At 33.7% G+C, this 72089-nt stretch overlaps 1 protein-coding gene, 1 non-coding gene and 1 pseudogene across 2 annotated transcripts; 1 reads left to right on the top strand and 2 right to left on the bottom strand.

Moving 5' to 3' along the window:
• Positions 1-28951: 28951 nt before the first annotated feature.
• Positions 28952-30889, bottom strand: LOC139849200 (protein AE7-like). Its single transcript, XM_071838861.1, has 5 exons — positions 30757-30889; positions 30505-30610; positions 30307-30406; positions 29948-29993; positions 28952-29052 (listed from the first exon to the last, which is right to left on the bottom strand). Exons 1-5 carry the CDS (start codon positions 30887-30889, stop codon positions 28952-28954), a joined length of 486 nt encoding a protein of 161 aa, XP_071694962.1.
• A 4531-nt stretch (positions 30890-35420) lies between these two features.
• LOC139849877 (protein AE7-like) lies at positions 35421-37222 on the bottom strand (annotated as a pseudogene).
• A 28786-nt stretch (positions 37223-66008) lies between these two features.
• LOC139850829 (small nucleolar RNA R71) lies at positions 66009-66115 on the top strand. Its single transcript, XR_011760207.1, has one exon. It is a non-coding gene; the product is annotated as a small nucleolar RNA R71 (small nucleolar RNA).
• Positions 66116-72089: the final 5974 nt, after the last annotated feature.

The following is a 72089-nucleotide window of genomic DNA, read 5'->3' as shown; positions in this document are numbered from 1 at the left end:
AAAAACAACCGCGCCTAATTCCAAATCATGCGTCGTATAATTTTGTTCGTGAATCTTCAATTGTCTAGACGCATAAGCAATCACCTTCGTTTGTTGCATTAATACACAACCGAGACCTTGCTTTGATGCATCACAATAAATCACAAAATCATCATTCCCTTCAGGCAATGACAATATAGGTGCCGTAGTTAGCTTTTTCTTCAATAACTGAAACGCTTTCTCTTGTTCATCATTCCATTCAAATTTCTTCCCTTTATGCGTTAATGCAGTCAAGGGTTTTTCTATTCTGGAAAAGTCTTGGATGAACCTTCTGTAGTAACCAGCTAGTCCTAAAAACTGGCGTATGTGTTTCGGAGTTTTTGGGGTTTCCCACTTTTTAACAGTTTCTATCTTTGCCGGATCCACCTTAATACCTTCTTTGTTCACTATGTGACCGAGGAATTGAACTTCTTCCAACCAAAATGCACACTTTGAAAACTTAGCGTACAATTCTTCCTTCCTCAATACTTCTAACACCTTTCTCAAATGTTCACCGTGTTCTTGGTCATTCTTTGAGTAAATAAGTATGTCATCAATGAAAACAATGACAAACTTGTCAAGGTATGGTCCACAAACTCGGTTCATAAGGTCCATGAACACAGCTGGTGCATTAGTTAAACCAAACGGCATGACCATAAACTCGTAATGACCGTAACGTGTTCTGAAAGCAGTCTTTGGTATATCATCTTCTTTCACCCGCATTTGATGATACCCGGAACGTAAGTCAATCTTTGAATAAACAGACGAGCCTTGTAGTTGATCAAGTAAGTCGTCGATTCTCGGTAGTGGGTAGCGGTTCTTGATGGTAAGTTTGTTCAACTCTCGGTAGTCGATACCCAACCTGAATGTACCATCTTTATTCTTGACAAACAAAACAGGAGCTCCCCACGGTGATGTGCTTGGTTGAATGAAACCACGCTCTAAAAGTTCTTGTAATTGGCTTTGCAGTTCTTTCATCTCACTGGGTGCGAGTCTGTAAGGAGCACGAGCTATTGGTGCAGCTCTTGGTACAAGATCTATTTGAAATTCAAAGGATCGATGTGGGGGTAATCCCGGTAATTCTTTCGGAAATACATCGGGAAATTCTTTTGCAATGGGAACATCATTGATGCTCTTTTCTTCAGTTTGTACTTTCTCAACGTGTGCTAGAACAGCATAGCAACCTTTTCTTATTAGTTTTTGTGCCTTCAAATTACTAATAAGATGTAGCTTCGTGTTGCCCTTTTCTCCGTACACCATTAAGGGTTTTCCTTTTTCTCGTATAATGCGAATTGCATTTTTGTAACAAACGATCTCTGCTTTCACTTCTTTCAACCAGTCCATACCGATTATCACATCAAAACTCCCTAACTCTACTGGTATCAAATCAATCTTAAATGTTTCGCTAACCAGTTTAATTTCTCGATTCCGACATATATTATCTGCTGAAATTAATTTACCATTTGCTAATTCGAGTAAAAATTTACTATCCAAAGGCGTCAATGGACAACTTAATTTAGCACAAAAATCTCTACTCATATAGCTTCTATCCGCACCCGAATCAAATAAAACGTAAGCAGATTTATTGTCAATAAGAAACGTACCCGTAACAAGCTCCGGGTCTTCCTGTGCCTCTGCCGCATTAATATTGAAAACTCTTCCGCGGCCTTATCCATTCGTGTTCTCCTGGTTCGGGCAATTTCTAATAATGTGGCCCGGTTTTCCACATTTATAACAAACTACATTGGCATAACTTGCTCCGACACTACTTGCTCCGCCATTACTCATTCCGACACCATTTGTTCCTTTCGTTCTATTAACCCCTGGTCCGTAGACCTCACACTTCGCCGCGCTATGACCATTTCTTTTACACTTGTTGCAAAATTTGGTGCAGAACCCCGAGTTATACTTTTCACACCTTTGGCATAGCTGCTTCTGATTGTTGTTGTTGTTGCGGTTATTATTGTTGTTGGGATGATTGTTGTAGTTGCTGTTGTTGTTGTTGTTGTTGTTGGGCCGTTTGTTGTAGTTGCGATTGATGTTGCGATTGTTGGGATAATTGTTGCGATTATTGTTGTAATTGCTGTTGTTGTTGTATTGGTGATTCTTATCACCGTTTTCCTCCCACTTTCTTTTGACTTGCTTCACATTGGCCTCTTCAGCAGTCTGTTATTTAATTCTTTCTTCAATCTGATTCACTAGTTTGTGAGCCATTCTACATGCCTGTTGTATGGAGGCGGGCTCGTGTGAACTTATATCTTCTTGGATTCTTTCCGGTAATCCTTTCACAAACGCATCGATCTTCTCTTCCTCATCTTCGAACGCTCTCGGACACAATAGGCACAATTCTGTGAATCGTCTTTCGTACGTGGTAATATCAAATCCTTGGGTTCGTAACCCTCTAAGTTCTGTCTTGAGCTTATTGACCTCGGTTCTGGGACGGTACTTCTCATTCATCAAGTGCTTGAATGCTGACCACGGTAGTGCGTACGCATCGTCTTGTCCCACTTGCTCTATATAGGTATTCCACCATGTTAACGCAGAACCTGTGAAGGTATGCGTAGCGTACTTCACTTTGTCCTCTTCAGTACACTTACTTATGGCAAACACCGATTCGACCTTCTCGGTCCACCGTTTCAATCCGATCGGTCCTTCGGTTCCATCAAATTCCAAAGGTTTGCAGGCAGTGAATTCTTTGTAGGTGCATCCTACACGATTTCTTGTACTGCTAGATCCAAGGTTATTGTTGGTATGTAGCGCAGCCTGTACTGCAGCTATGTTTGAAGCTAGAAAAGTACGGAATTCCTCTTCATTCATATTCACGGTGTGTCAAGTAGTCGGTGCCATTTCCTTCAAAATAGTCAAATGGAACAAGTTAATCATACAGAATATTAAGAGTAGTTAATAGTATTTCGTAGCATAATATGAATTCATTTATAAAAGCTTTTTCTTCATATTAGCGTTTTATAAGTTTAAATTCGGGTAGTACCTACCCGTTAAGTTCATACTTAGTAGCTAATATACAATTCAACTACTACAATTCTATATGAAAAACTAATTATAATAATATTTCGCGTTCAAACTTTTATACAATATTTTACAAACTTACAATACCGCTTATTTTACATAAAGCATGAAATATAGCACACAATAACTTTGATACAAGATACTTGTGAAGATAATTCTAGCTAGTACACAAGTCGTTCAGCAAAGGCAATAAAGACACGTAATTCATACGTCCAGAAACAAGTCATGCATTCTGGTTTTACTAGGACTACTTCCCATCCTTGGTCTTGTGGAACATAACCGTTATGGCCGTTGATAAGATAGCGTGTTGTAACGTCGTCAAAGGGACGAGGGTTACGTAATGTCCAACAGTCCCGTAACAATCTAAAAACCTCATTTCTTACCCCAATTACCGACTCCGTCACTTGTGGGAACGTTTTGTTTAATAGCTGTAGCCCGATGTTCTTTTTCTCACTTTGGTGAGAAGTGAACATTACTAACCCGTAAGCATAGCATGCTTCTTTATGTTGCATGTTAGCCGCTTTTTCTAAATCATGAAGTCCTATATTCGGATACATTGAGTCAAAATAATTTCTTAACCCGTTGCGTAAAATAGCATTTGGGTTCCCCGCAATATATGCGTCAAAGTAAACACATCGTAACTTATGGGTTTCCCAATGTGATATCCCCCATCTTTCAAACGAAAGTCTCTTATAAACCAAGACATTCTTGGAACGTTCTTCGAATGTCTTACAAACTGATCTCGCCTTAAATAGTTGTGCCGAGGAATTCTGACCGACTCTAGACAAGATTTCATCAATCATGTCTCCGGGTAGGTCTCTTAAAATATTGGGTTGTCTATCCATTTTGTGTTTTTATACTGTAAAATAGACAAGAGTTAGATTCATAAAAAAAATACTTATTAATACAAGCAATTTTTACATATATCATAAAGCATAAGCACACTATAATACATATATTACACCACACGAATACAACTATCTTATTCCGACTCGCTTGTTTCTTCTTCTTCGGTTTTGGTTCGTTTTGCCAAGTTTCTAGGGATATATGATGTTCCCCTAATACGAGCTGTCGTTTTCCACATTGGTTTAGAAAAACCTGGTGGTTTAGAGGTTCCCGGGTCATTGTTACAACTTAAGGACTTCGGGGGTTGACGATACATATAAAGTTCATCGGGGTTGGAATTAGATTTCTCTATTTTTATGCCCTTTCCCTTATTATTTTCTTTTGCCTTTTTAAATTCAGTTGGGGTAATTTCTATAACATCATCGGAATTCTCGTCGGAATCCGATTCATCGGAGAATTGGTAATCCTCCCAATATTTTGCTTCCTTGGCGGAAACACCATTGACCATAATTAACCTTGGTCGGTTGGTTGAGGATTTTCTTTTACTTAACCGTTTTATTATTTCCCCCACCGGTTCTATTTCTTCATCCGGTTCCGATTCTTCTTCCGGTTCCGATTCTTCTTCCGGTTCCGACTCTTCTTCCGGTTCCTCTTCGGGAACTTGTGAATCAGTCCACGAATCATTCCAATTTACATTTGACTCTTCATTATTATTAGGTGAGTCAATGGGACTTGTTCTAGAGGTAGACATCTATCACATAATATCAAACGCATTAAGAGATTAATATATCACATAATATTCACATGTTAAAAATATATAGTTTCCAACAAAATTTGTTAAGCAATCATTTTTCAAGTAAACACGGTCGAAGTCCAGACTCACTAATGCATCCTAACAAACTCGATAAGACACACTAATGCAAAATTCTGGTTCTCTAAGACCAACGCTCGGATACCAACTGAAATGTCCCGTTCTTATTGATTAAAAACATTCCATATTAATTGATTTCGTTGCGAGGTTTTGACCTCTATATGAGACGTTTTTCAAAGACTGCATTCATTTTAAAACAAACCATAACCTTTATTTCATCAATAAAGGTTTAAAAAGCTTTACGTAGATTATCAAATAATGATAATCTAAAATATCCTGTTTACACACGACCATTACATAATGGTTTACAATACAAATATGTTACAACAAAATAAGTTTCTTGAATGCAGTTTTACACAATATCATACAAGCATGAACTCCAAATCTCGTCTTTATTTAAGTATGCGACAGCGGAAGCTCTTAATAATCACCTGAGAATAAACATGCTTAAAACGTCAACAAAAATGTTGGTGAGTTATAGGTTTAACCTATATATATCAAATCATAATAATAGACCACAAGATTTCATATTTCAATACACATCCCATACATAGAGATAAAAATCATTCATATGGTGAACACCTGGTAACCGACATTAACAAGATGCATATATAAGAATATCCCCATCATTCAGGGACACCCTTCGGATATGATATAAATTTCGAAGTACTAAAGCATCCGGTACTTTGGATGGGATTTGTTAGGCCCAATAGATCTATCTTTAGGATTCGCGTCAATTAGGGTGTCTGTTCCCTAATTCTTAGATTACCAGACTTAATAAAAAGGGGCATATTCGATTTCGATAATTCAACCATAGAATGTAGTTTCACGTACTTGTGTCTATTTTGTAAATCATTTATAAAACCTGCATGTATTCTCATCCCAAAAATATTAGATTTTAAAAGTGGGACTATAACTCACTTTCACAGATTTTTACTTCGTCGGGAAGTAAGACTTGGCCACTGGTTGATTCACGAACCTATAACAATATATACATATATATCAAAGTATGTTCAAAATATATTTACAACACTTTTAATATATTTTGATGTTTTAAGTTTATTAAGTCAGCTGTCCTCGTTAGTAACCTACAACTAGTTGTCCACAGTTAGATGTACAGAAATAAATCGATAAATATTATCTTGAATAAATCCACGACCCAGTGTATACATATCTCAGTATTGATCACAACTCAAACTATATATATTTTGGAATCAACCTCAACCCTGTATAGCTAACTCCAACATTCACATATAGAGTGTCTATGGTTGTTCCGAAATATATATAGATGTGTCGACATGATAGGTCGAAACATTGTATACGTGTCTATGGTATCTCAAGATTACATAACATACAATACAAGTTGATTAAGTTATGGTTGGAACAGATTTGTTACCAATTTTCACGTAGCAAAAATGAGAAAAATTATCCAATCTTGTTTTACCCATAACTTCTTCATTTTAAATCCGTTTTGAGTGAATCAAATTGCTATGGTTTCATATTTAACTCTATTTTATGAATCTAAATAGAAAAAGTATAGGTTTATAGTCGGAAAAATAAGTTACAAGTCGTTTTTGTAAAGGTAGTCATTTCAGTCGAAAGAACGACGTCTAGATGACCATTTTAGAAAACATACTTCCACTTTGAGTTTAACCATAATTTTTGGATATAGTTTCATGTTCATAATAAAAATCATTTTCTCAGAATAACAACTTTTAAATCAAAGTTTATCATAGTTTTTAATTAACTAACCCAAAACAGCCCGCGGTGTTACTACGACGGCGTAAATCCGGTTTTACGGTGTTTTTCGTGTTTCCAGATTTTAAATCATTAAGTTAGCATATCATATAGATATAGAACATGTGTTTAGTTGATTTTAGAAGTCAAGTTAGAAGGATTAACTTTTGTTTGCGAACAAGTTTAGAATTAACTAAACTATGTTCTAGTGATTACAAGTTTAAACCTTCAAATAAGATAGCTTTATATGTATGAATCGAATGATGTTATGAACATAATTACTTCCTTAAGTTCCTTGGATAAACCTACTGGAAAAGAGAAAAATGGATCTAGCTTCAATGGATCCTTGGATGGCTTGAAGTTCTTGAAGCAGAATCATGACACGAAAACAAGTTCAAGTAAGATCATCACTTGTAATAAGATTGTTATAGTTATAGAAATTGAACCAAAGTTTGAATATGATTATTACCTTGTATTAGAATGATAACCTACTGTAAGAAACAAAGATTTCTTGAGGTTGGATGATCACCTTACAAGATTGGAAGTGAGCTAGCAAACTTGAAAGTATTCTTGATTTTATGTAACTAGAACTTGTAGAATTTATGAAGAACACTTAGAACTTGAAGATAGAACTTGAGAGAGATCAATTAGATGAAGAAAATTGAAGAATGAAAGTGTTTGTAGGTGTTTTTGGTCGTTGGTGTATGGATTAGATATAAAGGATATGTAATTTTGTTTTCATGTAAATAAGTCATGAATGATTACTCATATTTTTGTAATTTTATGAGATATTTCATGCTAGTTGCCAAATAATGGTTCCCACATGTGTTAGGTGACTCACATGGGCTGCTAAGAGCTGATCATTGGAGTGTATATACCAATAGTACATACATCTAAAAGCTGTGTATTGTACGAGTACGAATACGGGTGCATACGAGTAGAATTGTTGATGAAACTGAACGAGGATGTAATTGTAAGCATTTTTGTTAAGTAGAAGTATTTTGATAAGTGTATTGAAGTCTTTCAAAAGTTTATAAATACATATTAAAACACTACATGTATATACATTTTAACTGAGTCGTTAAGTCATCGTTAGTCGTTACATGTAAGTGTTGTTTTGAAACCTTTAGGTTAACGATCTTGTTAAATGTTGTTAATTCAATGTTTATAATATCAAATGAGATTTTAAATTATTATATTATCATGATATTATCATGTATGAATATCTCTTAATATGATATATATACATTAAATGTCTTTACAACGATAATCGTTACATATATGTCTCGTTTAAAAATCATTAAGTTAGTAGTCTTGTTTTTACATATGTAGTTCATTGTTAATATACTTAATGATATGTTTACTTATCATAGTATCATGTTAACTATATATATATATCCATATATATGTTATCATATAGTTTTTACAAGTTTTAACGTTCGTGAATCACCGGTCAACTTGGGTGGTCAATTGTCTATATGAAACATATTTCAATTAATCAAGTCTTAACAAGTTTGATTGCTTAACATGTTGGAAACATTTAATCATGTAAATATCAATCTCAATTAATATATATAAACATGGAAAAGTTCGGGTCACTACAGCAGATGCGCTAAGTCGTAAAAAGTCAAGTGAAAATGTGAAATTCCTTCGTTTGAATATAACTTCAGATTTGATTAACAACTTAAGAACCGTTCAGGCCTGTGCTTTGGAGGACAAACATATTAAATCTGAACAAATGAGCAAACACAAATTGGATTTAATTGATGACTCCCGTGGACTAAAGACATTAAACAATCGTGTTTAGGTGCCTAAGCTTGGAGATTTGAGGGATTTAATCATGACGGAAGCTCATAAATCCAGATTGACAGTACATCCGGGTAGTAATAAGATGTATCATGATTTGAAAACAGTGTATTGGTGGCCAAAAATGAAATCGGATATCGCCCGTTATGTCGAAAAGTGTCATATATGTGCTCAAGTGAAGGCAGAACATCAGAAACCTTATGGTTCGTTACGTCAGTTATAGATTCCAGAGTGGAAATGGGAACATACAACGATGGATTTTGTGACCAAATTACCTCGAACTCAAAAAAGACATGATATGATTTGGGTAATAGTGGATCGTCTAACTAAAAGTGCTCATTTTCTTGCTACTCGTGAGACAGCTTCGTTAAGTGAGTTAGCCGAATTGTATGTGAAAGAAATAGTTAGTCGTCATGGTGTGCCGTTATCGATCATTTCAGACAGAGATTCCAGATTAATGTCAAATTTTTGGAATAGTCTTCAACAGAATCTGGGTACACATGTGAATTTAAGTACAGCTTATCATCCTCAGACAGACGGACATAGTGAAAGAACGATACAGACTTTAGAGGATATGTTAAGGGCTTGTGTGTCAGAATACGGTGGTTTGTGGGATACACATTTGCCGTTGGTCGAATTCGCGTATAATAATTCATATCATTCGAGTATAGGGATTCCGCCCTATGAAATGTTATACGGTCGTCGTTGCAGAACTCCGACTTGTTGGTTAGAAGCCGGGGAGAAACAGTTTGCAGGTCCCAAAATTGTTCAAATGACAGCCGAAAAAGTTGCAATTGAGAGAAAAGTTGAAAGCCGCTAGAGATAGGTAGAAAATGTACGCTGATCCACGTAGACGTCCGGTAACCTTTAATGTGGGTGAACGAGTGTATCTGAAAGTTTCGCCTTGGAAAGGGGTTATCAGATTCGATAAACGTGGTAAGTTAGCACCGAGATTTATTGGTTCGTTTTCGATCAGTGAAGTGTTGAATGATCAGACTGTGGTGTTAGATCTTCCGCCAGAGTTAGCTGGTATTCATAATACATTCAACGTGTGTTATCTTCGTAAGTGTAAAGTCGACGATGAAACACAACTTCTTCCTTTAGAAGATTTAAGGGTCAATTTGAATAAGAAATTGGTGGATGAGCCGACCCGTGTGGTTGACCAAAAGGTGACTAAGCTGAGAAAGAAAGAGATTCCGATGGTGTTGATTGAGTGGAAACATAGTTTGGGTTCTAATCTTACGTGGGAAATGGAAGAGTTGATGAGAAAACGCTACCCTCATTTGTTTGACCAAGACCAGATTCCGAGGACGGAATCTTCTTAAGGGGGTGGATTTGTAACAGGCTGAAACCCGGGCTAGTTGTAAGTTGCCTATTTTGCCCTTAGGGTTTGTGCTTAGTCTTAAGTGCTTTTATTTTAATTATTTTATTAGTGTTTTATTATAATTGTGTTGTGACCAGTTTGTGACAAGGGTCCCAGAACAGGTTGGTTTATTTAATTTGGACTCCGTTAGGACCGCCTAAGGAGATACGAAAGGTTATCAGATAAGATAACTGGTAAATACCCGTGTGTTATGGGGTATGGGTTTTAATACCCACTTAAGAGTGTAAACTGCTTCTATCTTCTCATTTCTAGACTTTTCTCAAACAAGTACGTACCAAACTTCATCTCATCTCAAACCCTAATTAATCCAAGCTAGAAATTGGATTGTAAGGCTTTAAGGATTGATTCTTATCATCTTTGTGATCATTAATCTAGGTTTGTTTGCTTAGATTCGTGGCTCAATTCCTAGATATTGGGTTTGAGGTGTAAAATGGGTTTTAGGCATTTTTGAGCTTGAATCTTCATGTTTTGTGTTTGTTATGCTTAATTGATGTTAGAAATAGGTTGTATATATGTTTAGTAACTTTCTTGTGCTTAAAATTTGGTCAAAAACACTTAGAAATCGAGTTTTTGGGAAAAAAATCGCAAAATCAGCGATCTTGTTCGAAACCAGTTGCTACAGTATTTTGCTACAGTATTTTGCTACAGTATACAGTGTCACTATTTGCTACAGTACCGAGTTGATACAGTGTCACTATTTGCTACAGTACCGAGTTGATACAGTGTCACTATTTGCTACAGTCCCGAGTTGCTACAGTGTCACTATTTGCTACAGTCCCCAAGTTGCTGCAGTGCCACTATTTGCTACAGTACCTTTTATGAAATTGAAACGGGCGTAACTTTCAAAACGTAACTCCGTTTTTGATGAATAAACTATCGTTAGAATTGTAATAAAGAATACTTTTCAATGGTGAACTTTTAAGAAACTAGATCAAACTGTTTTTGGGCCAGAAAGGGAGTTTTAGTGTGTATGTCGTGTTTTGCACGCACTTGTATGCCATTATTGAGTGGAGTCATGATGTAGACTCATAAAATTATGACTATATGGTGTTATGACCTAGTTAATCGTATGAAATGATTATATTATTTATTGGATATGTATATTAACTTTGTTTGTGTTGTTCTCAAGTTATAAGGACAAGGAGGAAGCTCAGAAATAATAACTGAGCAGTTGCTGGTAATTGGTGAGTGGGTCTATCTCCGGATAGAGTTTAAGTAGCATATCATGCTACTGTGGTTGACTCTTTTACCATGCATAGTATAGAAATTTCCATGTTAGAATAATATAGTATGCCTGATGTTGTATGTGAATTATGTGTACACTGTGTGAATGGCACCAATCGGGCCTAGGGAGACTGGGGACTCGAGACCGTGCCTAGGAGAGGTTAGAGTCCGTATGAGGTCAACCGTGCCTAGGTGAGGTTGGGTCCATAGGCTACTTATTGTAGAGTATAGTGTGAACGATGCATCCCCTGCATCTGGATAACTATACTGTGAATTGAGTAGCAGGGACTATCGGTAGACTCAAGTCCGATCAGCTAGGATTCGTGTGCTCGTACAAGCCGCCGATCCTCGTATTGTCTTATTGTATGCTAGTTGGTAGTTAGCATGTGTTGTTGTTAGTATATAGCTTGTGTGTGACTTAAGCTATATCTGTTAGATAGATTCCATTCACTTAGCGGTGCGCTAATCCCCCACATATTCTCCCCTTGCAGGTTTAGGTACTGCTAATCGGGATGGGTGCTGTTGCAGAAGACATGTTTGACAACCCTACTCTGATGTGGACTTTTGTTTAAATCATGTTTTGTAATAACGTAACACCGTTGTGTAAACTTAAACTTAATTACTCAGATTAATGTAATGACGCGACTTATAGTGTGTTTGTTAATAAAGTCTTCCGCTGTGTTTTTAAAAAAAAAAAAATTGCCGGTGTTACAACATAATTTCTTGATAGTCCTATCTTTTCCATTGAATTCTGGTAATTTGACAAATCAAGACCGTGCCATTATCATTTCCTTCCTAGAACATTAACAATGTTCATTCCGAAATTTATATATGCGAATTCTGGACCATTACGAGAGATGCCTAATCACAAGAAGAAGAAACGAAGGGACAAAGCTCCAAAATAGAGATTGGAGTATAAATCGCAGCAAATAGGAGGGAGTATTAACTGTGAATGACAATGAATATAGAAGACAGAAGTAGGGACATTGAAATATAAGGGGAGATATAAAACCCGATAACAACGCATAAATTACAAACCGTGAATATCAATGTTTATCGCAACATAAAGACACGGGAGAATTAAAAGCACTATAACCCCAAGAGCAAAGTAGAAGTAAGCTGATTCCTCTGGTGGAAGTTGGAAAAGGAGAATGATTGTTGCGATAGTAAGGATAAGGACAAGGATCAGAACTGGATTAAGCATTTTCACTATCTTTTGAATTTGAGAATTAAGTATAGGAATGGTAAAAGTGACAAACCGGAAGAAGTTAATTTATAGTGAAATAATTTGATAGAGAAATCAAGGCAGATCTCCACATTTAATTAAAGAGATCCTAATTTCCTTATTCGCCGAAGAATCAAATCTTTTAGATTTAGAAGATTTTCTTTAAATCCCGGAATTCAACCAAGACAACGTCAAAAGTTAAGACAAAACTTTAGTTCTCATTTCATTCCTTTTAGGATAGCTTCACTCGTACTCTTCAATTAATCGAATCGTTTTATCTATATTACTCAATAGTGATAAAACTCTATATACCAACTCATATTCGTCATAAAAATATTTTTATGATTAGCCATGACGACCACGATCAAATTTCGGGACGAAATTTCTTTAACGGGTAGGTACTGTGATGACCCGGAAATTTCCGAACAAATTTAAACTTTATCTTTAAATGATTTAATGTTTTCGACACGATAAGCAAAGTCTGTAATGTTGAGTCACGAAAGTTTTGGAACTATATTCATATAATCAATTATTCTTTGACTGTTCTCGACGATTCACGAACAATATATATATATAACTTAATGTGCATATATATATATATATATATATATATATATATATATATATATATATATATATATATATATATATATATATATATATATATATATATATATATATATATATATATATATATATATATATATATATATATATATATATATATATATATATATAGATATATATATGATTTCAAGTTATTTAGTAAACGATATTAACATTCGATTAATATTTAGATAAGTTAACTAAAACGTTTAAGATGAACCAGTAAAACACTAATTTGCTACAGTATTTTCGAATTGCTACAGTACCCGAAAAGCTACAGTGTTTTCGAAAATTACTATTTTGCTACAGCAAAAAACTTTGCTACAGTAACTTTGCTACAGTAAAACACTATTTCAAAATGAAAACGTATATATTATATATATATATATATATATATATATATATATATATATATATATATATATATATATATTAACAAATAGCGAGACGATGATTTATAAAAGTAAATGACCAAAACACTCGAAAGTTTAAGATATACTTTGAGTGGTATAGTTTATGGATAACATAAGGCTATATTTTGATAAAGGTACGTGACACAAAACGTAAAATGCAAGTTTTCTAAACGTACGAAAGAACGTTCGAAAAACTGGAACCGGGACATAAGTCGAGTGATGACGTACGACTTATCGGAACTAAAATTACAAATCAACTATGCACGTGAATTTAATATAATATATAATTAATTATTTAAATTATATATATTATATATTTATTTATTATGTCGACAAGCTAGATTACAAAAACAATTTGAGCTGGCAATTGATCTCATGCGATCGCATGAGTATTTCACTCCAGAGTCATGCGATCGCATGACCACAGGGATCAGCAAACATCTATAAATTCGAGCGAGTTCAGGCTTAATCACACACACATATATTCATTTTTACTCCGTATTTATTTATTTTATTTATATTATTATTATTATTATTATTATTATTATTATTATATTATTATTATTATTATTAAGATTAATATTATTATTAATCTTATTATTATTAGTAGTATTAATATTATACATAAAATACTACGACGAGGTCTTGAGCGTGTCACTTTCAAAATGGGTTTTCAAGCGGGATAGAGCTAAGGAAATTATGGGTAATGTTCGGTGGTATATTTATGAATCAAACCTAGTGTTTATCATCTCCGTTACATCTACGTACTTTCCTACAATATTGAATCTCAATATTGATACGTAAGCACTCATATTTTATCTTTTATATATTAATTATGTATCCATGTCTAGTGCTCGAGTATATATATTTATACATACGTGTCTGCTAAATTTCATCGTTAAATAGTTTATAATAGATCACGAATTAAATACATATATTACTGGTAAAAAGGTATATGATATACATGTTTTTGGAAAGCTGGCGAAAAATCAATAACTTTTCATTTAGATATCGAATAGTTTCGATGAACGGATTAAAAGATATGATCAACTGAATTATAATTGACGTTAATTGGAATTGCTTTTGAATCTGCAATTAATATTTAAACAACTTGTTTGTAAGATTGATAAATTGGATTTTTGAATATTACCAACCGAGTAAATGAATCCTTATATAAGGTACGTCTAGTTTTGTTGAACTATTGTCAAAATTGACTTTTTGAAACGACTTTGGATAACTTTTGTATGTCGATCTCGAGCATTAGGATTGTGATACACTATGACCTGACCTAGCTTGATAAACATTTATTGAACAACATATGTTCTCTAGGTTGAGATCTACGGTTATTTGGTAATCCGAGTTTCGGTCACATTTTGGTGAACGACTTTATATGCTGCTAAAGTGAGTTTCATTGCTCCCTTTTTAATTGCTTTTGCAATCTATATTTTTGGGCTGAGAATACATGCAATTTATTTTAAACTCAATGGATACAAGTACATACTAAATTCTACACTGAGTTTGAACCGAAAATCCCTTAGCTTTGATAACTAGTAGCTGCCAGTACATAGGATATGGACTGGTGGGCGCGAATAACAGTATCTGGATCCATAGGGCTTGATATCCCCGTCCGAGCTAGAGCGCTAGCCTTTTAACGGACGTATGCTATTTGAGAAGCGTGCACGTTGATTTGCGTGTACTATTAAGATGATTATACAAAGGGTACAAATTATATATACGTTAAGTTTAGTTACCAGGGTGCTCAATCTTGTAGAATATTTTGATAAACGTTTCTGGATAAAACAACTGAAATCTTGTGGTCCACCTTTATATACAGATTATGCGATACATTAAAACTATGAACTTACCAACCTTTGTGTTAACACTTGTTAGCATGTTTATTCTCAGGTTCCCTAGAAGTCTTCCGCTATTTGCTTATATGTTAGACAAGCTATGTGCATGGAGTCTTACATGGCATATTTTTCAAGGAAACGTTGCATTCACCAAATCATCACCATGTATCTTATTTTGACTGCATTGTCAACGGAAGTACTATTGTAAACTATTATATTACGGTGATTGTCTATATGTAGAAATCATCAGATGTCGAAAACCTTTGATTTAAATATTCATTTATGGTGTGCCTTTTCAAAAGAATGCAATGTTTACAAAATGTATCATATAGAGGTCAAATACCTCGCAATGAAATCAATGAATGACGTGTTCGTCCATATGGATTTGGAGCGATCGTCACAACTAGCATGAAATATCTCACAAAATTACAAAAAATATTATAAATCATTCATGAATTATTTACAAAAAACAAACATACACATCCTTTATATCTAATCCATATACCAACGACCAAAAACACCTACAAATACTTTTATTCTTCAATTTCTTCATCTAATTGATCTATCTCAAGTTCTGTCTTCAAGTTCTAAGTGTTCTTCATAAAGTCTATAAGTTCTAGTTTCATAAAATCAAGAATACTTTCAAGTTTGCAAGTCTACTTCCAAGCTTTCTAATCCATTCTAAGCAATCATTTAGGATCAATAAACCTTTATTATTTATAGTAGGTTATCTCTCTAATTCAAGGTAATACGCATATTCAAACTTTAGTTCAATTTCTATAACTATAACAATCTTATTTCGAGTGATAATCTTACTAGAACTTGTTTTCGTGTCATGATTCTACTTCAAGAACTTTCAAGCCATCCAAGAATCCTTTGAAGCTAGATCAATTTTTATCACTTCCAGTAGGTTTACCTACTAAACTTGAGGTAGTAATGATGTTCATAACATCATTCGATTCATATATATAAAACTATCTTATTTGAAGATTTGAACATGTAATCACTAGAACATAGTTTAGTTAATTCTAAACTTGTTCGCAAACAAAGTTAATCCATCTAACTATCTTAATCTTTGAATTAGAAGTTTGTTTTCTCGAAAAATGATATTTCATATGAACATGATACTATATCCAAAAATCATGGTTAAACACAAAGTGGAAGTATGTTTTTCAAAATGGTCATCAAGATGTCGTTCTTTCGACGAAAATGGCTACCTCTTTAAAAAATGACTTGTAACCTATATTTCCGACTATAAACTTATACTTTTTCTGTTTAATTTCATAAATTACAGTTCATTATAAAACCATAGCAACTTGAATCACTCAAAACGGATTTAAAACGAAGAAGTTATGGGTAAAATAAAATTTGATATTTTTACTAGTTTTAGCTACGTGAAAATTGTAACAAATCTATACTAATCATATCCTAGCTAACTTATATTATATTATACATGTATTCTAACATATATTATGTAATCTTGAGATATCATAAACACGTATACAATGTTTTGACATATCATATCGACCCATCTATATATATTATTTGGAACAACTATAGACACTCTATATGCTGTAATGCTCGAGTTCGCTATACAGGGTTGAGGTTGATTCCAAAAATATATATACTTTGAGTTGTGATCTAGCCTGAGGCTTGTATATGAAGGTATTTCGTATGCCCGAGAGACATATTAAATTAATGTGGCTAATGTGTTATGATCCAAGTCGGGTCATACCCAATAACAAACTTACCGACACCTTACGTATTTGATCTTAACGATTGGATCATTAAACAAATACGCAACACTTGAATTTTAGAAAATCAGGTTTCTAAAATATTATCACTTGAGATAAATTATTTGGATAATTTATATATATAATTATTTATGGGTTTAAATGATTATATTGTGTTATATTTTATAAAAGGTTTTATAAAATGTATAAGTAACAAAATAATACATAAGTTTATAAAAGGTTTATAAACTTTTAAAATAACCTACAAGTATTATTATAAAACATTATGTGGTGCAGAATTTGGGACTCCAAGGAAGGGCACACACATGCTTGTTTGTTACTTTTAATACTACACAACACCACATGAGCATGGCTAACACTTCTACCAAGTATTTGACTCATTCATTCAAGTGATACATGCAATAATACTCCAAAAAAAAAACTGCAAAAAACCCTCTAAAAGGGCTGTCCAGGCCGTGGCTGTTAAGGGAGAAAAAGAGGGTTCTAAATTTGGTTTTTGGAAGTTTGATTCAAGTGTTGATAAATCCTAACCAAAGTACAAGGTGTTGGTGCAAAGTTTGGGGTATAACTACTTGAGGTTTCATAGTTTTGGAGCTCCATTCATCATCATCTTCATCATCATCTATCAACAAGCTAGGAGAAGGTATAATCTCTTTACTTGCTTGTAGTTTGTAAGTATATATCACAACTTGATCCTAATTGGGATTTAACTTTAATTGGTTAAAGATTAACAAGTTTTAAATTGGTAATTAACATGCTTCCGCTTTCTTAATTCTTAAAATGGTTTAAGTATTTTATGAAATTGTTAAATCCCAACAATGGTATCTAGAGCCGAAGTTGTTGAAATATGCTTCGAGATGATTATTAAACCCACTATAATTTTGCATTCTATGAACATGCATGAAGTAGAATGTAAAATTTCGGTTTTGGGTGGTTGTCATTTTGGCCAAAATCACTTGTGATTCTGCATTCTGTACTGCCAATCACTTGTGATTCTGTACTGCAAATCACTTGTGATTCTGTACTGCCAATCACTTGTGATTCTGTGTTACCGATTACTTGTGATTCTGTATTGCAAATCACTTGTGTTTCTGTGTTGCAGATCACTTGTGATTCTGTGTTTCCAATCACTTGTGATTCAGTATAGCCTATCACTTATGTTGATGATGTTCACAATCTAAGCCTTGACCTTGTGTTTGGTTGCATGCATGGTTGATTGATATTTATTCAATTGGTTTGTAATAATATTTATTCATTTGGCATGTAATAATTCATTTGGTTATGTAATTTATTTTATATTTGGTATGTAAAATAGATTAGGTTGTAATTTCATTTTTTAGACAAAATGTATTAGGATATATTTTGTAAAATGATGAAGAATGATGAAGACTTGAAGAACACATGAAGAAGCATTTGGATGCAAGGTTAAGTGGGAGATTTGAAATCTCCTACTTTGTGTAATTACCCCTTATCCGGTGGCATTTGTTTTCGGCTAAACAAATGTCTACCAATATGGCTTGATTGTGAACATATGATTTTGCATGCGTGGTTGTTTTGTATGATTATGTGGATTGTATGGTTGTATGCTACAAGTTAATCACACAAATTAACAACAAGCAAAATGGCAATTTAATTGGTTAAATTATACATTTATTAACGACATGCAAAACGTCAAATTTAAATGGTTAAATTAAAAATGGCTAAAAGGACATTAATAAACGGTTATTAAGATCATGATTAGGATCATACATATAAAATGGTTTATAGACATGAAATTGGCTTTTCATAATGAACTATACACCAAATGCATGTTGGTGTATGGCAAATGTTTTCTTAAACTAGAATTTATGAAAACTTAAAATCCCTTAACTAAAACAAGGTAAACAAGTTGAACGCCATCCTTTTGTGGAAACACTTAGACATATTAGGAATCTCTTGATGGGATAAAGGTCACCTAACCGTCATGAGTGAACTAATATGAATAAGGTACACTTCGCATACATGTGGGATAAAGGTCACCTAACCACTTGTATGTTAAGTCTACATGTTTACACAAGTAGGACGACTTGATTTGGGAATCATGAACTTAGGGTCACCGAAGCATGATGAACAAATAGGCGTTGATGGGATAAATATGCCATGCAAAAGGATTGCATGATCCCATAACTTAGAAGTTGCAAAAGGATTGCAATTGTCATATAATGACTACCTAGCTAAATCAAATAACGGGATAAAGGTCACCTAACCGAAATTTGATTTACCGTTGGATTCTAATATTTAATAAGTCAATTAAAATTTAAAAGGGTATTGAATGTTAAATTAAAAATCGATACTTAAACGAACTTTGTTAATTTTGTAGATGGCCGCAAATAACAACAACATGCAAAATGCACCACTTAACCTAAACAACCTATCATTAAGGTCTCTCCTCGAGAAAGACAAACTCAATCATACGAACTTTATGGATTGGTTCCGTAATCTTAGGATTGTCCTCAAACTTGAGGACAAAGCGTATGTGTTGGAGGACCCTATTCCCGACCAACCGGATGAGGAAGATATAGAGGGCATGACTTATTATGACAAGTATTGCGCCGATTCGGTGCAAGTCGCTTGTCTAATGCTTGGGACTATGATACCCGAACTCCAAAAGGATTTCGAACATCATAGTGCATATGACATGATTACGCAATTGAAGGAGATGTTCCTTCAACAAGCACGTGTCGAGCGCTTCGAAACGGTTCGAGCGCTACATGCATGTCGTATGGATGACACCCAATCCGTCTCCTCTTATGTCCTCAAAATGAAGAGCCTTATTGATCGTGCTAACCGTCTTAACCTAAACATATCAAATGAGTTAGCCACTGATCTTATCCTTAATTCTCTATCAAAAAGGTTTGATCAATTTGTAATTAATTACAATATGAATGGGATGGATAAGAGCATAGGTGAGCTTCACGGTATGCTTAGAACGGCGGAAACTAGCATGGGTAAAAGGGCTTTACCCGTGTTAGCAATCGATCAAGGTGGGTCCAAAGGTAAGACCTCTAAGCCAAAGGTGGCTAAGAGAAAAGGACCCACCTATCAAGGCAAAGGGAAGGGGAAGATGGTTACCCCAACCATCAACAAGACCAAGAAGCAAAAGGTCACCGAGAAGGCAAACCCCAAGGAAGACCCATGTTTCGGTTGCGGTGAGATGGGTCATTGGAAACGAAACTGTCCGGTCTACCTTAAGGAGTTGAAGGACAAGAGGGATGCAGGGCAAACCTCAGGTAATATATATATGGTATATATAGAGCTAAGTATTACTTCTTCTAATACATGGGTATTAGACACTGGATGTGGAACTCATATTTGCAATTCTTTGCAGGGGTTCAAAAGAAGTGATCATAAGGCGGGAACATCAAGTCTCTATATGGGCAATGGTGCAAAGGTGCATGTTAAAGCTCAAGGAGATTTTATTTTGAAGCTTCCAAGTGGATTGGAACTTATTTTAGAAAATGTTTTGTATGCTCCGGATTTGTGTAGAAACATTATTTCTATTTCTCGCTTAAAACAATGTGGTTACGTTGTTAATTTTATTGATGATGATATTCATGTTTCTAAAGATAATGTATTCTATTTCAAGGCTTCGCCTTCAAATGGAATTTATGAATTGGTTCATGATGACGCATCATTGAGCTCTATATACCATACAAGCACCAAGAAACTCAAAAGGGATTTGAGTGATTCCTACTTATGGCATTGTCGCCTTGGTCACATAAACAAGAACCGAATGCATACACTTCAAAGGAATGGACTTTTGAAATCAAACGAAATGGATTCATTTGATGTATGCGAATCTTGTTTACAAGGCAAGATGACTAAAGCACCTTTCAAAGGGACCTATGAAAGGGCTAAAGATTTATTGGGATTAATACATTCGGATGTATGTGGACCCTTTAAACCCATGACTAGGAAAGGTGAAAGATACTTTGTTAATTTCATTGATGACTTTAGTCGTTTCGGATATGTCTACTTATTAAGACACAAGGACGAAACGTTTGAAGCATTCAAAGAATATCAAAACGAAGTACAAAATCAACTCAATAAGACAATTAAGGTACTACGTACCGATAGAGGAGGTGAATACCTAAGCGATGCCTTCCAAGATCATCTTAGGAGTTGTGGGATTATCTCACAACTTACTCCACCCGGAACACCCCAACTTAATGGAGTTTCCGAAAGGAGGAACCGAACCCTAATGGATATGGTTCGATCTATGATGGCAAGAAGCTCGTTGCCTCTATCATTTTGGGGTTATTGTCTAAGCTCCGCGGCTCGTATTTTAAATATGGCCCCAATCAAGAAAGTGGAACGAACTCCTCACGAGATGTGGTTTGGTAAACCTCCATCTCTATCATACTTAAAAGTATGGGGATGTGAAGCTTATCCTAAGCGTTACGTCCCTAATAAGTTGAATGCTCGATCCACGAAGTGTATCTTCATAGGATATCCCAAGGATGATATGGGATACTATTTCTATGATCCATCCGAGCAGAATGTATTTATTGCTCGGAAGGCGGAATTCCTTGAAACTAAGTTCCTAATGGAAGGAAATAGTGAAAGGAAGATAGATCTTGAAGAGGTTCAAGATCAAGTAGATGATACACAATTGGTTGACACTAGCACTCAACATGAAAATGTTGATAGTGATCAAATGGATGATCAAAATACACAAGACATTCGTAGATCTGGTAGGATTAGCAATCCTCCTGAGAGATATGGGTTTCTCATAGATGGTTGCTATACGGTTGATTTGGATGAACCAACAAACTACCAAGATGCTTTATCAAGGATTGATAAAGATAAATGGCAGGAAGCCATGAACGCCGAGATGCAATCCATGTATGAAAACCAAGTGTGGGAACTTGTTGAGCAACCTCCTAGCTCTAAGCTAGTTGATTGCAAATGGCTTTTCAAAATGAAAACCGACATACATGGAAACTTGGATACATATAAAGCTAGACTTGTTGCAAAAGGTTTCACTCAAACTCAAGGGGTTGATTATGATGAAACTTTCTCGCCTGTGGCAATGCTAAAGTCTATTAGGATATTATTTGCCATTGCTGCTCACTACGACTATGAAATATGGCAAATGGATGTCAAAACCGCTTTCCTAAATGGACATCTTATGGAAGATGTCTATATGGTCCAGCCTGAAGGTTTTGTTGATCCAAAATATCCTAAAAGTGTATGCAAGTTAAAGAAGTCAATCTACGGATTGAAACAAGCATCTAGAATGTGGAATCATCGTTTTAATGAGGAAGCCGAGAAATTTGGCTTCATTAAAAATGGTGATGAAGCTTGTGTATATAAGAAAGCTAGTGGGAGCTCTACAATGTTCCTTGTGCTATATGTGGATGATATATTATTATTTGGGAATGATATTACCACAATGCAAGGAGTCAAAACTTGGCTAAAGAGTTGCTTCTCCATTAAGGATCTTGGAGAAGCACAATACATTTTGGGGATAGGAATCTATAGGAATAGATCCAAGAAATTGATAGGTTTAAGTCAAAGTACATACATTGATAAAATCTTGAAAAGGTTCAAGATGGAAAACTCTAAGAAAGGTTTGGTACCTATTCAAAGAGGAACCATTCTCAGTTCATCTCAGTGTCCTACCACGAAAGATGAACAAGAGAGAATGAAGAAAGTCCCATATGCATCCGCTATTGGGTCTATCATGTATGCAATGATATGTACTAGACCGGATGTGTCATGCGCTCTAAGCTTGACAAGTAGATACCAGAACAACCCAGGAAACAGTCATTGGATTGCTGTTAAAAGTATATTGAAATACCTTAGGAGAACTAAGGATATGTTTCTAATATACGGGTCTGGTGAGGAGGAACTCGCCGTAAAGGGTTACGTGGACGCGAGTTTCCAAACTGATCGAGATGACTCTCGATCACAATCCGGTTATGTCTTCATGTTAAATGGTGGTGCGGTCTCTTGGAAGAGTTCGAAACAGGAGGTTGTTGCGTTATCCACTACAGAGTCGGAGTACATTGCCGCCTCACTGGCAGCTCAGGAAGCTGCATGGATGAAGAAATTCATCGACGACTTAGGAGTGGTCCCTTCCATTCAGGATCCTCTTGAGATCTTTTGTGACAACGAGGGTGCGATTGCTCAAATCAAGGAACCTCGTGCTCATCAAAAGACTCGTCACATTGAGCGGAGATTCAACTACATCAGGGATGAGGTTGAAAAGGGAAAGATATGTATTCACAAAGTTCACACAGATCATAATGTTGCGGATCCACTCACGAAGCTTTTACATGGGCCAAAACATGAGGGACATGTTTGTGCGTTAGGGCTTCGATATTCTAGTGATTGGAAATGATCTATTTTATGTATTGTACCAGAACGAAATTATTCAAACTCATTAATATAACTATGGTGTTAATTTATTTGAGTTATGTTCCTATTTTGCATATTTCATCCATGAATAAGCAATTATTCTAAATTTCCGTAGTCGATCACATTTGTGGGAACAAGTGTGAGGTTTAGACTATTATGAACTTGGATTGGTATACATTCATAGGTTGAATGTGGGGCAAGGTTGCAACCAAGGTTCATAGATATTTGTGGGAAACAAATATTGGAAGACCCGCTCTCAAGAATTACTGTATAGAGCCTTTGTGGTTGATCACATGTAATCTTGAGTAAAGGCGAATATCATTGTATCCTCTGACCTGAGATACATATTGGGTTCGGATATTCACCAAGTACTGTGCCTTGATTCTTTCCTTCGCTATTCTGAAACATGGTAGTACATAAGGAAGAACTCAGGTATATTACAAAGTGTATATCTAGGACGTATGTAGTCAAGATGGAATTTGTCCCTCTTATTCGTTGAGAGTCAGATGTCTAAGGCCTGAAAAGTTAAATCTATAAGAGAGTGATCACTCTGTATCTCTTGGATTTAACATGACATCTAGGACGAAAGGAAGTAATGAAAGATTCACCTAATCATGTTCGAGATGGGAACTCGAAAGGGATGATGTTATTGAATGGCACAAAGTCATAACATATTAGGGGTGATGGACGGTGTGTTAGGCTGTATCCATCACTTGCATTAATTTCTTATGTTTCTCGTGCAAGTGGGAGATTGAAGGTATTTCGTATGCCCGAGAGACATATTAAATTAATGTGGCTAATGTGTTATGATCCAAGTCGGGTCATACCCAATAACAAACTTACCGACACCTTACGTATTTGATCTTAACGATTGGATCATTAAACAAATACGCAACACTTGAATTTTAGAAAATCAGGTTTCTAAAATATTATCACTTGAGATAAATTATTTGGATAATTTATATATATAATTATTTATGGGTTTAAATGATTATATTGTGTTATATTTTATAAAAGGTTTTATAAAATGTATAAGTAACAAAATAATACATAAGTTTATAAAAGGTTTATAAACTTTTAAAATAACCTACAAGTATTATTATAAAACATTATGTGGTGCAGAATTTGGGACTCCAAGGAAGGGCACACACATGCTTGTTTGTTACTTTTAATACTACACAACACCACATGAGCATGGCTAACACTTCTACCAAGTATTTGACTCATTCATTCAAGTAATACATGCAATAATACTCCAAAAAAAAAACTGCAAAAAACCCTCTAAAAGGGCTGTCCAGGCCGTGGCTGTTAAGGGAGAAAAAGAGGGTTCTAAATTTGGTTTTTGGAAGTTTGATTCAAGTGTTGATAAATCCTAACCAAAGTACAAGGTGTTGGTGCAAAGTTTGGGGTATAACTACTTGAGGTTTCATAGTTTTGGAGCTCCATTCATCATCATCTTCATCATCATCTATCAACAAGCTAGGAGAAGGTATAATCTCTTTACTTGCTTGTAGTTTGTAAGTATATATCACAACTTGATCCTAATTGGGATTTAACTTTAATTGGTTAAAGATTAACAAGTTTTAAATTGGTAATTAACATGCTTCCGCTTTCTTAATTCTTAAAATGGTTTAAGTATTTTATGAAATTGTTAAATCCCAACAGTATACATTGGGTCGTGGATTGATCCAAGATAATTTATATTGATTTATTTCTGTACTGCTAACTGTGGACAATTAGTTGTAGGCTACTAACGTTGGACATCTAACTTAATAAACTTAAATCATTAAAATGTAATAAAAAATGTTGTGAATATATTTCGATCATACTTTGATATATATGTACATATTTGTTATAGGTTCGTGAATCGACCAGTGGCCAGTCCTATTTCCGACGAAGGAAAAATCTGTGAAAGTGAGTAAACTTGCCCATAATGGATCATAAACTTATTTGAGTAACTTAATAGCATGATTTGATGGTATGATATCGATTATTCGTTGAATGTTACTACTGTTCTTCATCACTCGCACGAGTGAGCATTCACTCGTACGGTTGAGGTAGTCAACCGAGTGGTGAACCGTGCGAGTGAGTGGTGATGAGCAACTTATGTTTTGATTGTGATGATACGTACGGATGATACGTGACTCGTACGAGTCACTAGTCACTCGTGTGATGAACCGTACGGATCATGTGATTCATTGTAGGATGTTTGGTCATAGACCAAACGTACGAGTGAGTGTTCTCAAATGTGCGTGTGATGGTGTTACTCGTACGGTTGACAGACCACTTGTAAAGTGATTAAGTGTTGATTTTGGTGTTGTTTTCTTATTGTCGGGTTATTATCAAGATATGATTACTGACTCGGACTGTATCATTCTCAGGTGATAAAGGAACAGAGAAGACTCAGTAACATTAGACCACTGAGTTCTTGCTGGTAATTGGTGAGTGGGACTATCCTTATTGATATTGGTATTTGGTAACAAGTGTAGTTACTACCCGCTGTTTTGCTTAATATAGATTATGATAATCTATGTATGTGTGTTAATTATTGTTGTAATGATAAGTAGTAGGTTATACTACTGTTATCAGGTTTTTGCTTAGATTGAAATAGTAGAATGCCTGATTAGATTGCCTTGTGATTATTAGTGATGTTACTTACGGTGAGATTGTAGGTGGGTTATGTGCACATTAGGGAACTGGCCGTGTATAGAAGGGTCAGTACCGTCCGTGTATAGAAGGGACGGAAGAGGTCAACCGTGTATAGAAGGGTTGGGCTCGGGGGTTATTGTACGGGCAGTATACTAAAATTGACGTATGTAAATGTCAGGAGAGGTATACTGTGGGACAATAACTAGAGCTATCGGTACGGCTCTAGCTTGATCAGCTAGTAGTTGTAGACTTGGCAGGGTCAACGACCCTCTTGGGGTTTATAGCCGTTTGTGCTATGTTTAGCCGTTAGTGCTATGAATGTGAATATCTGTATAGAGCTATTGATTTCATTAGTGAGTAGCTATGTATAGCTATGGATACCTTTATTGTATAGCTATGTAAGGCTATGTTAGTGTAGTGGCTTTGGAGCCTTTACTGAATAGCTTGTTATTGCTATTTCTACTGTGTTAATTGAATCACTGCCTAGCTCTGTATGATATAGTTGTGTAATGCTATATTATGTGATAGCTGTGTAATGCTATGTACTTATGCCCTTGACCAGATGCATGATACCTAAAAGCTAGGCTTGGTACTTTGTATTAGTATCTGTTGGGATATCTCATTCACTTAGCGTTGTGCTAATCCCTCACACTCTCTCCCCTGCAGGTTATATTGTTTGCATGCTAGAGACGGGAGAAGATAGTTGTACTTTGGTTATGTTTGACACACTGAAGAACTCTGATGTTTGAATTAACTCTGCTTCACTGTTTCAAAAAGTAACACCAGTTGAACTGTAATGAATAGTATCATATATGTTTAATATATGCTTATAACCATGATTTGATAAACTGATATTCCGCTGTGTATTTAAAAAAAATGGACGGTGTTACAAAATACACGATTTAAAAAAAAACAGTGACTAAATCGGAGATACGAATCAAAATATATGAACATTCAAAGTTTAGCACCGATCGCACCAAGCACCACTTCTTGGTGCATGGTGTGTTTAGCTGCATTGGTGATTATCTCGACAAACAGCATCACGCAGCACGCATCATGCGATGTACGTGATGGGCCAAAAATTGTGTTGTCTCGATGATTATCTCGGCAAACACGCATTACGCACGGACCTGCACGCATCATGTGTGGTGCGTGATACATGGTGCGTGGAGAGAGGGCATTTTTGCATTTACGATTTCTTCAGAGGATATTGTTATACACTTTTAGAAATGAGGTCCCTTATACCATAGTTATTGAAATAGCGATCAGAAACAATTTTATTAAGAAAGATGGCCAAGTTCACTTCGTTGGGCATGAGAAAAAAAAAAGGTAAGCTAGTTGAAAAGAAAGTCCAAAAAAATGCTCTTAATAACCAGTCCACTTAAATCATAGAAGCAAAATTTTACATTTTAGGAATATTAAACCTTTCATATACTAACGTCGTTGAAAACCACGTCGTCTGGCTCCCACCATACCTAAAGAATGCTTCAAAACGACATTGTCTCCAAAATCATTCCAAAAACTGCAAAGTACCCACTTCCACTATAACCAACTTACAAAAACTACCCTAAACTCTCGGGGGTAAAAGGTAAATTCACTGAATTAAAATAAAAACTCCACCTAAACACTTCGACAGCCCGTATCTTCCTCCTCGCTCTGAGTTAAATTTCACCGACCACACCGTTAAACTCGGAATATTTTTATGAACAAAACGAAACTAACTACATTTGAAACGGACACTTTTTAAAAAATGCTAAACACAAGGACTGCTCGTATCTTTCCGCTCGCCGCGAGTTAAATTTTTTCGACAGCATCGTCATACTCGAAATAATTTTATGAACATAACGAAAATAAGTACGTTCGAAACGGACACTTTTAAAAAGCGTTAAACACAACGACAGCCCGTATCTTCCTGCTCGTCGCGAGTTAAGTTTTTTCGACATCACTGTTAGACTCGAAATAATTTTATCAACAAAACGAACTAACTATGTTCGAACCGAACAATTTTTAGAAAAGACTAAAGACGACGACACCTACAACGGCGCTTAACACATGGTCTGTTTTCCCTCTTGTAAATACATAAAGGTACGTTAAATATGAATATGTTAAATATGAATATGCAGGCCGAAAGCCTCCGCCGCATCGCGCGGCTGGATCCGGACTAGTTTTGATTCATTTTAACAAAGTATTTTTATTATATAAGTATATAAGTCTTCATTGAGTATTAGCTACGGAGTATTATATATATTCACATTAGACAAATCTAGAAAATGGGTATGGAAGTTAACTTGGTGACTCTCCTCCAAAGCACAACTTTTTTGAATAAATACCACCTAAATGATAACAAGAGGAAAAAAAAAGCGTGAACAGTTCTCTGGCCAATAGGGATGCAACTTTTAGTCTTCTCCGTAGTATATATGGTATAAGACAAATCTAGAAAATGGGTATGGAAGTTAACTTTGTGATTTTTCTCCAAACGTGCACACACTGTGTGACTTTTTTGAAAAAAATACCACATAAATGATAAAAGAAGAGGAAAAAAAAGCGTGAATAGTTCTCTGGCAGGGATGCAACTTTTAGTCTTGTGCGTAGTATATATGATAATGGCGTAATACATAGGAAAGCCCAACAGCCCAATACACAAATTCTGTATGAAACCTTAACAAGTTAACAATACTACTGATAATACTATATAAAGACTTCCATTGGGCTGTTCATTATTGAATTTTCCTATGTATTGAGCCGTTCTCTATCATCCTGATCTAAAAAACTAGGACTGTTCTAAGATCCTTTTTGGGCACTAGCAAGGTTTTAATTAATTACAATGCCCGATTTATAGGCAATTTCATTCAGACGTTTGAAAGACAAACAATCTTGTGCAATATAGGAAAGAAAGTAGCACAGTAGTATTACGATGACGATTGAGCTGAAATCTTCGAATAAATAAGGTAAATAACTCTGTACATTCCTTCAAAATATAATCAACACTAAAACACAATCACAAAGATAAAGATACAGATCAAAGATAACAAACTGTTTCCTGACTACTAAAGGTGTATTAACTATTGTATTGCTGAAAAAGAGAGTCAATAAATTAATATTGGACTATTGGCATGTATCGGATGTGGCATTCATTAATTCATTCAAAAGAGGGTTGCAAACATTCATCAAGCATTTTAACAATAATAGGAGTTTCCAGAGCACCAGCAACCCGTTCCTTATCGTTCAATAGTTTGTTCACTGCCATATAAGGGGACACAAGAAAAAAGTAAACAGCAACACAAACAAATATTACAATTACAATTGCAATTACAATTAAATATTAAATACACATTATATAATACAAATCTACTAAAACCCATGACTGGTACTGTTCACCATTGCAATCATGTAAATAGCCCCAATTTCGGGGTATTTTAGTAATTCGTTTCATTTTTATTTTTCTTTTACTTTTTTTTCCCTTTTCTAATTTCTTTACGACCTTTTTTTCACTTTTTTATTAAATGTCCAATTAACCAACCGTTAACCATCTTTGGTGAGTGTTAGGGTTGTTCACTGACTCCAAGCCTTCTAGCGCTTTTGTCTCGTTTGTATCTTTTGTTAGTCTTTTTCATCTATTGATGAAAATGATTTGTCTTTATGTTATCGTTATTTTAGCAAAAAAAAAAAAAAACTTTTTTTCCCTTTTCTTTACAACCTTTTTTTCACTTCGTTTTTCATTCTTCTTTTAAAAGTCAAATTTTCTTTACAACATTTTTTTTCACTTTCTTTTTCATTCTTCTTTTAAAAGTCAAATTTACCGAATGCTAACAATCTTTTTCCCTTTTATTTACAACCGTTTTTTCACTTCATTTTTCATTCGTTTTGTAAAAATCCAGTTAACCGGCAGCTAACCATTATTTTTCCCTTTTGTTTATAATCTTTTTTTCACTTCCTTTTTCATTTCTTTTTTAAAGTTCCAATTAACTACAAGACACCCCGCAGTGAAGCGTTAGCTTGTTATCCTCGTTCACATACATTTAAGCATAGACATAACTTGTTAATTACCACGTGACAAGCTTCACTAGCAGTTTATTAAATTTATACCATCGGTATATGCATTTCAATAGAATAAGGAAGAGGGAATGAGAAATACCTGCATCTTCGGTTGCATGAGTTCCAGGAGCCACCTTTATCTCAACCTAAACAAAGCAACAATTTATTCATATCAAAGCATTAAACACAAATTCATAAGTATATAGCAAGGCTGAAAAGTTCAAAAAAATCATAACCAAATCTACATCTTAAGTAACTATATCACAAGATGAAACCGGATGCAAATTAGTTGCCTGACCAGGAAAAACATTTATCCGTTTACCCGTTTTAAGACGCAAATTAGGTTATTACAAGATGGATATTATTTTATCTACAAACAAAATTCCCAAATCATATTTATATTTCATGATCATACTAATTAAATATATACGGAGTATCATACGAAAGTGGAGCCAATACCTTGAAGCGCGAAGGAAGACTGCGCATAAGTTTAACCCGCAAACAAAGACCAATATTATCTGCCATACTACAATGCTTAACTGTTGGTGTAAACATGACACTGGACAAAAACAATACAATTTCCATCCATCTAATTAAGTCTGAAATCCGCATAAAACCCCATCAAAGATACCGAAGATAAAAATAAAACATACTTACCGAACATAACTAAGTTTATCATCTACCTCAATAGCATCTTCTGTAATCACATGTAACTCTTCTAATGAATACGGATATTCGGGATCTTTAATGTCTCTAATATGATGTACAACAAAATATTAAGGAGTACAACAAGTATTTTACTCCGTATATACTCCGTATATATTATGATTTCAATATAGACATTGAAATAACCAATTCATTCACTGATATTTTTATATTATAATGAATAAATAAACATAAAAAGGATATCAAATATTTCAAGTTTGTCAATGAGTTCAGATGCGTATTCATCGAATTCGCTATCACCGGGTCGAGTTGTTCGAGCTGGGTGTTCCTTCTTTTCATATACGACTGGGTTTGGATTGATTAATGCAGGTGCCATTTTTTAACTTTTTTTATTACTAATAATCCAGCAAGCTAATCAACTCCGTTTATAATAATCCGAAAGAATTACAATAAATTTTGAACGACGTATAAATATTTAATCGGATGATGATTTAGGGGTTCTAATTAATTTGGGATATAGTATTCAACATTCAAGAAATATATATTTAACTTTAGGGTTTGGACAGCGCATGTGCGAGTATGGGCAATTGCATACGGCCCAAACTTTGGAAAGGACCTAAAATTTTAGATAGCTCGTATATTATTTTCGAAACGCAAAATTACAAAGATCAACTCAAAAATTATGATGACACAAAAGATATGTTAAAATTTCGCTAACTGAGGATACATAAAGTGTTAACTCATGTACATGCGTGATCATTTTTATAATTTAATTAAAAGTTGTAACGTACTCGTGTCGATAACTATTGCTAATGATATATAAGAGTATCGATTAAAAAGAGTTTCAACAACCTTCTCTTAAAAAATGTCAGGATAGTATAAATGTTCAAACAATGTATATATGTTCAAATCCCACTTCGAATAGCGTGAATAGAGAAAACTTTATCAGTTTACTTACATAATCAGTTAAAATATTATATATGCTCAAACCTTACGCTTTCCGTCACCATAAATGTTAACTCGATCCTTTGGAGGCATTAGATTGCTTAGTTGAGAAAGGTTGCCAACAAAGTAATCCGCTATACAGTTTGCAGAAATGTAATTATATAATATTTTAGCGTCTTCAATCGCTTTTCGTATCACAATTTTGTCACTAAATGTCTCTTTACCACATTCGAATACGTGTTCCATTCGTGAGGGATCTATCTCAAACTCCGAAGGCAAAAATCATTGTTTGTAGAAATTTTCTATAAAACTTAACGTTTTAAATTTGCAAATGTAATTTGAGTAGTTATGTAGTATCAACCATTTAAATAAATTAAAAACTTTATAAGAGGTTTCATATTCAAACCTCATTAACAAACATATATTTTGGGTTACTGGAAAAAGAGTTAGTAAAGGTCTATATTTGGGTTACTTGAAAAAGAATTAGTAACGATAGCAGGATAATCATATATGGTCTTGATAAGGTGAAACTTTATGCGTTTATCTGTTTTGATGACCCACTTTTGATATAACTTATGGGACATAATCTTTATAATTGAAAGTTATCAATAATACATACATTGTACACGTACCTTAACATTTTCAGCTTCTTTGATGGCATCACCAAGCTTAAGTTGATGGAGAATATTATGCGATCAAAATTGCACCCTTGACATGGCACACATCACCACATCAACTTGTTTCACTGCATCCACAAGTCTCTGATGATCGGAAAACGAACCCTCAACCAAATGAACTCCTTTATTTTTTAAAAACAATGATAGCACCGAAATTATACATATTTTTATGCCCTTTTTACGGTGCTATATTACTCAATTTCACACATATATGGCGTATTCCTTTGCCTATTGGGGAAAAGTGCAAAGGCTACTAACCGTGTGAAAAAGTTGTTTGTGATCTTTACAGTTAAATTATAGAGGAAACAAGCCAATATTTAAGTAAAATCTGAGCCAGAGAGAAGACCTGAGAAAAAGCTCAGGCCGGCGGTAAAATATACCAGGTCGGCAGCCTCACTGAAGTAAAAAAACAATTCAAATTAAAGTCAATCTATTAAAGAAAAGTTCATGCACAAAACTCAATACGGCAGCCTAGATCTTTAGGCCGGCTACGTTGCTAAATAAGGAAATTATACTGCTTTAATGAAGAATGTTCCAAAGACAACTTAGTACGACAACCAAGAAGTCAACCCAAAATATAAAAGTAGTTCAAAAATTTTGAGATTCAAGCTTACAGACTTTGCTTATCGTGTCAGAAACATTAAATCATTTAAAGATTAAGTTTAAATTTGGTCGGAAATTTTTGGGTCGTCACATATACCATATTTATTGAAATAGCGATCCGAAACAATTTTATTAAGAAAGATGGCTAAGTTCACTTCGTTGGGCATGAGAAAAAAAAAGGTGAGCTAGTTGAAAAGAAAGTCCAAAAAAATGCTCTTAATAACCAATCCACTTAAATCATGGAAGCAAAATTTTACAGTTTAGGAATATTAAACCTTTCACATACTAAATGTCGTTGGAAACCACGTCGTTTGGCTCCCACCATAACTAAAGAATGCTTCAAAACGACATTGTCTCAAAAATCATTCCAATAACTGCAAAAAAACCCCTTCCACTATAACCAACTTACAAAAACTACCCTAAACTCTAGGGGGGTAAAACATAAATTCACTGAATTAAAATAAAAACTCCACCCAAATACTTCGACAGCCTTTCACATACTAAATGTCGTTGGAAACCACGTCGTTTGGCTCCCACCATAACTAAAGAATGCTTCAAAACGACATTGTCTCAAAAATCATTCCAATAACTGCAAAAAAACCCCTTCCACTATAACCAACTTACAAAAACTACCCTAAACTCTAGGGGGTAAAACATAAATTCACTGAATTAAAATAAAAACTCCATCCAAATACTTCGACAGCCCGTAGCTTCCTCCTCGCCCCGAGTTAAATTTCACCGACCACACCATTAAACTCGAAATATTTTTATGAACAAAACGACACTAACTACATTCGAAGCGGACACTTTTTAAAAAACGCTAAACACAAGAACTGCCCGTATCTTCCCGCTCGCCGCGAGTTAAATTTTTTCGACAGCATCGTCATACTCGAAATAATTTTATGAACATAACGAAAATAAGTACGTTCGAAACGGATACTTTTAAAAAACGTTAAACACAACGACAACCCGTATCTTTTAAACCTTTCACATACTAAATGTCGTTGGAAACCACGTCGTTTGGCTCCCACCATAACTAAAGAATGCTTCAAAACGACATTGTCTCAAAAATCATTCCAATAACTGCAAAAAAACCCCTTCCACTATAACCAACTTACAAAAACTACCCTAAACTCTAGGGGGGTAAAACATAAATTCACTGAATTAAAATAAAAACTCCACCCAAATACTTCGACAGCCCGTAGTTTCCTCCTCGCCCCGAGTTAAATTTCACCGACCACACCATTAAACTCGAAATATTTTTATGAACAAAACGACACTAACTACATTCGAAGCGGACACTTTTTAAAAAACGCTAAACACAAGAACTGCCCGTATCTTCCCGCTCGCCGCGAGTTAAATTTTTTCGACAGCATCGTCATACTCGAAATAATTTTATGAACATAACGAAAATAAGTACGTTCGAAACGGATACTTTTAAAAAACGTTAAACACAACGACAACCCGTATCTTCCTGCACGTCGCGAGTTAAGTTTTTTCGACATCACCGTTAGACTCGAAATAATTTTATTAACAAAACGAAACTAACTATGTTCAAACCGAACAATTTTTAGAAAAGACTAAAGACGACGACACCTACAACGGCGCTTAACACATGGGCTGTTTTCCCTCCTGTAAATACATAAAGCTACGTTAAATATGAATATGTTAAATATGAATATGCAGGCCGAAAGCCTCCGCCGCATCGCGCGGCTGGATCCGGACTAGTTTTGATTCATTTTAACAAAGTATTTTTATTATATAAGTCTTCATTAAGTATTAGCTACGGAGTATTATATATATTCACATTAGACAAATCTAGAAAATGGGTATGGAAGTTAACTTGGTGACTCTCCTCCAAAGCACAACTTTTTTGAATAAATACCACCTAAATGATAAGAAGAGGAAGAAAAAAAAAAAGCGTGAACAGTTCTCTGGCCAATAGGGATGCAACTTTTAGTCTTCTCCGTAGTATATATGGTATAAGACAAATCTAGAAAATGGGTATGGAAGTTAACTTTGTGATTTTTCTCCAAACGTGCACACACTGTTTGACTTTTTTGAAAAAAATACCACATAAATGATAAAAGAAGAGGAAAAAAAAAGCGTGAATAGTTCTCTGGCAGGGATGCAACTTTTAGTCTTGTGCGTAGTATATATGATAATGGCGTAATACATAGGAAAGCCCAACAGCCCAATACACAAATTCTGTATGAAACCTTAACAAGTTAACAATACTACTGATAATACTATATAAAGACTTCCATTGGGCTGTTCATTATTGAATATTCCTATGTATTGAGCCGTTCTCTATCATCCTGATCTAAAAAACTAGGACTGTTCTAAGATCCTTTTTGGGCACTAGCAAGGTTTTAATTAATTACAATGCCCGATTTATAGGCAATTTCATTCAGACGTTTCAAAGACAAACAATCTTGTGCAATATAGGAAAGAAAGTAGCACAGTAGTATTACGATGACGATTGAGCTGAAATCTTCGAATAAATAAGGTAAATAACTCTGTACATTGCTTCAAATAATCAACACTAAAACACAATCATAAAGATAACATACTGTTTCCAGACTACTAAAGGTGTATTAACTATTGTATTGCTGAAAAAGAGAGTCAACAAATTAATATTGGGTTATTGGCGTGTACGTATTGGATGTGGCATACATTCATTCATTCAAAAGAGGGTTGCAAACATTCATCAAGCATTTTAACGATAATAGGAGTTTCCAGAGCAACAGCAACCCGTTCCTTATCGTTCAATAGTTTGTTCACTGCCATATAAATACCATTAACTGGCACTATTGCAATCAAGAAAAAAGTAAACACCAATCCAAACAAATATATTGCAATTACATTACAGTACAATACACATACACATACACATGTAAATACCATTAACTGGCACTATTCACCATCGCGATCATGTAAATACCCCTAAATCCCATCAGCATGCACTATATTCACCATTGCAATCATGTAAATACCCCAACTTTAGGGGTATTTTGGTAATTCGTTTTTTTTAAAAATATTTTTTTCATTTCTCTCTACAACCTTTTATTCACTTCCTTTTTCATTCTTTTTTTGAACGACCAATTAACCGACTGCTAACCCTTTTTTTTTTTTTCCTTTTTCTTTACAACCTTTTATACCAAATATACTAAATCCCATCCAGGTGGCACTGTTAACCATCGCAATCATGTAAATACCCCCAACTTTAGAGGTATTTTGGTAATTCGTTTTTAAAAGTTTTATTCTATTTTCTTTACAACCTTTTATTCATTTTCCTTTTCATTCTTTTTTTTAAATGACCAATTAACCGACTTTCAAAAAAATCCGATCGCTAACCGAACAAAATCATCGACTGTTAATCGACCGAAACCATCCCGCAGCAAAATGCAGGTTTGTTTTCCTCGTTCACATACATTTAAGCATAGATATAACTTGTTTACCACGTGACAGGTTTCATAGCAGTTAATTATACTTATCCCTTCGGTATATGCATTTCAAAAGAATAAGGAAGGGGAGAATGAGTAATACCTGCATCTTCGGTTGCATGAGTTCCAGGAGCCACCTTTATCTCAACCTAAACAAACCACAACAATTTTTTCATATTAAAACATTAAACACAAATTCATAAGTACACAGCAAGGCCGAAAAGTTCAAAAAGATCATAACCAAATCTGCATCTTAAGTAACTATATCACAATATGAAACCGGATGCAAATTAGTTGCCTGACCAGGAAAAACCTTTATCCGTTTACCCGTTTTAGGACGTAAATTAGGTGATGGATATTATTTTATCTACAAACAAAATTCCAAAATTATATTTATATTTCATGATCATACTAAATATATACGGTGTATCATACGAAAGTGGAGCCAATACCTTGAAGCGCGAAGGAAGACTGCGCATAAGTTTAACCAGCAAACAAAGACCAATATTATCTGCCATACTACAATGCTTAACTGTCGGAGTAAACGTGACACTGAACAAAAACAATACAATTTCCATCCAACTTATTAAGTCCAAAATCCTCATAAAACCCATCAAAGAATAAAAAAAAAAAAAAAAAAAAACATACTTACCGAACATAACTAAGTTTATCATCTACCTCAATAGCATCTTCTGTAATCACATTTAACTCTTCTAAAGAATACGGATACTCGGGATCTTTAATGTCTCTAATATGATGTACAACAAAATATTAAGGAGTACAAGACAAGTATTTTACTCCGTATATATTATGACTTCTAGACCATGAAATAACCAATTCATTCACTCATATTTTATATGATATACAATATAATATAATGAATAAATAAACATAAAAAGGATATCAAATATTTCAAGTTTGTCAATGATTTCAGATGCGTATTCATCGAATTCGCCATCACCGGGTCGAGTTGTTCGAGCTGGGCGTTCCTTTTTTTTTATATACAATTGGGTTTGGATTGATTAATGCAGGTGCCATATTTTTTTTTATTTATTATTATTACTAATAATCAAGCAAGCTAATAATCAACTCCGTTCTTCTGAACTCAAACCTATAATAATCTCAAAGAATTAAAATAAATTTTGAACGACGTATAAATATTTAATCGGATGATGATTTAGGGTTTGTAATTTGGGATATAGTATTCAACATTCAAGAAAAATATATTGAACTTTAGGGTTTGGACAAGCGCTTGTGTGAATATGGGCAATTGGATAGGGCCCAAACTTTTGAAAGGACCTATAATTTTAGATAGCTGGTATACTCCGTAGTATTTTTCATTGATGAAACCCAAAATTTCAAAGACCAACTCAAAAATTATGAAAACATAAAAGATACCTGCAAATTTCGTTAATTGAGGATACATAAAGTGTTAACTCATGTACATGCGTTCAATGATCATTTTTATAATTTAATTAATAGTTGTAACATATTCGTGTCGATAAGTGTTGCTAATGATATATTAAAGAGTATCAACTAAAAAGAGTTTCAACAACCTTCTCTTAAAAATTGTCAGGATAGTATATATGTTCAAACAATGTATATATGTTCAAACCTCACTTCGAATAGCGTGAACACAATTTTTTTTACCAGTTTACTTATTTACATAATCAGTTAAAAAAGTATATATGTTCAAATTTAACACCCCGCCAAAATCGTCATTGACGCGGATGTTAACTCTGGTCCCAGTGATTGGCTTGACTTCTAAGTAACAGCAGAGTTCTACAGCGGAAGCAAAATATCTATGTACCTGAGACAAAACATGCTTAAAGTGTCAACCAAAATGGTTGAGTGAACAACATAGGTCTAGTAATTATAACAAGTTTTTAGACCACAAGATTTAGTTATAAAGATTAATCAGTTCGTTAGTAGTGCTGAGGTACATGATATCGAAACTAACCATAAGTTACCCTAAACACATCACGTTCGTATCGTTGAATCATTATTATGTATCCATTGAACAACGGTCATCCGGATAGAGACGTCACTCTCAATAGCGCTATTCACAATAACTAAGCTTGCCAAAATTTCAGCAACTAACGATATCATGGCAGGGATTTAGCATGAATCAAAGCATGTTAGCACAGTTTGAACTAATCAAAATAAAGTTTTCGAGTACTTGTGTCTAAGCGTAAAACAGTTTGAAAGCAAGCATGTGTCTCACCCCAAAAGTTCAAAACAAGTATATAAAGATAGTTAAAAAGTGGGGCTATGAAGTTCACCTTAACAGCAGATGAAGTTATTTCCACGGATGTAAATGAATGAGAGTAAACGACCGGGATCTCAACCTAGAGATGTAAGTTTGGTCATTAGTTTGTTCAATCCGACAAAGAGTGTGTCAATTATAATAAAGTTTAATTCACGTTTATGTATTTAAATAAATATCCTTTATTTAAATGATGTTTTATAAATATATTAATAGTTGGTTTCTATTTTAGGAAACTTTCCACTTATTATGTGTGTATAGGAATACCACATTTTTAATATTATACATCATATGTATTATTATACTTAATAGTTATTTACGTTATTAATATATTACTAATTAGTAAAGTATTATATAATAAATAATATTTTAGTTAAACTAGGATGTTATAATACAAGATAAGTTTATATGTTATAGTATTATCTTTATAAAGTTTTTATCACTTAGTAATCATATATTATTAAGTAAGTTAGATAGGTTTCATCAAATTTTATGTTTATTTTTATTTTTCAATTTTTACCTTAACTCTAGGTTATACTCTACTAATTTAAATTCATTCTTATCATCTTATCTTATAATACTATCATAATATCTTAATCATAAACAATTTACTATTTCATATTATAACCCAAGTATTATCATTATTAATTATCATCTATTAATAATAATTTTTAAATAATATAAATATAATATTTAAGATAGATGTTAGAATCTATTTGTTAGTAAATAGTAACTTATTCGTTCATTCCCACATTCATACTTATCAATATCATTATCACATTCTTATCATGAAAAATCATAACTATAACCTTTAATCATCTTTATAATGTTTGTTATTTATAATTTAAATCATTCATCTTATATATCTACTTATATAATTTGTTAGTTTATGATCAAAATATAAGTACCATCACTAAAGTTTATAACTTTTATCAAATCATATCCATATCAATATTTATTCATATTCAAACTTCATAATAATATTTTAAACTATATTACTTTCATGTTTATGTTCATGTTCAAGTTATTACTATCAAGTTCATAATCATATTTATTATATTATTATTAACTTCATGATCTTATCATGTTTTTAAACCATATACTTTTTAATATTTATCATATCGATTTCATATTCATCATTTTTTAATATCGTAAAAAAAAGTGTTCAAACTCTTATATATAATTACTTAACATATATAACGAATATGTGGACATGAGTATTTACATTCAAAAATCTCGTTTGTCATGTTCTCATTATTTTTAATTTATAGTTACTAAATAAATAAGTATATTAGTATTAGTAATTAATAATTAATAAAGTATTACTAGTAGTTAAATCTTTATATTGGATTTGTAAACTTGATCATAATTCAAGGATCAAAACTGAAATTTATAAAATCTTATCACCACCTTCTTGGTTTCATTAGAACATCCATGTGACCATGTATATCAAATTAAACTCATAATTTTTGTTTAGACTACGAATACAAACTTTGTTTGTTTTGTTCAACTCCAAAAATTGTTATTAATGTTATTTAATATACGCTTGTTGAACTCCAAATATGTACTGATCAATTTTATTTTTTTTACGTAAACTTTTAGATGCGTACTGTTTTTCGAGACCGACAACTCCAATGGTTGGTTTCGGTTTAATTCGATCGGAGATATGAACAATAAACGTTTTAACGAAGGTTGGTAACCAATTATTATTTAAGCAAGGATAAGAAATAACTTAAAACGGAACCAAGTTTGTACCTTCTTGTGATTCGAAAGGGAGAGACGAGTAGTGTTTGGAAGTGGAGTACGACAGCGGCAACAATCGAAGAGGCCTCGGTTTTAGCAGAAAGATGCAAGCAACAACAGAAGAAAACAGTGGCCAAATAGGAGAAAAACACGACAATTTGTGGTGGTGTTCGGTGGCGATCGGCTGCGAACAAAAGCAACTTCGAAACAGTAGCAAAACGGTGGCTTTGGGCTGTTATTTCGAGCAGAAACAGAAGGACGAAGCAGCAGAAAAAGGGCTGCAAAAAAAAGTGGCAATGATGTGGTGTTTCATGGATGCAAAAATGCAGCAGCAGGAGGTGGTGGTTGTGGTGGTTTTGGGGCTGCCCGAACAGCAGAAACAGATGAGTAAGTTTTATGATGGTGTTGGTGGCGGTTTTACATCAGCAAAAAAAAAACTGCAACTTGGGTCGAACATCACAGCAGAATAGCTGCTGTTTTGGGTCAAAGTAGCAGCAAAAAGCTGCTGTTTGGGTGGCGATCCGGGCTGCAGAAAAACGCAGCAAAGGATGGCGGTGAGAGGCTGCAGAAACAGGCTGCAGAAGGGTGGCGATGGGCTGTTTTTGTTGGTCATGGGGATGGGCTGAAGTGGTGGTGTGTTGGTTGTAAATTGCTGATCAAAAAACGAGAGAAATAGAGGATTGTTTGAGTGTTTTGGTGAGGTGTATTGTGAACGAAAATCCATGAGCTAGAAGTCCTTTTTATAGTGAAGGCATTAGGTGTTTGAATCAAACTCAAAGATTAAAAGTGAGAAAGAGATTAGGATTAAGGCTAGATGTTGTGATTAGATTAGGATTGATTTATATAAGCAAGTAATTAGAGATTAGGATGGACTCTTAATCCTATTAGGATTTATCCAAAAGAAGTTCATGGTAGACTAGGATTACTCAATGGAAGTTAGGAGATCACTAGAATTCCTTGTTTAAGATTATCTAATTACTTTAATTTATTTCATCTTTATTTATTTAATTATTTAATTAAATTTTCGACATTTTTTATTTATTTATATATTTATTATTCGTAAATAATGTACATCTTAGTCCTCGAATTAAGTTGCGTTTATTTATTTCATTAAGTTGATGATAATGTTCACGGTCGCTAAGAGGATAACACAATTATCCTAAGTTTTGTTTTTTAAAAAAAAAAAATTCTTGCGTATAAAATCATAGAATTTAACTAACGTTCGTTAAGTAGTTGACGGAAAAGTCAGGTTATTACATCAAACCTTTACGATTTACGTCACCATAAATGTTAACTCGATCCTTTGGAGGCATTAGATTGCCTAGTTGGGAAAGGCTGCCAACAAAGTAATCCGCTAAATATTTTGCATAAATGTAATTATATAATATTTTAGCGTCTTCGATCGCTTTTCGTATCACCATTTTGTCACAAAATGTCTCTTTACCACATTCGAATAGGTGTTCCTTTCGTGAGGGATCTATCAAAAACTCTAAAGGCAAACATCGTCGTTCGTAGAAATTGTCTTTAAAACTTAACGTTTTAAATTTGCAAATGTAAATAGAGTAGTCACGTAGTATCAACCATTTAAATAAATTAAAAACTTTATAAGAGGTTTCATATTTAAACCTCATTAACAAACATATATTTTGGGTTATTAGAAAAAGAGTTAGTAACGGTCTATATTTTGGGTTACTTGAAAAAGAATTGGTAATGGTCGCAGGATAATCATATATGGTCTTGATAAGGTGAAACTTTATGCGTTTATCTGTTTTGATTACCCACTTTTGATATAATTTATGGGACATAATCTCTATAATTGAAAATTATCAATAATACATACATTGTACACGTACCCTAAGATTTTCGGTTTCTTTGATGGCATTACCAAGCTTAAGTCGTAACATCCTCATAATGGCCCTAGATGTAAGATGACTTTTTTTCCCTTAGGCATACTTGTGTGATTATTTATGCCTTTATTTTATTTATATATTTGATATTTGATGTTATTTAAGATCAGTTTGTGACAAGGGTCACAGAACAACTTTGTTTATTTAATTTGGACTCCGTTAAGGTTGTCAAATTAAGTACGAAAGATATCAGATAACTGGTAGATACCCGTGTGTGATGGAGTATGAGTTTTTAACCCTTTTATGTGTATATGGCAGCTCATTTTCTCATTTCTTCTTAAATTTCTATACACCACCTACCTAATTCTCTTCCACTTGCAAACCCTAAAATCTTAATCTCGTTTTTGGATTTACAATTGTGTTGTGAGACTTGTTACTACTGTTTTCGTGATCATTTCAAGGTAACAATCCATGATTTTCATATTCAAATTGGTGGATTTATGTGTTTTTTAAGTTAAGTTTTGTCAAATTAGATTTTGAGTCAAATCTAACTAATTTGGTATTTTTGATGCTTAAAATTAAGGGGTTTAAGTCCCTAAACATTTTCCTAACTTACTGTGTGTGGATTTTGGGTCAAAAACAAGTGTGGAAACGAGATTGAGTGATTTTAGTTTGAATTCCGTCAGTTTCTGCTGTTGTTGCTCGATGAATACAACTGAACGGATGTATCTTGCAACCGTACGGGTGTACGTATAACCGTACGGATGCAATGGTGTTTGTGCAACTGGGCTGTGAGCATGTAACCGTATGGATACATGATGTAACCGTACGGATGGACTTGCAACCGTACGGATGCATCTGCAACCGTACAAATGCATCTGCAACCGTACGGATGTAGATCAGTATTGTACTTGTTGTTTAATTTGGTTGTTTTCTAGCCGTTATGCTGCCCGTGTGTCTAATTCGGAATAGAACACTGTACTAACTTGAATTTCCTTATGTTCAGGTGATAAGGATAAGGAAGCATCTCAGTGATAGATTATCTGAGCTAGTTGCTGGTATTCGGTGAGTGGGTCTATCTCCGGATAGAGTATTAAGTAGCTAACACGCAACTTCTTCAGTATAGCATAGAAGGATGTATGTGTTGCGTCTGGACGGTTATGCAGTGGATTCAGTAAAGTGGACTATCGGTAGACTGTAGCCTGATCAGCTAAGTCGTGTGCTCGTACAAGCCGTTGATCCTCATATTTTCAGTTGTTGATATACGCTAGTTCAGGACATTAGCATATGTGTGACTGTTGCATGTTCAGTTGCTTATGCTTGGTATGTTAGATAGTACCCATTCACTTAGCAGTTGTGCTAATCCCCCACATTTCCACCCTTTGCAGGTTCAGGTACTGTTGTTTTAGACGGGTGTTGCGGTCGGGTTAGGAGACATGTTTGACTATGAGCTTAACTCTGATGTTTTCTTATCTTGTACTGTTTCACCTAACACCGTCGTTGTAATGTATGTTAACAATGTTGGATTATAAACTATGTTTTGTAAACGTTAACCAGGGTTGTTTTGGTAATTATATGTACTTCCGCTGTGATATATATATATATATATATATATATATATATATATATATATATATATATATATATATATATATATATATATATATATATATATATATATATATAGAGAGAGAGAGAGAGAAATTAGGGTGTAACATAAGTTGATGGAGAATATTATGCGACCGAAACTGTGAAATGTCCCGTTCATATTGATTATAAACGTCCCATATTAATTGACTTCGTTGTGAGGTTTTGACCTCTATATGAGACGTTTTTCAAAGACTGCAGTCGATTTTAAAACAAACCATAACCTTTAAAATATTATGACGATTATCAAATAATGATAATCTAAAATATAGCGTTTTCACACGACCATTACATAATGGTTTACAATAATATTACACAACAATATATGTCTTCGAATGCAGTTTTTAAACAATATTATACAAGCATGCTGACTCCAACTCTTGTCCATAAATTAGCATGCAATAGCGGAAGCTCTTAATAATCACCTGAGAATAAACATGCTTTAAACGTCAACAAAAATGTTGGTGAGTTATAGGTTTAACCTATATATTTATCAAATCGTAAAAATAGACCACAAGACTTTCATTTTCATTTCTCAATAACATGCAATCTGCATAAAAATCATTCATATGATGAACACCTGGTAACCGACATTAACAAGATGCATATAGAATATCCCCATCATTCCGGGACTCACATCGGATATGATAAATCGAAGTACTAAAGCATCCGTAACCCGGATGAGGCTTGTTGGGCCAAATAGATCTATCTTTAGGATTCGCGTCAATTGGTGGCAATTATCATAAACACCAATTCTTAGGCTACCAAGCTAAAAAGGGGCATATTCGGTTCGATTATTCAACATATAATGTAATTTCGATCACTTGTGTCTATTTTGTAAAACATTTATAAAACTGCATGTATATTCTCATCCCAAAAATAATAGATTTCAAAAGTGGGACTATAACTCACCTTCACGTATTTTCACTTTGTTGGAAAATAAGACTTGGCCACTGGTCGATTCACGAACCTATAACAAATATGTACATATATATCAAAGTATGATCGAAATATATTCACAACATTTTTATTACGTTTTAATAATTTAAGTTTGTTAAGTTAACAGTCCAACGTTAGTAATCTACAACTAGTTGTCCACAGTTAGATTTACAGAAATAAATCAATATATATTATCTCGAATCAATCCACGAACCAGTGTATACAAGTCTCAGGCTAGATCACAACTCAAAGTATATATATTATTTTGGAATCGACCTCAACCCTGTATTGCTAACTCAAGTATTACTGCATATAGAGTGTCTATGGTTGTTCCGAAATATATTATATAGATGGGTCGATATGATATGTCAAAATATTGTATACGTGTCTATGGTATCCAAGATTACATAATATATGTTAGAATACACGTGTAATACAATATAAGTTAGTTAAGTTATGATTTATATAGATTTGTTACAAATTTCACGTAGCTACAACAAGCAAAATTATCCAATCTTGTTTTACCCATAACTTCTTCGTTTTAAATTCGTTTTGAGTGATTCAAGTTGCTATGGTTTCATAATGAACTGAAATTTATGAAACTAAACAGAAAAAATATAATTTTATAGTTTTAAATACAAGTTACAAGTCATTTTGTAGAGGTAGTCATTTCAGTCGAAAGAACAACGTCTTGATGACTATTTTGAAAAACATACTTTCACTTTGAGTTTAACCATGATTTTTGGATATAGTTTCATGTTCATAAGAAAAATCATTTTCCCAGAAGTATAGCTTTTAAATCAAAGTTTATCATAGTTTTTAATTATCCAAACCAAAACAGCCCCCGGTTTCGCTACGACGGCGTATGTCAGGTTTTACGGTGTTCTTCGTGTTTCCAGGTTTTAAATCATTAAGTTAGCATATCATATAGATATAGAACATGTGTTTAGTTGATTTTAAAAGTTGAGTTAGAAGGATTAACTTTGTTTGCGAACAAGTTTAGAATTAACTAAACTATGTTCTAGTGAGTATAAGTTTAAATCTTCGAATAAGATAGTTATATATATATGAATCGAATGATGTTATGAATATCATTACTACCTCAAGTTTAGTAGGTAAACCTACTAGAAGTTATAGAAATGATCTAGCTTCAAAGGATCCTTGGATGGCTTGAAAGTTCTTGAAGTAGAATCATGACACGAAAACAAGTTCAAGTAAGATTTCTACTCGAATTAAGATAGTTATAGTTATAGAAATTGAATCAAAGTTTGGATATAATTTTTACTTTGAATAAGAAAGATAACCTACTGTAAATAACAAAGGTTTCTTGATCTTAGATAATTATTTGGAATGGATTAGAAAGCTTGAAAGTATACTTGCAAACTTGAAAGGATTTTTGAAGTGTTCTTGAAGTGTTCTTCCTATGATGATTATAGCTTGATTCTTGAAGTAGTTTTTGATGAAAATTATGATTTAGTTACAGGAAAAATTCGTTCATAGGTGTGTGTGTGTGTGTGTGTGTGTGTTGAGAGAGAATTAGAAAGGAAAATGGAAATGAAATGAAGTGAATGGTGAGTGGTGAGTGGGGTTAAAAGGAGTTCTTGTTAGTTGACTAGTTCATGATAGAAGTTAAACTTGATTAGTCATGCATGACATAATCAAGAGTGGAATCCCATGCTAGTTCCTATTGTTATATACCCATAGTAAGTACGTCTAGAAGCTGGGTATAATACGAGTACGAAGACTGAATGAATACGAGTAGAATTGTTGATGAAAATGAATGAGAATGTAATTGTAAGCATTTTTGTTAAGTATGAGTGTTTTGATATATGTCTTGAAGTGTTTCAAAAGTGTATTAATATATCTTAATACACTACATGTATATACATTTTAACTGAGTCGTTAAGTCACCGTTAGTCATTACATGTAAGTGTTGTCTTGAAACTTTTAAGTTAACGATCTAATTTAATGTAGTTAACCCATTGTTTATTATATCTAATGAGATGTTAAATTATCATATTATCATTATAACATGGTGTATGAATATATCTTAATACAATATATATATATATATATATATATATATATATATATATATATATATATATATATATATATATATTAAAATATCGTTACAACGATAATCGTTACATATATAACTCGCGTTTCGAAACTCTTAAGTTAGTGGTCTTGTTTTACATATACAGTTCATTGTTAACACACTTAATGATATATTTAATTATCATTTTATCATGTTAAACATAGTGTATCAATATCTTAATATGATTCATATGTATTTAGTAAGACGTTGTTATAACGATAATCGTTATATATATCGTTTCGAGTTTCTTAATTCAATAGTCTCATTTTTATGTATATAAGTCATTGTTAATATACTTAGTGTGATACTTACTTATGATAATTCTCATGTTAACTATATATATATATATATATATATATATATATATATATATATATATATATATATATATATATCCATATATATATCATCATGTAGTTGTTACAAGTTTTAAACGTTCGTGAATCGCCGGTCAACTTGGGTGATCAATTGACTACATAAACTCATTTCAATTAATCAAGTCTTAACAAGTTTGATTGCTTAATATGTTGGAAATATTTAATCATGTAAATATCAATTTCATTTAATATATATAAACATGGAAAAGTTTGGGTCACTACAGTACCTTCCCGTTAAATAAATTTCGTCCCGAAATTTTAAGCTGTTAAAGGTGTTGACGCATCTTCTGGAAATAGGTACGGGTATTTCAGCTTCATTTAATCTTCACGCTCCCAGGTGAACTCGGGTCCCCTACGAGCATTCCATCGAACCTTAACGATCGGTATCTTGTTTTGCTTGAGTCTTTTAACCTCACGATCCATTATCTCGACGGGTTCTTCAACGAATTGTAGTTTTTCGTTGATTTTGATTTTGTCTAAATGAATAGTGAGATCTTCTTTGGCTAAGCATTTCTTCAAATTTGAGACGTGGAAGGTATTATGTACATTGGCGAGTTGTTGAGGTAATTTAAGTCGGTAGGCTACTGGTCAGATGTAGTGACCCGGACTTTTCCATGTTATATATTAAATGAAAACTATATTTATATGATTAAATGTTTCCAACATGTTAAGCAATCAAACTTGTTAAGACTTGATTATTTGAAATGTGCTTCATATAGACAATTGACCACCCAAGTTGACCGGCGATTCACGAACGTTAAAAATCTGTAAAAACTACATGATGACATATATATGGTTAACATGAGATTATGATAAGAAAGTATCTCACTAAGTATATTAACAATGTGTGATATACATAAAAATGAGTTTATTGAATTAAGAAACTCGAAACGATATATATAACAATTATCGTTATAACATCTTACTAAATACATATGAATCATATTAAGATATTGATACACTATGTTTAACATGATAAAATGATAATTAAGTATATCATTAAGTGTGTTAACAATGAACTACATATGTAAAACAAGACTACTAACTTAAGAATTTCGAAACGAGGCATATATGTAACGATTATCGTTGTAACGACATTTTAATGTATATATATCATATTAAGATATATTCATAAATTATAATATCATGATAATGTAATAATAACATCTCATTTAAGTATAATAACAATGGATTAATTACATTTAACAAGATCGTTAACTTAAAGGTCTTAAAACAACACTTACATGTAATGACTAACAGTGACTTAACGACTTAGTTAAAATGTATATACATGTAGTGTATTAAGATGTATTAATACACTTTTGAAAGACTTCAAGACATATATCAAAGTATTTCTACTTAGCAAAAATGCTCAAAATTACATTCTCATTCGTTTCCATCAACAATTCTACTCGTGTACACCCGTGTTTGTACTCGTACAATACACAGCTTCTAGATATATTTACTATCGGTATATACACCTTTAATCATTCATTCTTAGTAGCCATCTTAGAGTCAAAAATAAGTGGAACCATTATTTAACAACTTGTATGACTAATGAGATAAAAACAAACTTAAGGATCTTTTTTTTCTTTTCTTTATAACAAGTAATTTCGTTTTTATGATTTCACCCCATTTTTTCATTCCATTTTCTCATACTTACACTTCAAATTCTCTCTCAAAATACTCCTAACATCACACTTGATCATCTCCAAGCATTTTCACCATCTTTTAGCTTCAATTACAAGCTTTAATCATCATAAAAACAACCATTCAAGAACACTTCAAGAAATCTTGCTAGCTTACTTCCAATCTTGCAAATCCATTTCAAGTGATCATCCAATCTCAAGAAATCTTTCTTATTTACAGTAAGATATCTTTCTAATTCAAGGTAATACTCATATTCAAACTTTGATTCAATTTCTATAACTATAACAATCTTATTTCGAGTGGAAACCTTACTTGAACTTGTTTTCGTGTCATGATTCTACTTCAAGAACTTTCAAGCCATTCAAGGATCCTTTGAAGCTAGATACTCTCTTTTCTAGTAGGTTTATCCACAAAACTTGAGGTAGTAATGATGTTCATAACATCATTCGATTCATACATATAAAGCTATCTTATTCGAAGGTTTAAACTTGTAATCACTAGAACATAGTTTAGTTAATTCTAAACTTGTTCGCAAACAGAAGTTAATCCTTCTAACTTGACTTTTAAAATCAACTAAATGCATGTTCTATATCTATATGATATGCTAACTTAATGATTTAAAACCTGGAAACACGATGAACACCGTAAAACCGAACATACGCCGTCGTAGTAACACCGCGGGCTGTTTTGGGTTAGTTAATTTAAAACTATGATAAACTTTGATTTAAAAGTTGTTCTTCTGAGAAAATGATTTTTCTTATTGACATGAAACTATATCCAAAAATCATGGTTAAACTCAAAGTGGAAGTATGTTTTTCAAAATAGTCATCAAGATGTCGTTCTTTCGACGGAAATGACTACCCCTTTAGTAAATGACATGTAACCTGTATATCCAACTATAAACTTATAATTTTTCTGTTTAGATTCATAAACTTAAGTTCAATATGATACCATAGCAATTTGATTCACTCAAAATGGATTTAAAACGAAGAAGTTATGGGTAAAACAAGATTGGATAATTTTGCTTGTTGTAGCTACGTGAAAATTGGTAACAAATCTATATCAATCATATCCTAGCTAAATTATATTATATTATACATGTATTCTAATATATTATGTAATCTTAGGATATCATAGACACGTATGCAAATGTTTTGACATATCATATCGACCCATGTATATATATTATTTGGAACAACCATAGACACTCTATATGCAGTAATGTTTGAGTTAACTATACATGGTTGAGGTTGATTCCAAAAATATATATACTTTGAGGTGTGATCTAGCCTGAGACGTGTATACACTGGGTCGTGGATTAATTCAAGATCATATATATCAATTTATTTCTGTACATCAAACTATGGACAACTAGTTGTAGGTTACTAACGAGGACAGCTGACTTAATACACTTAAATCTTTAAAACGTAATAAAAAGTGTTGTGAATATATTTCGATCATACTTTGATATATACGTACATATTTGTTATAGGTTCGTGAATCGACCAGTGGCCAAGTCTTACTTCCTGACGAAGTAAAAATCTGTGAAAGTGAGTTATAGTCCCATTTTTAAAATCTAATATTTTTTGGGATGAGAATACATGCAGTTTTATAAATATTTTACAAAATAGACACAAGTATGCAAAACTATATTCTATGGTTGGATTATTAAACCGAATATCGCCCTTCAAGTCTGGTAGCCTAAGAATTAGGGAAATGGCCCCTAATTGACGCGAATCCTAAAGATAGATCTATTGGGCTTAACAACCCCCATTCAGGTTATGGATGGTTTAGTACTTCGAGATTATTATACAGACGAGAGGTTCTGTTTTGGGGATATTCTATGCATTAAGTTAACGTCGGTTACCAGGTGTTCAACATATGAATGATTTTTATGCACTTTGAGAAATCTTGTGGTCTATTATTATGATTTGATAATATATATGTTAAACCTACAACTCCCCAACATTTTTATTGACGTTTTAAGTATGTTTATTCTCAGGTGATTATTAAGAGCTTCCGCTGTTGCATACTAAAATAAGGACAAGATTTGGAGTCCATGCTTGTATGATATTGTGTAAAAACTGCATTCAAGAAACTTACTTTGATGTAATATATTTTTATTGTAAACCATTATGTAATGGTCGTGAGTAAACGGTATATTTTAGATTATCATTATTTGATAATCTACGTAATGCTTTTTAAATCTTTATCGATAAAATAAAGGTTATGGTTGTTATAAAAATGAATGCAGTCTTTGAAAAACTTCTCATATAGAGGTCAAAACCTCGCGACGAAATCAGTTAATATGGAACATTTATAATCAATATGAACGGGACATTTCATCAGACAGATCTATAATCTTGAATGGTCCAATGTATCTTGGATTTAGTTTTCCCCGTTTACCAAATCGAACAACACCTTTCCAAGGTGAAACCTTAAGCATGACCATCTCCCCAATTTCAAATTCTATATTTTTTCTTTTAAGGTCCGCGTAGCTCTTTTGTCGACTCTGGGCGGTTTTCAAACGTTGTTGAATTTGGATGATTTTCTCGGTAGTTTCTTGGATTATCTCTGGACCCATAATCTGTCTATCCCCTACCTCACTCCAACAAATCGGAGTCCTGCACTTTCTACCATAAAGTGCTTCGAACGGTGCCATTTCGATACTCGAGTGGTAACTGTTGTTGTAGGAAAATTCTGCTAACGGTAGATGTTGATCCCAACTGTTTCCAAAATCAATAACACATGCTCGTAGCATGTCTTCAAGCGTCTATATCATCCTTTCACTCTGCCCATCAGTTTGTGGATGATAGGCAGTACTCATATCTAGACGAGTTCCCAATGCTTGTTGTAATGTCTGCCAAAAACCTTGAAACAAATCTGCCATCTCTATCAGAGATAATAGAGATTGGTATTCCATGTTTGGAGACTACTTCCTTCAAGTGTAAACATGCCAACTTTTCCATTTTATCATCTTCTCTTATTGGTAGAAAGTGTGCTGACTTGGTGAGACGATCGACTATTACCCAAATAGTATCATAACCACTTGCAGTCCTTGGCAATTTAGTAATGAAATCCATGGTAATGTTTTTCCATTTCCATTCCGGAATTTCAGGTTGTTGAAGTAGACCTGATGGTTTCTGATGTTCAACTTTGACCTTAGAACAAGTTAAACATTCTCCTACGTATTTAGCAATATCGGATTTCATACCCGGCCACCAAAAGTGTTTCTTGAGATCTTTGTACATCTTTCCCGCTCCAGGATGTATTGAGTATCTGGTTTTATGTGCTTCCTTAAGTACCATTTCTCTCATATCTCCAAACTTTGGTACCCAAATTCTTTCAGCCCTATACCGGGTTCCGTCTTCCCAAATATTAAGATGTTTTTTCGATCCTTTGGGTATTTCATCCTTCAACTTTCCCCCTTTTATAACCTCCTGTTGTGCCTCTTTTATTTGAGTGGTAAGGTTAGTATGAATAATTATATTCATAGCTTTTACTCGTATAGGTTCTCTATCCTTTCTGCTCAAGGCGTCGGCTACCACATTTGCCTTCCCCGGGTGGTAACGAATCTCAAAGTCGTAATCATTCAACAGTTCAATCCACCTACGCTGTCTCATGTTCAGCTATTTCTGATTAAATATATGTTGGAGACTTTTTTGGTCGGTGTATATAATACTTTTGACCCCATATAAGTAGTGCCTCCAATTCTTTAATGCAAAAACAACAGCGCCTAATTCCAAATCGTGAGTCATATAATTTTGCTCGTGAATCTTCAATTGTCTGGACGCATAAGCAATTACTTTTGTTCGTTGCATTAATACACAACCGAGACCTTGCTTTGATGCATCACAATAAATCACAAAATCATCATTCTCTTCAGGCAATGATAATATAGGTGCCGTAGTTAACTTTTTCTTCAACAATTGAAACGTTTTCTCCTGCTCATCCTTCCATTCACATTTCTTCCCTTTATGCGTTAATGCAGTCAAGGGTTTTGCTATTTTGGAAAAATCTTGGATGAATCTTCTGTAGTAACCAGTCAATCCTAAAAATTGGCGTATATGCTTCGGAATTTTCGGGGTTTCCCAGTTTTCAACGGTTTCAATCTTTGATGAATCAACCTGAATACCTTCTTTGTTCACTACGTGTTCGAGGAAATGAACTTCTTCCAACCAAAATGCACATTTTGAAAACTTAGCGTACAGTTTTTCTTTCCTCAACAATTCTAGCACTTTTCTTAAATGTTCTTCGTGTTCTTAATCATTCTTTAAGTAAATAAGTATGTCATCGATGAAGACAATGACAAACTTGTCAAGATATGTGATGTGTGCGAGGTGTACTAGAAAATAGTTATTAATTTTACAACGAAATACTATTAAATACGATACAATTTTACACAAGATATTTATTTATTTATAGAATGGATATACCTAAACCTTGCTACAACACTTATAGGCAGTGTACCTAATCGAACAGTAGTGTAGTTTTTAGTAAGTCCGGTTCGTTCCACAGGGAAAATTAAACAAGCTTAACGCTATATTTTTTTAACTTATACTATATTTATAAAAATACAAAAATATATAAGTAGTATATTATTATTATAAAGGGGGGTTTTTACCGTTTAATGACCGGTTTGTCGATTTTAAAACTTTAGTCGCAGTTAAAACCTAATGTAAAATATTAAAAATATAAAAGACTTAATTTAAAACGTAAAGTAAATAACGATAATGAAATTGCGATAAATAAAAGTGCGATAAAATAAAATTGCGATAATTTAAAAGTACGATAATTAAAAGTGAAATTAAATACAATGACAATAAATAAAAGTGCGATAATTAAAAGTGCAATTAAATATGAAATAAAAGAATTATGCTTATTTAAACTTCCATAATCATGATGTTTGACGTGTTGATTTTTAGTTTACTCCCATGGGTTAATTGTCCTTTGTCCTGGATTATTTAATATGTCCGTCTGGTTTTTGTCCATAACAGTCCATCAGTCATAAATATAAAGTGCGAGTGTCCTCGTCATTTTATCCTTATATCCGAAGTCAAATATTCCAACTAATTGGGGACTTAAACTGTAACAAGGTCTTAATACTTTGTTTAATAATTACAACAGGATATCGACTGCGTGTAACCCAAGGTTTTAATACTTTGTTAACAATTACGCCAAGTGTCCTTGTACATAATCCACCCTTGCTTTAATAAGTCCATTAACTATTAATCCATTCCCGTGTCCGGTTAAATGAACGATTATTCGTACATATAAATATCCCGCCCATCGTGTCCGATCGAGTGTATATGGTTATTAATAGGTACGTCCAATTGTAAATCTTCATATTAAATTAACAAACTATCATTTAGTTAAATAAATATAAAGCCCATTAATAGCCTATAGTCTAATTTTCATAAGTGTCGTTCTTTTGTCCAAACCCCAATTATGGTACAAAGCCCAATTACCCAATTTTAAAAATTTTAGCCCAACATCATGATTACTTCGTCTTAAATAAGCATAATAATAACTTAGCTACGAGACATTAAATTAAAAATAACATTAACCATAACTTACAGTGATTAAAAATAGCGTAGCTTTACACGAACATAATTTCGATTTACACCCTTACAACATTCGCTATCATACCCTTATTATTAGAATTTAAAATTAAAATTAAAATATAATATATATATATATATATATATATATATATATATATATATATATATATATATATATATATATATATATATATTACGTATGAAGGAAGAAGAGAAAAAGATGGATATATCGTTCACCAAACTGCGAATTTATAGGCATGTGGCCAACTTTTCAGGGCCATGCGATCGCATGGCAAATATGCCTACAGGCCATGCGATCGCATGATGGTAGGTATCAGCTCACAATTCTCTGTTTTCTTGTTTGCCGACGTTTATAATATATAATATAATATATAAATAATTTATATAATTATTTAAATATTATATTATATTCTTGTGCATAGTTGACTCATAATTTTTAGTCCGTTGCGTCGAGCGTTGAGAGTTGACTTTGGTCCCGGTTCCGATTTTTCGAACGTCCTTGGGTACAATTTAATATCTTGTATTTTGTATTTTGCGTTTCGCGTCTTGTACTCTTGTAATTTTGAGACGTTTCTTATCAATAATTGGAACCTCTTTGATTGTTTCTTATCAATAATTGGAACCTCTTTGATTATACTTTGTACTTTTGAGCTTTTTGGTCATTTGTGTCTTCAATTCGTCGAATCTGTCTTTTATCTTCACCTTTTATTATTTAAACGAATATCACTTGTAAATAGAACAATTGCAACTAAAAGCTTGTCTTTCTTGAGGGATAATGCTATGAAATATATGTTCGTTTTTAGCATTATCAAATATTCCCACACTTGAGCGTTGCTTGTTCTCAAACAATATAGTGTTGAAATAAAAATACTAGAATCACTTCTTTATTCTTCACACTTTGTACATCAGTGATTTCTATACGACGGTATAAACAATGGTAGTAACGTTGTGGTTTACAGTCCCATATGACTATAAAATTTAGATCCTTTAAGGAAATTGGATCTTTATGAAAACATTTGATCTTTTGAAAAGACAATCTAGCTTTTACCCTAGATAAGTTTTCCAGAATAACCCTTCACCGATGTTTGCAAATTGTTTTCGTGGGTTTGGTGGGTTTCAGATTTTAAAACTTTAGCTCAAAACTTGCGGTTTTGTGTCACCCACTTGCTAACCTTGTATTGAGAAAGCAACACGTCCAGTATACTTGCTCCGTATATTACCTTTCGGTAAACTACCGTCCGGTTGTAAAGGAAAGTGTTGAACAAGCAACTGTTAAGGCAATGTCCCCTGACATGCTTTTAATTATGGTCTATAACGTGTCGGATGCAATTACTATCCTTGGTAGGAGCAATAGTAAAGCTCACCCTTATAATTTTCCGGTTTGGCACAAGGTCCTGTCTTTGACCATGCTATGCAACCACCGTTCTTACGGTTGACACCCGATTTGGTTCAGGTGACCTAATGAATTCCAGGTGAATTCCTAGAATTTTACGTTCAATGGTAATGAACGCATTAAAAATGGGTTTTCAGAAAACAAATCGGTTTGTAATTTTGATCAAAATATTTTCTCCTTTAAGTTCGAGTTTAGATATCATCGGATTCCATGAGTTTGTAATTCTCAATCTTTAAGGTCAATCTCTAGGATTGAGTAATATCAGGCTTAAAAGCTGTTTTTTGATCTTTTAAGGAGATTATCCTTTCTGGGGATCTGATTCATTAGTCTTATCAAGCTAATTTGCACGGCGTCCTTCCCATTTTACGAGACAGATCCTCTCATGGTTAGGATAAGTCTGACCACTTGACGACCCTGTTTGATGCTGAGGTCCGTGGATTTCCTGCTGATTTTTGTGATGACTTTTCTAGATTTTTCGTCAACCTACAGCTGGTCTGGACGATAACTTCCTGACCTAAATCAAGAAGCGCGTTTCTTTTTCCGAAGACTTTACTTCCTTTTAATGATGAAATTGATTCATCGTGTAGATCCATCTTTCTTTCAGATATATTACAGTTTTCCGGGTAAAACATTTAATTTTGTCCAAAACAAAAGTATCTTCAGTTATTTGTACAAAAATATGTGATATATGTTTTAAATAACTTGGTAAATTTTTTCACACTTGGCTTTTATTTTCCTTTCTTTGCCTTTTTATTGTCCTCTATTTCATTTTAAATGAATTCTAATATTTTGAGTTGTTTCTCAATTTATGTCCTTTCTGAGGTAACAATAATTTCGGTGTTTAACACCTAGTTTTATCGTTCATAAATATGTATAAACATGATTTTGAGTTCATTTAATTGAAAATTTTGAAAAATTTTACTAGAATTGGGTAGTCAGTATATAAGACTAGGGCTGTTCTTTATTATCAGAGAGCACTAGATTCTAATACAACTACTGTGTTACTAGTATTTCTAATGGTAACCAAGTGTATAAGGTAAATTTTTTTTTTATAAATCCGAAAGAATTTAACCCCTTCCCACACTTAAGATCTTGCAATGCTCTCATTTGCAAGAAATCAGTACAATTTTAAATTATTGAGGGTGATTAGCGTAGAAAAATGATTAAATTTTACCAAAGTTTCCAAACATATTGGCGTTTGTTTGTTGAATGATAAATGGTGCACATCATTTGTTCATTCCGTCTTGTTGTTACATCATATTTGTTTTTCGTTTTGTCGTCAAAAGTACTAGCTTTTGTTGAACTTAATGCCAGTCTTTGAAAATGCGCTGTTTTACCCCGTTGTGTACAATTGACAATATACATACATACAAATATAAACATGCATGGTAATTTGAAATGGGACTTAAAATCCCACTTTCAAATCAAATATGAAATATTAGTACAACATAATAAAAATATTAAACATTACAATAAAAGTATCAAAATATAATGTGTTTAAACATAAATAGACAGAAATAATAAAAATTAAAAATCATAAAAATTACCAACCGGAACTAAATCAATCTGGATAGGGGTTCCAGTTCATGTCGTTGTCCGGGTTCCATGGTTGATGATAGGTGTACTAGTAGGCCTGGTTAGGGTCGTAGAGAGTAAATGGCGGTCTCATCTCGGGCTGGTGTGGAGGATAGTAAGCGGGTCGGGTCGGAACGTAGTGATCCTGAGGTGACAGCCGGCTCATAATCTGACGCTGATGATAGTCCCATCTATCATGCTGTCGTTGCCTGGAATGCTCGTAATCATTCCGGGCATGCCACTGCTCCATCCGACGAAATCTCTCCTCGTTTGTCATATCTACCTCCTCTACACGCTGGTAGACATCAGTCATAGCCTCCCGAACGACATCCCTAATGTCATCCGCTTCCTCCATCTCCTCATCTGAGCCTCTCTCTACCTGAGGATGACTACCTTCATAGGGTATTGCCTGGTTGCGTCTACTCTTTAATACCTTAGCACCCGCATAAACCCTCAATCCTAAAAGCTCAACATGTTCTCTACATTCCAAAAGTAGACCCCCTTGGTCCTTATCTACACCTAAATACTCTCCAATGAGAGTAACAAAAATACCTCCTCCTATAATCCCCCCTTCCTGTATTCCTTCCACCATCTTAGACAAATAAAAAACAACACATTAAGTGATATTAACAAAGCTTCTTGGGTCTCGAATACACTTTAGGTAAAATAAATCATGTAAGGTCATTTTCTCCTTATTGTAACCTCTCTGTGTAATCGAGTTAGCCAAAAATCTATGAATTATACGAAGCTCGGCTCTGTTAATATGTAAGTAGGTATGTGTTCCTGCCCTCCCAAAAACATTATAATCTGACATACGCCTCCAGACGGCGTTCGCATCAAAATTCCTATCTACCCTTTCACCACGAAAAATCAAATTCATACAATCGGGTGGTAGTAATTCAGCGGGCGTATATATCTGCAAAGCCCTGGCCATGTCCAGCATGGACATCCTGTACATCCTACGGCCAAGTATAAATCTAAGAAAACTTCTATCATCTAATCTATCTACATCTACATTTAATGCTATAGTACTCATCATCTCAACACACCATTCCTTATATACAGGTCTACGAATGGTGAATAAACGTTCCCAATCGGTAAAAGAAGAACTGTCATACCTTTAAATCAGATGCTCCCTAACACGGTCAGCTAGTTGGACCCTTTCCAAAGGATTCCAATCAATTACCCTAGGCACCTCTACATCTTTCGTTACTAATTTGAATTTATTACTTTGATATGCCAGGTAATCTCTCCAGCTTCTGTCGAATCTCAGATTAGGATGCAACCCGTGTTCAGGAATCGTTGGGTATTCTACTGGTGGATGCATCGGAACTACTATGAATTCATTATCAAACTGTAGCGGATCATAATAAGGTACATGTTGATCAGGCTGATGTTGTTGTTCCTGTTGTGGTTCTTGTTCGGGTTCTGGCTCGTATTGCGGTTCATATTCTAGTTCAGGTTCTTGTTGTGGTTGTCTAGATGATGATGAAGCACCAGCAGTATCGGTTTTCTGCAAAACACATTAAACACAAAATTTGTGCATCCAAATATGCATTAATGTTAGCAAAATAACAACTTGAAATAATTACAATAACATGTTAAATCAAAATTAAACTTATACACATTTTCACAATTTTATTAATTCTAAACTTTTTCAAATAAGCCTATATGAAAATGTATACAAAGTTCATAAGCATTTAACTCAAATAACATGTCAAAATAGTCATTACTAACAATTAAACAAGTCTCAAATGGCAATTATATCAAATTAATCAAGTTCATGAATTTTGTACCTAAAAAGTCCACTTTAATCTCCAAAAATCATGTTTAGGATCAATGTTTGGATCATTTAGCTACCTAAACATGTTATACTACTTAATTTAGCAATAATTCATGACAAAAATCGGCCATAACCTGTTTATATCAAAAAGCCCGAAATTGCTCAAGAACACAAAACCTAGATTTCTAAAAATTTTGAAGTTTTTGGCTTCAAATCATGTTAATTAGCATCAATCTAGGTTATACATGCATAAAATACTAACAATTTAACTCTAATTACACTAGAAATTAACAAAATTGCATTAGGTAAAATATTGGTAATTATCACAAAAACTATGAAATTTTAGAGTTTAGGGGTGTAATTTTTACCTTTTTGTTGAAGAATCCGAACCTAGGCATGATTGTAGTGAAGTTTTGTGAGAAATTTGGTTGAATTTGGTGTTAAAATGGTGATTTTAGGGTGAATTGTGTGTGTGTGTTCGTGTGCTTTGTGTGTGTTGGAGTGAGGCAGAAGCAGAAGCTCGATGCCTTTTGATCCTGGCCAGAAAATCAGCTCCATGCGATCGCATGGAGTTGAAGTTCAAAACCCATGCGATCGCATGAGTCTGGTATTTTTTTTTTTATAAAACCTTATAACTTTTAAAATATAAATTAATAAAATTTTAAAAATTTGTTTCTTTTTAGGATGAGGGTGTTTCGGATCGTTGTCCTAGTCCGCCCCTCGACAAAATTTTAAAATTTGTCAATTCAAAGCGCGGTTTTAAAAGTAAAGATTTTTGGATTTTTTAAATATTTTTGGCATACTTTAGTTCTATAAAATTAAAAATAATGATAATAAAAGTTCTCGTCCCTCCCTTGGGTAGAGCAATTTTGGTTCAACGACCTAGTCTTCAACTCACGACGAATTTTAAAAATCATATTTTTAACTTAGCGAAATAAAGTAAATTTTTGTTTTTAAATTCACACAAAACATAAATTTAAAATGCATAAAATTAAAAATTCATATTAATAATATTTAAAAATTCACACCAAACTTATATTATATTTTTGTTTTTATACATACAAACTTATATTAAAAATATTAATTTTTCAAATATTTACAATTTTAAATATATTGATTTAAAAAAAAGAAGTTTACAATATTAATTTAATATTAATTTTAAAAACAAAGTAAAAATAAAAATTATAAATCTTTTTGGTCTTTTATCCCACTTTAATCAATCAAATATTATCAAAAATATACGCCCCTCTTTTCGGTAAGTAATTTCGGCTATATTACCTAGTTTTACTCCTGACGAATTTCTGAAATATTTTGGGTTGATTGATTAAAGATATTTATACCTTAAGAATAAACGGTAAATTTCACAGTGATGTAATAAATTTTTGTATGACATCAATAATTTTGGTCGCAAAACCTAATTTTATCGAGTATCAATTTAATACTTTATAGCGAACAATTTAGCGTTTATTATCAAATGGTTAAAAGCAATAAAATAAAAATAAAAACTGTACAAACTTACCTGTGAAACAGAATTCTCAGTGACCTGTTTTAGCCCACTCATAAGATAGTCGGACTAATTGGTTTTCCATAGCTACATAGGCGTAACCTCGAGCATTTAATGTTTTTTCTTCGAAACATATGAACGGTCCATCTCTGCATAAAGTAACGAATTCGGTATTGGAATATGTCTGATTCGTCGAGCATTTTCCTTCTTGTGACCATTTTCCGCATTTGTGACATCTTTCAAGGTGTCGTGCTCTTCTTTTCGCTGCTGATTTTGATTTTCCTTTACCAAAATATAACTTATTATTTTCGTTTCTGGATTCTTTTCTTAATCCGTCCAATTTGCCTCTGATTAATGATACTATTTCACTTAGAAGGGTGTCATTATTACGTTTAGTGATCAAAGCGTGTAGCATTAGACCATGGTTTAGTTCACAGGAAGTCTTCATCTCGTAAAACCTAAAAAAAATAAAAAATTCAGAATGGGGGGAGAAGACTAGTTCTTTAGGGTCTGCTAGGGAAAGACCATTCGGGTTTCATTTTCGAGAACTACACGAAAACAGAAAATCTAACTCTAACAGAAATACATATTACCCTAAAAAGATTCGATTCTCCCCACACTTAGTTAGCTGTGCTGTTGAAATTGTGATTAACTTCGTTGTCAACTTCCATCGGACTATCTATGTAATGTTTAACTCTGTGACCATTAACTTTAAATTCAATCCCATTTGAATTTATTAATTCTACCGTTCCGTACGGGAAAACTCTTTTGACTATAAATGGTCCAGACCATCTTGATTTCAATTTTCCAGGAAATAGCTTGAATCGTGAATTGAAAAGAAGAACTCTGTCTCCTTCTTTAAATTCTTTTGAACTTCTGATTCTTTTATCATGCCATTTCTTCGTTCTTTCCTTATAGATTAACGAATTTTCATATGCCTCAAGTCTTAATTCTTCTAATTCGTTTAATTGACTTAACCGTAGACGTCCAGCTTCATGTAAATCAAGATTACATGTCTTCAAAGCCCAAAATGCTTTATGTTCAATTTCTACTGGAAGATGACATGCTTTTCCGTAGACGAGTTTAAAAGGTGTGGTTCCAATTGGAGTTTTATAGGCTGTTCTAAAAGCCCAGAGTGCATCCTCCAATTTCATGGACCATTCCTTTAGATTTGATCCTACGGTTTTCTCTAGAATACATTTTAAAGCTCGGTTGGTATTTTCAACTTGTCCACTTATTTGTGGATGATAAGCAGTGGAGATTTTATGAGTTACTCCATATCTTTTGAGAACTTTCTCAAGTTGATTATTACAGAAATGAGTACCCCGATCACTTATTAAAGCTTTCGGTGTTCCAAACCTTGCAAAAAGATGTTTTCAAAAGTTAACTACAACTCGTGCATCGTTAGTTGGGAGAGCTTGTGCTTCCACCCATTTAGATACATAATCAATGGCAACGAGAATGTAGAGATTATTATGAGATTTTGAAAATGGACCCATAAAGTCAATACCCCAAATGTCAAATACTTCACATATTTGAATGACATTTTGTGGCATTTCATCACGTTGACTTATTTTTCCGCCCCTTTGACAAGCATCACAGGATTTGCAAAGAAGGTGTGCGTCTTTGAAAATTGTAGGCCAATAGAATCCAGCATCGTAAACTTTTCTTGCTGTGAGTTGAGGCCCATAATGCCCTCCTGTTGGTTCTGTGTGACAATGGTTTAAGATTTGAATAGCTTCATCTCCGAATACACATCGGCGTATTATTCCATCGGGACAACTTTTAAACAAATGTGGATCTTCCCAGAAATAGTGTTTTATATCACTAAAGAATTTCTTTCGTTTTTGGTACGATAATCCTTTTTCAAGGAATCCACATACTAAGTAGTTTGCATAGTCTGCAAACCATGGAATTTCATTATAATCTATCTTCAATAGATATTCATCAGGAAAGTTGTCTTGTATGGCCGATTCATTTAGAACTTCTAATTCAGGATATTCAAGACGAGAAAGATGATCAACGGCGAGATTTTCTGCTACCTTTTTATCTCGGATTTCAATATCGAACTCTTGTAAGAGTAAGATCCAACGGATTAATCTTGGTTTAGCATCTTGTTTTGAAAATAGGTATCTAAGAGCAGAATGGTCAGTATAGACCATCGTTTTAGCTAGAACGAGATATGAGCGAAATTTGTCAAAAGCAAAGACAATAGCAAGGAGTTCTTTTTCAGTAGTTGTGTAATTCGTTTGTGCTCCTTGTAACATCTTACTAGCATAATAAATAGGTTGAAATCGTTTTTCAATCATTTGTCCTAAAACGGCTCCCATTGCAAAATCACTTGCATCGCACATTAGTTCAAATGGTAGATTCCAATTTGGTGTTATCATGATCGGCGCATTAGTGAGGTTTTCTTTAAGAATATTAAAAGATTTGATACATTCATCTGAAAAGATGAATGGAGCATCCTTTTCTAGGAGTTTATTCATAGGAGTGGCAATTTTAGAAAAATATTTTATGAAACGTCGGTAAAAACCGGCATGCCCTAGAAAACTCCTAACTCCTCTAACATTGGTGGGATGTGGAAGTTTAGCAATTACATCTCCTTTAGCTCTATCCACTTCAATTCCTTCCTTTGAAATTTTATGACCAAGAACGATGCCTTCTTTAACCATGAAATGGCATTTCTCCCAATTAAGAACTAGATTTGATTGTTCACATCTAATAAGCATTCGTTCAAGATTAACTAGACATGTTTCAAAAGTATTACCGAAGACTGAAAAGTCATCCATAAAAACTTCCATGCATTCTTCTATCATGTCGTGAAAAATCGTCATCATGCACCTTTGAAAGGTTGCAGGGGCGTTGCAAAGTCCAAATGACATGCGTTTATAAGCAAAAGTACCATAAGGGCACGTGAATGTGGTTTTCTCTTGATCTTCAGGTGCTATTGGAATTTGAAAATATTCGGAAAAACCATCAAGAAAACAATAGTAACTATTTCCGGCTAATCTTTCCAACATTTGATCAATGAAAGGTAAGGAAAAGTGATCTTTTCTGGTGGCGTCATTCAATTTTCTATAATCAATACAAATACGCCATCCTGTTACAGTCCTAGTAGGAATAAGCTCATTTTTCTCATTTGTGATGACAGTCATGCCACCCTTCTTAGGCACACATTGAACTGAGCTTACCCATGGACTATCAGAAATTGGATAAATTAAACATGCATTTAGCAGTTTAATAATTTCTTTCTTAACAACATCTTACATATTAGGATTTAGTCTTCGTTGGCGTTGCACATACGTTTTATGACCTTCTTCCATAAGGATTTTATGTGTGCAATACGAAGGACTTATTCCTTTAATATCATGAAGTTTCCATGCAATAGCTGGTTTATGAGCTTTTAGCACAGAAATGAGTTGAGATTTTTCATTTTCAGTAAAAGAAGACGATATTGTTACAGGTGATTCAGATTCACCATGTAAATAAGCGTATTCCAAATGGTTTGGAAGTGGCTTTAACTCTAATGTCGGTCGTTCTTCTATCGATGATTTATATCGATATCTGTCTTCCTCTTTTATCATTTGAATTTCTTCTGTTGTTGGTTCATATCCATTAGTCATAAGTGTAGCTAACATTTCAGTTTCATCAATTGGTTCAGTTCCTTCTCCCAAAGAACATTCTCCTGTTCCTTGTAATTCTGGAAATTCTTCTAACAATTCTGCATGTGAATCTATAGTTTGAATATAATAACATGTATCATCTGCAAATTGCGGTTGTTGCATTACTCTATCAACTAAAAAGGTAACACTCTCGTCCTCTATACTTAGGGTCAATTTCTTACCAAACACGTCTATTATTGCCTTAGCCGTGTTTAAGAATGGTCTTCCTAATATGAGAGGAACTCGAGAATCTTCTTCCATGTCCAGAATAACAAAATCTACTGGAAATACTAAAGTACCAACTTTAAAAAGTTAATGTTCTCCATTATCTCTCTAGGATATTTTACTGATCGATCGGCTAGTTGTATGCTTATTCGTGTTGGTTTCAATTCTCCAAGGTCTAGTTTAGCGTATAGTGAATACGGCATTAGGTTTATACTAGCATCTAAGTCTGCCAATGCTTCTATTGAACTAAGACTACTCAGAAAACATGGAATTGTGAAACTTCCTGGATCTGATAATTTTTCTGGTATCTTATTCAACAGCACTGCAGAACAATTAGCATTCATAGTAACAGCCGAGAGTTCTTCCATTTTCTTTCTATTTGTGATTAGATCTTTCAAAAATTTAGCATATCTAGGCATTCCTGAAATCACATCAATGAAAGAAAGATTTACATTTATTTGTTTAAATATATCCATGAATTTGAATTGCTCGGCTTCAAGTCTCTCTTTTCTCATTTTACTCGGGTAAGGAAGTGGTGGTTGGTATGGTTTAACATAAGGTTTAGCCTTAACTGTGTTATCTTCATTAACCTTTTCAACTACCGGTTCTTTTTCCTTATCTTGTTAAGACTGTGGTTCTTGTGGAGTAGGAATAGCTTCATCAGAAATTACAGGTATTTTAGGTGGTTTAAGTGTAATACCACTTCTTGTGGTAATGGCTTTAGCTGTTTCATTCCAGGGGTTAGCATTTGTATCACTAGGTAGACTTCCCGGTTTTCTTTCACCTATCAACCTTGCTAGATTGCTCACTTCTTGTTCCAAATTTTGAATAGAAGCTTGTTGATTTCTAAATGCTTGAGCATTTTGTTCATTGGTTTGTTTCTGAGATGTGAAAAACTGCGTTTGAGATTCAACTAGCTTCGACATCATATCTTCTAAATTTGGCTTTTTATCATCGGTTTGTGGTGGTTTATTTTGAAAATTAGGTCTTTGCTGATTGTAGGTATTGTTGGATACTTGTTGATTACTTGGACCTTGTTGGTTGTTGTATGGAACATTTCAGTTATAATTCTGGTTTTGATTGTTGATCGGTCTTGGCGGTTGATAATTATTCTGATAATTATTTCCAGGCCTTTGGTTTATGTATGAAACACTCTCTCTTTGTTCCATTGTTAGTTCAATACTGAGACAATCTTTTGTCAAATGTGGTCCTCCACACTGCTCACAACTAATTCGTATTGAATGAATATCTTTAGTCATCTTTTCCATTCGTCTCTCGACAACATCTATCTTTGCAGAAATGGAATCTAAGTCATGGCTAGAATCTGCTCTAGCTGCTTTAGATGATCTAATGATATCTTTTTCTTGATGCCACTCATGTGAGTGGAAAGCAGTGTTATCAATAATTTTGTAAGCATCAGTTGTTGTTTTCTTCATAATGGAACCACCAGCTGCTATATCGATGTCTTTTCTTGTAGTGATGTCGCATCCTTGGTAGAATATTTGTACTATTTGACAAGTGTCTAAACCATATTGCGGACATCCTCTTAATAATTTTCCAAATCTTATCCATGCTTCATATAAAGTTTCATTTGGCTTCTGTGTGAACGTAACAATTTCTCCTTGAAGTCTTACGGCTTTAGATGCTGGAAAGAATTGTTTAAGAAAATTTTCAACTAAGACGTCCCATGTATCAATCGCCCCTTCAGGTAATGATTCTAGCCAATCTTTGGCTTCTCCCTTTAAAGTCCAGGGAAATAACATGAGATATATCTGTTCATCCTCTACTTCTCTTATTTTAAATAGATTGCAGATCCTATTAAATGTACGAAGATGTTCATTTGGATCTTCCTTCGGTGCACCACTAAATTGGCATTGATTAGTCACCATGTGTAGAATTTGTCCTTTGATTTCATAATCTGGTGCATTAATGTCAAGTTGAGTAATTGCGTGACCTTGGCCAGTGCGTTTAGCTCGCATTAGGTCTTCCATACTTAGAGGTTCCAGATTCTCCATGATTGAATTTGTTGAATCTGAATCACTAGAGGATTCTGATTTAATGATTCGTTCCTCAACAATCTCTGTTTGAATGATTGGTGGTTCCAGAGGAAAGATTAGTGGTTCAGGATCTATGAATTGTCCCTGAATATTCTCCGGATTCTCAATTGTGAGGTCGGGTTCAAAAAATTGATTATCGGAAATTTGAATTGGAGTACTTGGTCGACTGGATGACGATTCTAAAGAAAAATCAACGGCGACAATATTTGCTAGATGTCTTGATCGAGTTACAGGTGGTGAACGTACAAAAGGTGGTGAACGTTTTGCTCGGTGCATTCACTGAATATCCTATTAGTTATAAAAGATAAAAATTATTAAAGTTATCAAATTAATAGACTTTTCTGCTTTAGCCCACGTTTCGAATAGCCAATAGATGCAGCAGGGAGCCAGAACCCTTTAAATCGGAAGCTCACAACTCAGCTACTAACAAATTCAACTATTACTACGAAGCAGAAAATTTGGATGTCTATCAATTTAACCACTTAAAATAATTTTTCTTTGAAATTTAAAGAAATTTTAGAGAAGAAATAGAAAAAATCTAAGTCCTAAAAACGAGAGTGGCGAAAAATAAGAAAGAAAAAGAGCGCGTCGAAAAACGTCGAAAAATAAAAGACGTCGAAAAATAAAAATAAGAAAGTAGCGCGTCGAAACTTAAAAATGAACTAAAAACTAAGAATTAAAAGTTGCGTCTAAAAATATTAAAGCTTAAAAGAAAAACTATATCCCAAATGGCAATAACTTAAAAAGGTACTAAATTTTATAAAACGGCGTCGCAAAATTCTAAAGCACCTAAATCTTAGTTTAAAGAAAAAGCACTTAAGGGATTTTACGGCAAAGCCTAAAAATCTAGAAATAAAAATAACTATTGCAAAAACTATGACTTAAAACTAAATACGAGCGAAAAATACAAATATTACACTAAAACAAATAAAAGATACAAAAAATATAAAAATATACTTAAAGTTGTAAAAAGTATAATTTTTATAAAAATATTATTTTTATATTATTTATTTTATAAAACAATTAATTTTATAATTTATTAAAACTAATTATTACTAAAAATACAAATTAAAACTAAAAACTAAAACAAAAACTAAATTAATTATTTAATTATCTAACCCAAATTAGGGTTTAGAATAATAATAATAATATATACTCCGTAATTAATGCAGTGGAAAGTCAAACTGTGTCGTGTCAGACAGCTTCATGCGATCGCATGATGTTTTACCTTCGGGCTCATGCGATCGCATGAGCTAGGGTTTCGGGCCAGTATATGGGCTGCTACAGTACGGGCCGAGTAATTTTTTTTTCTGTTTTCTGTTTTAATAATTAATTATATAAATAAATAAAAACTTGTATTTTAAAAACTAAAATAAAAATAAAGAAACTTTATAATTTTATAAATATAAAACAAACTAAAAAATATATAAATATTTTGTTTTTCTTTTTATATTTTCGTATATTTAAAACGTATATTTTATACAAAGAACTTAAAAAAAAATCTTTTTTTATATATAGCGTTGCGCTTCTGGCATTTAAGCAAGAATGTCCCCGGCAGCGGCACCAAAAATACTTGATGTGTGCGAGGTGTTCTAGAAAATAGTTATTAATTTTACAATGAAATACTATTAAATACGATACAATTTTACACAAGATATTTATTTATTTATAGAATGGATATACCTAAACCTTGCTACAACACTTATAGGCAGTGTACCTAATCGTACAGTAGTGTAGTTTTTAGTAAGTCCCGTTCGTTCCACAGGGAAAATTAAACAAGCTTAACGCTATATTTTTTTAACTTATACTATATTTATAAAAATACAAAAATATATAAGTAGTATAATATTATTATAAAGGGGGTTTTTATCGTTTAATGACCGGTTTGTCGATTTTAAAACTTTAGTCGCAGTTAAAACCTAATGTAAAATATTAAAAATATAAAAGACTTAATTTAAAACGTAAAGTAAATAACGATAATGAAATTGCGATAAATAAAAGTGCGATAGAATAAAATTGCAATAATTAAAAAGTACGATAATTAAAAGTGCACTTAAATATGAAATAAAAGAATTATGCTTATTTAAACTTCCATAATCATGATGTTTGACATGTTGATTTTTAGTTTATTCCTATGGGTTAATTGTCCTTTGTCCTGGATTATTTAATATATCCGTCTGGTTTTTGTCCATAACAGTCCATCAGTCATAAATATAAAGTGCGAGTGTCCTCGTCATTTTATCCTTATATCCGAAGTCAAATATTCCAACTAAATGGGGACTTAAACTGTAACAAGGTCTTAATACTTTGTTTAATAATTACACCAGGATATCGACTGCGTGTAACCCAAGGTTTTAATACTTTGTTAACAATTACGCCAAGTGTCCTTGTACATAATCCACCCTTGTTTTAATAAGTCTATTAACTATTAATCCATTCCCGTGTCCGGTTAAATGAACAATTATTCGTACATATAAATATCCAGCTCATCGTGTCCGATCGAGTGTATATGGTTATTTATAGGTACGTCCAATTGTAAATCTTCATATTAAATTAACAAACTATCATTTAGTTAAACAAATATAAAGCCCATTAATAGCTCATAGTCTAATTTCCACAAGTGTCGTTCTTTTGTCCAAACCCCAATTATGGTACAAAGCCCAATTACCCGATTTTAAATATTTTAGCCCAACATCATGATTACTTCGTCTTAAATAAGCATAATAATAACTTAGCTACGAGACATTAAATTAAAAATAACATTAACCATAACTTACAGTGATTAAAAATAGCGTAGCGTTACATGGACAGAATTTCGACTTACACCCTTACAACATTCGCTATCATACCCTTATTATTAGAATTTAAAATTAAAATTAAAATTAAAATTAAAATTAAAATATATATATATTTACGTATGAAGGAAAAAGAGAAAAAGATGGATATATCGTTCACCAAACTGCAAATTTATAGGCATGTGGCCAGCTTTTCAGGGTCATGCGATCGCATGGCAAATATGCCTACAGGCCATACGATCGCATGGTTGTAGGTATCAGCTCACAATTCTTTGTTTTCTTGTTTGCCGACGTTTATAATATATAATATAATATATAAATAATTTATATAATTATTTAAATATTATATTATATTCTTGTGCATAGTTGACTCATAATTTTTAGTCCGTTGCGTCGAGCGTAGAGAGTTGACTTTGGTCCCGGTTCTGGTTTTTCGAACGTCCTTGCGTACAATTTAATATCTTGTATTTTGCGTTTCGCGTCTTGTACTCTTGTAATTTTGAGACGTTTCTTATCAATAATTGGAACCTCTTTGATTGTACTTTGTACTTTTGAGCTTTTTGGTCGTTTGTGTCTTCAATTCGTCAAATCTGTCTTTTGTCTTCACCTTTTATTATTTAAACAAATATCACTTGTAAATAGAACAATTGCAACTAAAAGCTTGTCTTTCTTGAGGGATAATGATATGAAATATATGTTCGTTTTTAGCATTATCAATATGGTCCACAAACTCGGTTCATAAGGTCTATGAACACAGCTGGTGCATTAGTCAACCCAAAAGGCATAACCATAAACTCGTAATGACCATAACGCGTTCTAAAATCAGTCTTCGGAATATCATCCTCCTTCACCCGCATTTGATGATACCCAGAACGTAAATCGATCTTCAAATAAACTGATGAGCCTTGTAGTTGATCAAATAAGTCGATTCTTGGTAGTGGATAACGGTTCTTGATGGTAAGTTTGTTCAACTCTCGGTAGTCGATACACAACCTGAATGTACCATCCTTCTTTTTGACAAACAAAACAAGAGCTCCCCACAGTGATGTGCTTGGTCGAATGAAACCACGCCCTAAAAGTTCTTGCAATTGGCTCTGGAGTTCCTTCTTTTCGCTGGGTGCGAGTCTGTATGGAGCACGAGCTATCGCTGCAGCTCCTGGTACAAGATCTATTTGAAATTCAACGAATCAGTGTGGAGGTAGTCCCGATAATTCTTTCAAAAATACATCGGGAAGTTCTTTTGCGACGGGAACATCACTGATATCCTTTTCTTCGGTATTGATTTTCTCGACGTGTGCTAGAACAGCATAGCAACCTTTTCTTATTAGCTTCTGCGCCTTCAAACTACTAATAAGATTTAGCTTCGCGTTGCTCTTTTCTCCGTACACCATTAAGGGTTTTCCTTTTTCTCGTACAATGCGAATTGCATTTTTGTAAGAAACGATCTCTGCTTTCACTTCTCTCAATAAGTCCATGCTAATTATCACATCAAAACTCCCTAACTCTACTGGTATCAAATCAATTTTAAACGTTTCGGTAACTAGTTTAATTTCTCGATTTCGACATATATTATTTGCTGAAATTAATTTGCCGTTGGCTAATTCGAGTAAAAATTTATTATCCAAAGGTGTCACTGGACAATTTAATTTAGCACAAAAATCCCTACTCATATAGCTTCTATCCGCACCCGAATCAAATAAAACATAAGCAGTTTTATTGTCAATAAGAAACGTACCCGTAACAAGCTCTGGGTCTTCCTGTGCTTCTACCGCATTAATATTGAAAACTCTTTCGCGGCCTTGCCCATTAGTATTCCCCTGATTTGGGCACGTAGTTTTGAAGTGGCCCTTCTTCCTGCATCCGAAACAAACAATGTGGGCGTTATTTGTTCCTCCAGTCGTTGGTCCGAAAGTTTCACACTTCGTCGCACCATGACCCGGTCTTTTACATTTGGTACATACAACCTTACAGTATTTATCCGGATGATATCCATCACACCTATAGCATGGAGTTTTCTGATTGTTGTCGCCATTGTTGTTATTGAGATTGTTGTTGGGATTGTTGTTGTTGTTATTGTTGTTGGGACGGTTATTGTAGTTGTTGTTTGGACGTTTGTTGTAGTTGTTGTTGGGATTGCGATTGTTGTTGTTGTGATTGATGTTGCGGTTGTTGGGATAGTTATTGTGATTGTGGTTGTGATTGTTGTTGTATTGGTGACTCTTGTCACTGGTTTTTTCCCACTTTCTCTTGACTTGCTTCACTTTGGCCTCTTCGGCCACCTGCTCTTTAATCCTACCCTCAATTTGGTTCACTAGTTTGTGAGTCATTCGACTTGCCTTTTGTATGGAGGCGGGCTCATGTGAACTTACATCTTCTTGAATCCTTTCCGGTAACCCTTTTATAAATGCGTCGATCTTCTCTTCTTCATCTTCGAACGCTCTGGGACACAATAGGCACAACTCTGTGAATCGTCATTTGTACGTGGTAATATCGAAACCTTAAGTTCGTAATCCTTTAAGCTCTACCTTGAACTTATTGACCTCGTTTCTGGGACGATACTGCTCGTTCATCAAGTGCTTGAATGCTGACCACGGTAGTGTTTAAGCAGTATCTTGTCCTACCTGCTTGAGATAGGTATTCCACCATGTTAACGCAGTACCTGTGAAGGTATGCATAGCGTACTTTACTTTGTCTTCTTCAGTACATTTACTTATGGCAAACACCGATTCAACCTTCTCGGTCCACCGTTTCAA

This window comes from Rutidosis leptorrhynchoides, chromosome 5 (assembly GCF_046630445.1).
Source record: "Rutidosis leptorrhynchoides isolate AG116_Rl617_1_P2 chromosome 5, CSIRO_AGI_Rlap_v1, whole genome shotgun sequence".
Lineage (NCBI taxonomy): Eukaryota > Viridiplantae > Streptophyta > Magnoliopsida > Asterales > Asteraceae > Rutidosis > Rutidosis leptorrhynchoides.
Note: the sequence above shows the minus strand (reverse complement) of the source record. Positions and strands in the feature narration are given on the sequence as shown.

Coding starts and splice junctions, on each gene's coding strand:
- LOC139849200 (XM_071838861.1), bottom strand. CDS start 30,889: ATGGCACCTGCATTAATCAATCCAAACCCAGTCGTATATGAAAAGAAG. Junction 30,611..30,756: donor TGACAAACTTGAAATATTTG/ATATCCTTTTTA, acceptor ATTTTGTTGTAC/ATCATATTAGAGACATTAAA. Junction 30,407..30,504: donor GATAAACTTAGTTATGTTCG/GTAAGTATGTTT, acceptor GTTTTTGTCCAG/TGTCATGTTTACACCAACAG.